The sequence below is a fragment of the Pyrus communis genome, chromosome 16 (genome assembly GCF_041283825.1).
Source record: "Pyrus communis isolate YQ-2024b chromosome 16, ASM4128382v1, whole genome shotgun sequence".
Classification (NCBI taxonomy): Eukaryota; Viridiplantae; Streptophyta; class Magnoliopsida; order Rosales; family Rosaceae; genus Pyrus; species Pyrus communis.
The window spans coordinates 13,103,490-13,164,697 of NC_142580.1; the positions used below are offsets into that span (position 1 = coordinate 13,103,490).

General features: G+C 36.4%; 2 protein-coding genes and 1 pseudogene across 6 annotated transcripts; 1 reads left to right on the forward strand and 2 right to left on the reverse strand.

Annotated features, from left to right (window-relative positions):
- Window positions 1-2,866: 2,866 nt before the first annotated feature.
- LOC137730877 (protein argonaute 10) lies at window positions 2,867-11,294 on the reverse strand. 4 transcript variants are annotated; one of them, XM_068469871.2, is made up of 23 exons: window positions 10,548-11,019; window positions 9,987-10,044; window positions 8,943-9,555; window positions 8,413-8,621; window positions 8,043-8,192; window positions 7,826-7,959; window positions 7,617-7,726; window positions 7,422-7,528; window positions 7,057-7,195; window positions 6,859-6,975; window positions 6,467-6,574; window positions 6,280-6,351; window positions 5,874-5,996; window positions 5,628-5,787; window positions 5,370-5,491; window positions 4,991-5,128; window positions 4,770-4,912; window positions 4,541-4,603; window positions 4,295-4,358; window positions 4,068-4,203; window positions 3,884-3,957; window positions 3,504-3,630; window positions 2,867-3,367 (listed from the first exon to the last, which is right to left on the reverse strand). In XM_068469871.2, exons 3-23 carry the CDS (start codon window positions 9,435-9,437, stop codon window positions 3,186-3,188), a joined length of 2,973 nt encoding a protein of 990 aa, XP_068325972.2. In that variant the 5' UTR covers window positions 9,438-9,555; window positions 9,987-10,044; window positions 10,548-11,019; the 3' UTR covers window positions 2,867-3,185. The 4 variants fall into 4 exon arrangements, 3 of the variants coding, with proteins under 3 accessions (XP_068325972.2, XP_068325971.2, XP_088543394.1); XM_068469870.2 differs by lacking the exon at window positions 9,987-10,044 and having other exon boundaries at window positions 10,548-11,294; XM_088687268.1 differs by lacking the exon at window positions 9,987-10,044 and having other exon boundaries at window positions 8,943-9,566; window positions 10,548-10,883.
- Window positions 11,295-50,324: 39,030 nt separating this feature from the next.
- APS1 (ATP sulfurylase 1) lies at window positions 50,325-54,835 on the forward strand. Its single transcript, XM_068470170.2, has 5 exons — window positions 50,325-51,182; window positions 53,235-53,640; window positions 53,745-54,005; window positions 54,084-54,170; window positions 54,315-54,835. The coding sequence occupies exons 1-5, from the start codon at window positions 50,677-50,679 to the stop codon at window positions 54,450-54,452; spliced, it is 1,398 nt and encodes a 465-aa protein (XP_068326271.2). The 5' UTR covers window positions 50,325-50,676; the 3' UTR covers window positions 54,453-54,835.
- On the reverse strand, window positions 54,819-58,152 carry LOC137731093 (calcium-transporting ATPase 12, plasma membrane-type-like; annotated as a pseudogene). The gene is made up of 2 exons (XR_015957706.1): window positions 57,776-58,152; window positions 54,819-57,226 (listed from the first exon to the last, which is right to left on the reverse strand). The product of XR_015957706.1 is annotated as a calcium-transporting ATPase 12, plasma membrane-type-like (transcript).
- Window positions 58,153-61,208: the final 3,056 nt, after the last annotated feature.

A 61,208-nucleotide genomic window follows, 5' to 3' on the forward strand; every position in this document is an offset into this window, starting at 1 on the left:
AGGTGACGGCGGAACCCTACTACTCAAATAAAATTTTAAACTATTTTCTTTTGTTTTATTTACTTTGCCAATTTATTTAATTGTTTTTAATTAAATTCGTTTTTAATATTTTAAGTCATACAATCTTTTTTTTTTTTTTTTCGAACTTCGCTTTAAATAATTAATTAAGATTTAGTTTAACATAAATTATTCATTCAATCCCTGTGAAGAACAACCTTGCTAGAGCCATCTATACTACAATTACCTTATATTCTTGCAAGTATTTTAAAAGATTTTATCTCTACTTTTACAAGTGATAAAAATCCTATCAGATATTCCATGCCCAACAATTATACAGATCCTACATGCAATTAATTAAGATGAAAATGTATCAGTATCACAAATGAATCATGCCGTAACGTGTTAAAACACAAACAGGTGTGTGATAGACAGGGGTGGAGCTATCCATAGGCCTGAAGATGCTTTGGCCCCTTCTTTATCTCAGCACCGTTATAACATTATGGAGTAATAGCGATAGATTGGGAGCAAAATCCTATAATTTAAAGTTTGTGTCCCCCATATTATTTTTTTCTCAATCAAAATAAAATTCATTAAAATAGAAAGTTAATCCAAAGATAAGGACCATCCAAAAAAGAGATTAAAATAGTCAAGCAAAATTCAACTTTATAGAAATAAATTACAATGAAATAGGCCCAAAAGAGGCAACCCATATTAACACAAAAGCAAAAAAACCCTAGAACTAAAAATAGCAAACAACCGCACCACCACCTAGAAGACAGACTAACCAACAAACCAAATGGATCAACGAAAAATGGGGTAGACTAGTGCAAAAAGCACTTTAAAAGCTACTAACCACCGAGGAGTGCTGCTAGAGAAGATCCATAAAGGAAACATCCAAAGAGTTTAATAGCTGAGGTAGATGATATAGGATATGTGGTGAGGAACGATATTTGGAGAGGAAAATGCATGGCAAATCTGAGACAAACTCAAGGTAGACTGAAACAAAGCCCAGGCAACACTGAGACAGAAGCTCAAACCAAATACAACCGAGAAAAATAGACAAAGCAAGTTAAAGAAAAAGGAGGAAAAGGTTGGGGAAAGAGAGAAGAGGATTGAGAATTGAAAGGATTTGGCTGCCTCCAACCCTAGCCAAAGAGGGGTTGGCGGCTAAAAAGAAGTGTTTTTAGCATTGGTCGAGAGAGAGGAGAGCCTTTGGGAAGAAAACATGATAGACTTGAGTTATCATCATCTTGGTTCTTAAACAAATCGTAATTTTATAATTGGTTCTAATACTAAAAGTTCGTAAATTGATTTCCTTGTATTTAGCAAAACATATACCTTCAGTTCTTCAGTAAAAATTTTCATCAATTGGATTACATGGCATGTCATAAAACCAACAATTGATTCTTGAATTCTAACCATTGCTTAGATTTGATCCCTTAACTTTCACTATTCAGGATTGGACATGTGAGACCAAATGGTGCGCGTTTCATTAAATTCAGAGACTTTAGCCAACGATTGTAAACTAGAGCGGAAGTTCATACAGACTGATTTTAAATTTTTGATGATAAAAACAAAAGCTGGCAAGAAATGACCTCTCTCGTTTCTTGTAAATAAATCAATGTGCTAAACCTAAAGACAACAAGAGCAGAGCCCCCAATTACTGAGAAATTGCAAGGAAACAAGCTCGACAGCAGAGGCAACAAAGCAGTAAGCCTACAAGACTACAAGCAAACAAACAGCCTAGCCTGCAGAGATTCAGAGAAGTCTGGACGCAGAGCCAGGAATAATTAGCACTTTAACCGTGCAGATTATGATTGACGAGTGACAACCCATCTTTGTTTACTTTTACCTTTGTCTGTTAGATTAGCTAGCAGTTTAGCGTTCAACAGAAACTAGTATGTAAAACTTCTTTCGTTTTCGTTTGCCTGCTGACCGCATTATTTGTCATTTCCCAACATGTTTAACCGTTTCACGAAAGACACCCAAATAAAACCAATTATAAACCTTTAATAAATAAAATATAAATATAAATACACTAAACCGACAATAAAGTGTATACATTGATACACACTTGAACTATATTATTACTATTTTATTATGAGATTTAGCCAACTCTTCTAATTCATATGTGTAGATAATATCGTTTATAAAAAAAAAATTAAAACAATAATAATAATAACTATCTCTCTTAATCCATTTTTTATAGGGAACTTTAATGAAAAGCTCTCGATACTGTTCATTTTAACAAAGAACTATATTTTTATACTAAAAAGTCAATCATGATACTATTCACTTTACCCTTTATTTTGTCTTTATCATTAAAACTCAAAATTTTCAAACATTTTTCATTAGTTTTTCTTTTTTTATAAGTTTGTACCTAGTTCTACTGGATATTTAGTGGTTTTCTATATTTAACTTTTAGCCACTACTAGCAACAAGTTATAACCGTACTCATCTCCTCACCTCCTGTAAGGGAAAGCATCAAGTTCGACACGCATGGGTGACGAGTTTGAAATCTAGTTATCATCAATTGTGCATCTTCACCCAAATCCCCATCCCTCCCCCATCTTAGAGTAGAGAATATTATTTCGAGAGATTGCGGTTGGAAATCTTTCTTCACCATTCTAAGATATAGTGTGCAATGATGCACCAGAACCTTTTAGTAAATTCATATTAGGCAATAAATATTACTTTATTTGGAGATGAGAACAGCTTATTGGGTTGAGAAGTAACTGGTGACTTGCAGAAGCAAATTGCAGGTAGTAATAACTTGCAATTCTTCTCATTCATGCTGAGAGATTACTTGCCAAGAAAACCGCCACTGGTAGTTTTGAGAAAGCATTTTTGAAGCCTGACTCAAAAATTTCCTAGATGTAAATTTAGATTCAATAACTAACATTTCTTTACAAAGCCTACAACTGATAAACTCCCCGTAAGTGGGTCTACACTGCAGAGAACAAGGACCTCCTAGAGTGCTATCTATGATCAAGGACTGATCTAAACTGAGAAATACCCTTTCTATTCTTCCCTCCCGCTGCTAGTTGAACCGGAAGACCTCGAACCATGGATGAACGGTTTGTATGCGAGGAAGGAAAATTAACAGCGAATAATCATCTTGTGGTTGCAGCGTCTTTTCTGGCTAATCTCGATTCAGTGACCAAACCATGGACCCTCTTCCACTTCTAACAATAAAACATTACTCTCTTTACATTCTCCTTCAAGGCTGGTAACGGTCGGACTCCAGACTCTCCAGTAGCGCGTGTACCCTTAGCAGTGTGACCAGTAGAACCATTCTCTTGGATATCTGGCTCCAGATAGAATCGAGCACGGAAAGCAGCCAAATGTGCATAATATGCCGGAGGTACTGCAAAAGGATATAGCATATAATTCAATAACTTTTTTGCAGGCAGTATCCTTGTCTATCATGGCTTTGTTACAGAATTGATTATGAATGAGCAGAAAATTATCCCGCAACGTTACAACGATGAACAATGGCTTACCAACAGAGACGGAGCGCGTGCACCTTGCATATGTGTAACAAAGGTTGTTTGTCAATGACTGGATTCCATCAGCAGTAAAGTTATTCTCATCCCAGAGAACATGGTAGTGAGCTGGGCGACTTGTCCCCTGTTATATAAGATAAAAATCCATACATTCAACTATCAAAAGACAATAAGAGAATACAAAGCAAAATAAATGAAAATTGCAATTAAACTTTTGTTTAAAAGACCACTACGCGGTTATAGCCATACATTATTTGAAAACTTAAGGCCATCACAAAAGGCAAATTTTTTGGAACATGATTGTTTCAGATTTTATGGAATATGGTTTCAATGAGATTCCAGGGCAGAACTGCAGAGATAAGAAGTGAATACAGTACCTGAATACCAGCATGACTGCAGAGATAAAAATCATGTTCGGTTGGATGACAAATCTTGGTATCAACCACGGTGCCTGAAAACAGTAAAACGATAAACATTAGCGCACAAAACACTCTGTATTAGTCAATAAGTAAGGTGCAACATGACTGAAAGATGCAAGTTTTCAAGATAGGTTAATTTTACCAGGTAATATGTTCCCACTCTTGTCTATGCTGCTCCTGTCCCTATGGTTATTAGCAAATAATCGTGTGTGATGCCGTTTTTGAACTACAATGAAAGTCACTGGTGGTTGATAGTTTGGTTCCAGAGAAGCACACGCCTGTACGAAAATTACTTGTCAACGTAATTTCCACCTTCATCTCCAATATACTGATACCAGCAAAAATGAAACAAAAAATATCAATTCTCACCTTCCGGATTGCATCAAGCTCATATAGTAAGACTTGATAAAATTGACCTTCACTTACGCCATCCCTGCTCAGAATCATCTCCATTAAATTTAAGAACACAGCAAAGAATGAAAAACAATGCACAGACAAATAACGAGTTGACACGAAGGAAATCTAGTTGATGGACAATCAAACTGCTCATTATAACCACAAAGTGCCAAATCAAATTAAGTTGCATTCAATGGCACTAGAAATACAAACATTTACCTGTAAAATATAATCCTTAGTGGCTTCTGTCCTGTTGCTTTCCTAAAGGAAACCAGAAGATCCCTGGACAAAACAGAGTAATATTAAAGATGGAAGATTAGAACCTAAGCATTGAGAGCATTATATGCAAGCAGAATATGAAGATCCAAGGACCAAATTGGGTTTCCATTAGTAGGGGCAGAATGCACTCAAGATTAACAAAAGAACTGCTTGTCAAGAGTTCTCATACCGGATCATGCCACCGCTGACCGTGCCACGAACTGGGTCTTGCCATGTTTTATACAAATCTTGTATGAGTTCTTGTCTGTGAGCTTGAGCACAAACTAATCCAGCATACTTGGTCACTTCGGGCCAGTCCTGGGAAGCTACGACCTGCATAGTACAAACACCATTAGCAACGAAGGTTTCAACATACTGCAGAAAGAAGTTAAAGGTAATAAGGGATTTTACAGCAGCAATTGAGGGACTGGAATCTTCTCCATTTTCAGGGTGAGTCACATCGGCTCCGAAGATTATGGTTGGAATATCACTGACCAAAGGTATCCTGCAGCTGATAGCATCCAAAAGAACTGTGTTTCTGCCACCCATCTGCACCATGCATGGGTCAAAAAAGCATCAGGATCTCGAAATTATTGGGGCCGAAAATGATAGTAACCATTACAAAAAGGAGAAAAGGTTTGCAATGACCGCAAAAGAGGCAATTATCTTTACCGTAAATAAAGAAAAAGGATGTCATCATTCTCAACAACTTTGTCTCAAGTCATTTGTCGTAAAATCAGTTTATTCACAGTGCTTGTAGTATTATGCAAGACTCTGGAATTATACACACCTTAACATTTATCTTTAGGGAGACATTAGCCAAGTACTGTTTGCTGATCTTGAAAACATACTTTGTGAGACAGCATTGTGATATTAAACCGAGATCTGTTTCACATATTCGCTTGATATCACCTAAAACAGCAGAATCAGGTTAGAACTAAATATACAATTCCAGATCAAATTAAAAGTGTAAAGGTTATTTTTTATTTTATCAAGGTGAAAGATTAACGCAATACTCTTATTGAAATCAATGCCACATATTACATACCATACAGGGACCCGTTGTTGTCAGGCAAAATGGCTAACAAGAGCTCTAAATCTTTTCCTTTGGTCTTGCTCATGGATGCATGATAAACATGCTTCAAAGCTTTCTCTACTTGCTCAGGCCTAGCATTGTGGATTGGAATTACAGGTTCTGGATTAAATTCCTACAGAATAGCAAAAAACATTTATAGCCCAAATTTTGAAATAACAGGAGAAAACATTTTACATAAGAAACTGATAGAAATAATACCATGCCAGATACTTGACACATTTGTGCAAGTTCACTGCAAAACCCACGCGCGACACTCTCTTGCACACCCCGTGAAAAATTAATACAAGCCCACCGGCTGACGGTCATTCCATTAATCATTTTCTGCATTACAAGAAGAGCCAGCAGTCAAAGTATCAGTAGTGTAGATTGTAATATAATTTCAGGGGTGATAGTATAGATTGTACTATAATTTCAGGGGTGATTAGGTTATATATGCTGAATTGTAATTATTTATTGAAACTGAAAATTATCATTATGGTTCAATGGGCAATTTGACACTCATTTACATACAAAAATAGAGTTATTACATTTATAAAATCAAAAAGGTACCCTAGAAAAATATAAACAATTTGAGAAACAAGATAGCAATTGATATCTGTGGTACCTTGTTCATCATATTCCACTGACCAACTTGAGGCAAACAATTCTTTTCTTTTCCGGTTTCATGATACTTCAGCTGTAGGTAAGGCCGTGAGATGGTCAACATATATTTTCTAAACTCCCACGAAAAATGAGAATATGCATTGAATCAAACATTTCAAAGGAAAAAGCATAAAGAGGAGAAGCATTACCCAAGGCGCAGGAAGAATTCGAGCTTCGACCGAAGCTAGTTTTTCACTGATTTTGATTCCAAACTCCTTCGCGTAAGGATCTTGGTCATAAGCATTGTGTTGAACAGTCTGCTCGCGTTTTAATGTCAAAAAGAAAATTACATTTTATTAGCATTATGGCATGATAAACTTCATATATTGTTTCATATATATACTTTAACCATCATTTCCCAAGTTGGTCATACATCAAACTATCAGCCAGTTTCACTATTTCTTACTCCTGAAAACCCCCACTGATTACAGAAATTCTGTATTTCCTTGGGAAGAAAGCAAAGGAGAGAACAAACAACTTAAGCATGTTATAATTTTCACTCTGGAAAATTTGGAGTAGCAATTAAAATATAAAGGATCACCTGCAGGATGTCATTTTCACGATCCCTAGGTCTTTGACATGTAACCTTTAAGAGAGCAGTAATTTGCTTCTCATTCAACCTTTTTGTATACCGTTGCCCCTCAACAATTTTGCAGGCCTGCAAAAGTTTATGAAAAAGAAATTGTAATTAAAAAATAATCCTTGGGAGGGTGAGCTTTTTGTACCGAAAATTACTCACCTCCATGGGTAAATAGTTTGCCTTCTTCTGATTACCAACTTGAAGGCAAGGAAGATGCCCGTGTTGAATGGTGAACCCATACATCTCCTGGAAGTATTCAATTACGGACTTCATGGTCAAGTTCTCATCAACAGGAAACCTGAACAAAGATCGCATTAGCATATAAAACAATAGTGCAAGGCGATCAAGAATACTCTTGAGAAAGATAAGGCACCAAGCAACTTTCTGGCTTTACTCGAAGGAGGGAGGATCCTCAGAAAACAAAAGAACTAATATGAAAATGGGGAAATATACACATCCTTCTAGTAATACAAGAACCAATTAACCTGACAGAAAACCTAAGCTAGAAGCTACTTCAAACTTACACTAGCTCTCTTGTAGGTTGAGATGTCAATCCTGAAACTCGATACTTTCTTCGAACACTCCCTCTGTGTGTAACTTCAACTTTCACACCTCTAAGAGCCTTTTTAATCTGGTAGACATTTAAATTTGCGCTCTAGATTAAATTCGATAATATGGGAACAGAAACATATCACACCAAAAATTTAAGAATCAAATACCTTTACACGATCAGCATCAGACAATGTCCTAGACAATACATCTTTGCCTAGAAGCTGCGCTACAAACTCTATTACAGGGAGAGGCTCAATAAATGCAGCTGAAGCCATATCTGCAAGATGTGACAAAAGAGAAACAATATGTGAGTGATCATTTGAGACAAACCATAAGTGATTTCCTTTCGAAATTCAAGTAACCTTAAATAACTAACCAATATTGAGGGAAAGACCCATTTGGGTAGGTCTTATACTTTGATAAAAGCCGCACCATGATTCCAACCCTTCACCAAGCCGTTGTGGTGTTCTGATATCAGGTGAAAAGAAGGATCTCCCGATGGGGCAGTACCTTCACCATATGAAGACCCGGTGAGATGAATAATAAAAACAATCTCAGCAGCCGCATAACATAGCGCAGTTACAGATTGATACCTCTTGTTCGAGAGCTCTCTTAATACAATGTCAAGAATTTGGAGCGCTTCTTGTGGAGCATCAGCACACTTACCGACCAGAAACTGACCCAGATGATGCATGTCTGCTCGTGCAACAAATTTAATCACCACATTATATACTCTTTCTCTTCTGAAATATTAGGTAACCCGAAATTAGTTCCATTTTGTGATTATAACGACAAAGTCCAATTACTCGTCACATATTCAAAGTATAGAAAACAAAACAAGAGCCTTGGAAATTTCTTAGCCTTCGTTGTTTCCCGTTTGTGTTTAGATATTATTATAGTCCAAATAAGAATATATAAAAGTCTACACTGAAACGGAAGGAAAATAGGAGGCGATGTCCTTACGTTCGGCCAACGATTCCATCCTGTTCATCAACAAGCTTAATATTGAACTCCTTCCAAGCAAAGGGCAGCTCACCAGCAGTGTACAGACTCTTCCTACCATCATAAGCAGGCAGTCTCATTCCTAAGTCAGATTCCTTGTACAACCTCACCAGTTCTGCCATTATAGCTCTGTTCACAGCTGTCGATGCAACTTCGGGAGTAATTCTAACCTGCAAGAGTCAGATCGCCGATGGGGAAAAGACAACCAGACATTAAGAACATGATTTAAGTCCAAGTTCAAATCTCATAAATGCCATTAGAAGAAAAGGAGGGTGAAAACAGTTTTTTTTTTTTTTTTTTTTTTTTCAAATTTCTTCTACAATGCAACAGAAATTATGAAAAGAAAAAACACCATCAACATATTGGAGGTCAGATTAAAGGGCCCAATTTTTATTGCACAGCAGAAACATTAATTTAATTTTTACTACAGACCTTTAACAGATAGTTTTGTTGTGGGTAAAAAAAAAAAAAAATCAAAGAAAAGAGGTTACATCATAATGGTTCAAGTCCTTCTCTGGTAACTCTGCAAAGAAATGGTTGGCCTTCACAACACACTTGATCCCAACTTGTCCATAACCAGGCCGAGGAGCAAAGCTCAATGACTTGCTTGAAGTCGGAAACCCCATCTCCATGGAAACTGAGTTGCCGCCATTTTCCACATACCCATTTGGAGCATTCGCTTCAGAAGCAGCACCACCCAAGCTTGGTGAGGCAGGCAGACGAGCCACCGCACAGTGCCTCGAACTAGGCCTCATACAAACATCGCCTTGATCAGACTTCCGACCACCTCTGCCCCTTCTTCTTCCTCTGTTTTTTGTTGGGGGTGAAGTTTGGTTATGGGGTTTGGCTTTTTGGGATTCCTGGGGTGGTGGACCTTTGCCATTTTGGGCAGTTTTCGGTGCATTCTGAACCGGGTTCACTGGGTTCTGCAAGTGGGGTTTGATCACAAGGTGTTGCTCCGAGCTCTCTTTCTTTCTTATAGGCATGTTTGCAGAAGCAATCGTTCAAAACGATGAAGCTTTTGCCAGATTGCACAGAAACACAATGCTTTACTTCCCTTCTAGTTTTTCACTCAGTTTCCAAAAGATTTAAACACTAATTCCACTGGAGAGAAACTAAAAAAAAAAAAAAAAAAACATACAGGAAAAGTGGCATGTCAGATCAAAAGGACATAAATTTCCAAAACTATGAATAAATGGTAAAAGAAAAAATATATTATTTCAATTTCATCAGTCTTATACACAAGATAAAACAGTAGGGGTAAATAAACGACAAGCATGCAAAAAACTGAAACTTCAACTATTCAACTCTGTTTGTGCATACTTTGACATCTTAGAATTTACACGTACATACAAAACTGAATACCAAAACCCAGAAATCTGTAAGAGCTACAGCTTCGTCTGACTTGTAATTTGCAGAGTTTTTCAGTAAATACAAACAGTAATAAAAGAACAAATTAAATAAACAACCCCAAAGAAACTCCAAGCAGAAAAACAAATTAAAATCATAAATGCAGAGACAAAACAGACTATTACCCAAAACCCCAAGTGTTCCTCACAGATGCTTCTATGAGCAGTCCAACGGCCATGAAAACTCTTGAGACAAATAAAAAATAATAATAATATACTTATTATTATGGTGAACAGAAACCTGAAAAATGGAAATACCCAGGAGGCAAAACCAGTGTCTTGAGTCTGTCTGGTGCTCAAAACTGAAATTTTGTCAAACTATCACATAACAAGGAATAAGACCAAGCAGATAAAAACACAAGAAAAATCATTTATATATACACACACACACACACACACTTATTGAAAGGAAATATAAAAAAAGTAATATTAAATTTGTCTAGGAAGATTTGAGACCTTGTGAGTTGTGACCGCTCAAAGAAGTAGAATAAAACAGTGAGAACAAAACAAAAATCAAGAACATATCCAAGGGGAAGGAATAAACATTGAAAAGGGCAGTAAAATCAGTGTCCAAATTAATGCCACACACAGAGATTAAACAAAATAAATAAATAAAAAATGAGTCCATTAAATACACCCACGAAGTCCAAGAGAAACCCAAAAGAAACAAAGCTGGAGACTACTTACCAACAGCCAACCAGCCATTTAAACTCACTGAGCAGCAGCAAGCAATTAACTCACTGAGTCACTCGAGAAACAAATAAAGCAGTGATCTTTGGATTGAAAACAAAAAATAAATAAAAACTGGGGGTTTGAAAGGTTTAAGCATGGGATGGAAGGGGGACCAAAAGGGGAGAGATTTAAAAGATGGGTTGTGTGGGGGATTCAGATTCGGAGGGAGAGAGTTTAGAGAGAGAAAGAAGGAGTTTTTAGAGTGAGAGAGGGATGGGGAGAGATAGAAGGATGATGATGAATCTTTTATACACGCATGCAAGTGCTTTTGGTATTTTCCTTATCACGTGTAGAAGGCTTATTAGGACCTGCCCTCTTTCTGCTTTTAAATATGGCTTCTTCCTCTCTCTCTCCAAATTCTAACAAAGAAAACCCCACGTCTCTCTCCTCTCTCCTCTCTCCTCTCTCCCTTCAGTTTGGGTTGTGTTCTGAACCAACAGCGAAAGACCATTTATTATTAAAAAAAATTAAAAAAAAAATTCCAGAAGAGAGAGGTGGAGGGAAATTGGATGGAAATGGGTATGCGTCCAAAAGAACTTGGTTTTTATGAAAGCAATCACACGCTCGAAGAAGAATAATCCGAACTTGCAGTCCTCTCTATTCTCCTCCTCTCTTCTCAGTTCCCAGTACCCACCGTCTAGTCCCTATTTCATATTTTCTGAAAACACCCCACAATTTCTTTCTTTTTATTTATTAATCTCCTTTTAGTCTTTTGATCTTCATTTTATATACATATTTTTGTACATGTAATCTTTTATTTATGTATACGCAACCAAAACCACAACTTCCCACTGCATTTGCTTTGCTTTGCTTGCTAAAAGACTACATAAAATAAAGCCTGTAACGCTCCATTCTATGTGTATATATCTATGGTGATGAGATAAGACGGGCCTTGGGTCCACCCAGTTTCCTTCTTTTTCCTGCTTTTTCTGCTTTTCCTGCATTTACCATATTTATGTGTATATTTATGTGTTAAATTTTGATTTTCATAATACGAGTACACTATTATCTTGATATATAATTTCATATGTATCTTAAATTTTATCACTTAATTGCGTCTCCAATAAAGTAGGCAAATAGATGGTTTTATCACTTAATTGCGTCTCCAATAAAGTAGGCAAATAGATGGTTAAACCCATTTTAATGAGTCATGTCAGCAAAGACATGCTCTAATGGTTCAGTCAAATTTGGACAATGCTACCGACTTTCCACATTGATACTGTATTTTGAAAAGAGAACTATTATTAACATTCCAAAAATCTCATTCTACATTCCTTACAAATGTATGTTTATTTCTAATTATAGAAAGTTTGGAATACAAAATGAGATTTTTGGAGTGCTAATAACAATTCCCTTTTGTAAATTATACGACGTTGTTGTCGGTGATTAAATTATTACTTAAGTGTTGATTAACATGCTTATTTCGTGACATATGATTTACAAATTTAAAAAATTGATCTACTTAGCATTACCTTTTTATTTATAATAAACTATTTCATATCAGACAAACATAAAAAATAAAAGTAGATGTTAAAGATAAAATCAAATTTTGCATACTTAGTTTGGCTATTTTATTGATGCGACATTTTAATAAGACAATTGAGTAGGCAAGTTGTAATTCCAATTATTATGGGTACAATTTTGCCTATTTTGTTTGCTTACTTCATTAAAAATAGTTTAATATTGGTACGGAAAGAAAGAAAAAAAAAAGAAAGGACAATTGGTGGCTTATCCACTTTTTCCAGGGGCCTATTCACCTCTTCTGGTGGTCAAGAAGTCTTACAAACCACAAGTTTGACTTCCATATCAACAGTGGGACTCGAACTCGAAACCTTCAGTTTTTAGTTTGAACGAAACCTTGCAATCAATATTTTACCATTGAACCACTAACTCGTGGTTCATAGTTGTGTTATATAAGCTGTTCTCATTAAACAAAATTTTCTTTCTTTTATTTTTCTCTTTACTAAAAAGTGTGATCTGATTTGGCAACAACCGTTACATTTAGGCGCCTGCCATATGTTCCCTATCAACCTATTCACTGCTCATGTATAAAGCATGATCTTGCACTCTACGTAATTTTAAATGCATGTAAAGTATAAAGCACATCAATTCCGAAAAAAGAAAGTTTCAGGCGTTATTGGCATTTTCCAGTAATTTTCTCCGAATCAACTTTAAGGTATCATGTCAATCTTTACAAATTTTTCTGTAAGTGATAGATTATCTTGATTAATAAAGTTTTTAATTTAAAGCATCTTGAATTCAGACGGTTTTCGTTCTAAAAATAATAACTGAAGACAACTTTTATTAAATAATTTGCAATAATAAAGTTAAAACTTCCAAAAGACAACCAAAACACCAAGTTTAAAACAACAACAAAGCCAACAAGCCATTGATTTTGCGAAAACCCCTTCCTCTCTTCTTCCGAAGGCACAAAAAACCTGATTCCCTTTGTCACCAACTCTTATTTTTGGATGGGGGTCAGTGGCAACCCCGTTTCAGCCTTATTTGTGAGGAGCTCTATATAAGGCTGGAAAAATGGTGGATATAGCTCATTTTAGAGCTCCGAGAAATCTTTGGAGCTTTATAAAAAAATCTCTCCCAATAAGGGGTTATATCTTTCGAGCCCTATATGGAGCTATATATATTTTTTATGTAGTTATTTGATTAAGCGATGATTTATTTGTGTGTTAACTTTTCTTAAGTTGATTTTTAGATGTGCTATCTTAAATTTTTTTTATGAACCCTTCAATCTAAAAAGTTCAAATTGTGACAAAGTTAGATTTTATCACTTATGAATCGTTTGTTGGATTATATTCCTTTATCTCAATCTCATTCGTTAAAAGAAACAAACCTCCACTTCGCCCTCTGAAATAATTTGATTTTCACGTATAACACAAAAAATTACCTAGCACCAATTGGTAAATTGGTATCATACAATTTTGAAAAAAAATTATTTGAAAATTTCACCGATCAATGCCCATGAACGTTATATCAATTTGAAAATTTAATTCTTATGAAATTTAAAACAATCATTAATTAGCCAAATTGCAAGAAAAATAAGTAAGAAAAAAGAATTAAAAATAATAATAAAAAGGAGAGTATAAGTGTATTTGGAAGTGGAGGCAGAGTGATATAATTTTGTTCACATAGGTTTCTACTTTTTTTGTGGGACCCACTGTTTTTTAGGGTTAGATGTAGTCTGATTTTATGCTACCCAGGAAAGGAAGTTGTCAGCCCTAGTGGTGGATCTAGTCCTATTTTCCGGCTCATTGGAGATGAAATTTCTCGCTAATACTAGAAATGTGGTAGGCTGATGGAGGATAAAGCCCCCATTGAGGATGCTCTTACCGATCCCAACTTCTCCTATCTCTCTCTTACCATTTTACCTTCTGTGTTTTTTATTTGGCCCTTGTTTTTTATTTCCTTAAGCTTTTCTCTCAATTTCTCTAAACTTGTCTCAGATCTAGGCTTTTCATGTCTTTCTCTTGCTCAAATGTTGTTTTCTGTCGCGAGTCTTCAACCACCCTTCCCTGCTACTCGGCTTAGGTGTTTCTCCTTAGCTGCCCACTTTTTGGTGGAGGCACACTGTGTTTGAGATCTAGGTTTTGGGTCAGCTTCTTGCGAGATCTAGGTCTTCAAAACACACCTCCACACCCCCACCCCCCACCACCTCCCCCCCCCCCCCCCCCCCCAAAAAAAAAAACAACCAGATTGTTGACATATTATGAGAGCAAACATTCAAAACCCACCTCCACCGTGAGGAAATAATTAGTCACATGTCGCAAATGATATCTTGAAGGATTTACAAGGCCAAGCAGAACAACATAAGGAAATGACCTAGCATGAGTTTACTTTTAGAGTAACTTCTTTCCAAGTCTAACTACCAATTTGGTACTGCTGAAATTTATATATATATATATATATATAAAAGTGGATACCAAAAAAAATTTGGGCCTTGTTAGTGGTTGGTAACACCCTATAACTAGTTTTTCACTATTTTAGAAAAAAAATAAAGGAAAAAAATAAACTCCATCACAGACAATTACCATGATGCGCCATTAGTAGCCCTACAATTAGGAAACCTTGATCACTCATATTATTCCAATCCTTATGTCAAATCGTTTAATCAACATAATGAGTTGATATTAAGTTTCAAATATGCCTAGTAGACTATTGGTAACGACATAAAAGATTTAAGTCAGGGATCAAAAGGTCATATTTTTTTATATGTCAGTGTAACTCGAGTATCAAAGAGTCTTTGACTTGCATCGTTATAGCATGCAGGACTCGGTTGCTCCATTTTTCCTAATTTTGGAGCAAGCAAGATCAAGAATTTGGTATTTATATCTATCTGATAATCAAAGACTTTACAAATGTGAATAATATACATCTACGATCAAGGATCTTTATAGTACAAAAAGAAGATGCAAATGCAAAACAAGAAAAGGAAGGGTGACCCAAATACACCCATGGGTTTCAACTTTGAATCATGACTACCAAGTGCACGGGCAGCCAGGTTCGTGGTTTTGAGTCTTTGATGTGTTGGGGATACATGGTGGTGTTGGATTTGTGGGGCAGCAGAAAAAGGGCAAAACAGAGGAGCAATGATTGTCTATGATGGTATCCTGGACTTGGAGGAGAGTTGGGTCCCAAACTCTAGTAATATCATATCATGCATGATGGTGATGATGGAAAATCACCAACTCACTCATTAATCATTATATTTTGGATGGTTGTGATTGGTGGGTTGGGTTTGGTTATTATTAATATCATTACCTGTTGACCTAAACCTAGAAAGATCGATCATCATACTCTCACGGTCTCCCCCAAATCCATTCGGCTTTGCTTACGAGATGAACATCATACTAAATGGTCGAGTGGATGACATCTCTTTTCAAAACGTGCCTTAAACTAGATTCATCGTAAATCCACGTACTTGATTTCTGTCTCTTCTTTCCATTTTATGTTTATGTACGACAACTTATAATTTTTCCAAACCAAAATCACTTTAAAGTATAAAGGGTGAATCCAAACCAAGAAAATGCTTGAGAATCAAACTTGTTGTGAGTCTGCAAGTGTGCAGTGGTGGATTTGTGAATCTAATTTCGTGGGATCTCAATATAAAGAATTCAAAAACTTTCAAACAGATATAATGTGTAGCTCACATAATTTTTAAATGAGACATTTTAAAAAATTTTAGCTTGCAAAATCTGGTGGGCTGTAGTCAATCAGTTGCTCATCCTTGTTGTGTGCATGTCGATAGATGCCAACAACTTACAAGAGAACCTGTCGACATATGCTAACAACTACCTGGCGAGTTTGTCGACATATAATGAGCCTCCCTAAGCCATGTTGAGTGATGTTGACCCATGCAAACAAGATTTGTTGAATGTCATCGAACATTTGGTGGATACTCTAGATCTTGTACCAGACATTCAGAGGATCCCAAGGGACATTTCTAGTGTTTTCTCAGCCTCTTACGAGTCCCCAGAGATTACCCTAGTCCCTTAGTGAATCCACTACTATGAGTGCACGAAGGAATAAAATGATGTACCGTTAAATGGATTTTGCTACAATGCATTGGTATATTTAAGTACCAATGTTTAAATGGTTTGATTAAGATGTCAAAATCTAACTTCTGATGCTCCGATGCCACACGAACACAGGTGAATTTGAAGAAGAAAAAAAAAGTAAAAAATGTACATGAGAAATTATGGCGATATCAATAAATTATTTTCTTTAAATAAGACTTTCAACCTTTATTGACAATTAAATGTTGGAACAGTCTTACTTTTATTAATTCGACTTGATTTCACAAGATTAATTATTTTAGAGTTTAGACGCACCATTTAAAATTATGTCCTACACAAAAAATTTATGATCACTTCAAAAATGAACAACAAAAAGTAACATGTTTTCTACGGGAAATTTTTGAAAAAACTTGTATCCTTCACCTCATAAAGATATTATTACCCTAACTTTGATAACCCAAACACTAAAAAATGTGTTCTTGTTAGTAAATTTTGAATTATGATTTAGGCTAAACGAAACAATTTAAAATCTTCACCTCCACATACAATTGTAAGCTTGCACGCCATATCTGCATGTGACACGTACCAAGAAAAAACCCTAACTTAAAGGCCAGAGGAGGACCACTTGCACCTGCCTTGGATTTTCAGTCATGAACTCATCAGAAGCTCTCGTGATGTTATGAGTACCCTGATCCCACTCCTCATGGATGATGATCGGTCGCATGCTCGCTAAATTCCATAATACAATAAATGCACCAAATCATTGCTCTCCCATGCAAAAGGAAATAATGATTTCTTCCAGAAAATAATAAAAATTAAAAAATGAATCAAGTACCAAAACCTGTTCAACCTTATTATCACTTCAAATTGGTCTCAACTTCTTTAAAAGTTTCAAACAAGTACCCAACTTGTTAAAAATGTCACATTTATTAAACCACAGTTAAACTAACTAAGACTTACTTTATCTCCAAAATCAATAGAAGATTATGGAAGTATGACATCCACTAACTAACGGTCACCATCTCCCCATCAGGCCATTACGTCTGAAGTCAACGAACAACCATCAACTCTACCCTACAACTGAAGCCACCAATATCAAAATGAGGTAATGGAGGTTGCAGAAAAAGTATGGATTGCTATGATGCGACCATCACCATTTTCACCAACCACAAAGAAGAACCAGAAGCTGAACCAATTGGTGGGTTTTGAATATAAGGGTTGTGACAGGGTTTCAATGGTCGTAGGTTGAGTTTGGAGGTGACAGAGGCTTGATATTTCCCAATCTTCATTTTTGCTTTTCATTTTATTTGTGAATTTATTTATTTTTCATTTACAACTTCACTTTTTTTTTTAAGTTTTTTATTATTATTATTTTAGTGTTCAAGTAAGCTACACAGTGGGACAAAAAGATTGAAGAATTTTAAGTACTTAATCCTTAAAAAATTGAGAGATGGGTTTTGTGGCTGTGGCGTAGGAGCATGGGCTTGTTTTGTTTTCGTATTGATAGGTTTTGGAATTTTCCCATTTTTCCATGGTAAAAAAAAGATCACATAGTAAATTAATAGGGACAAGGTGTACTATCATAGATGGGCAAACTTTGTTTTGTTTTGGGGTCCGTATTTGTTTTTTGGGTATATTCACATTTCGCCATCACTATTCACTCATCACTATGTGGTGTTTTGCTGCGTTTGTGGACAATAAAAAGGGATACTTGAGAATAGAAGCAGAGGAGGGGGTGGTGGAGGTGGTGGTGGTGGTGGTGGGGATGTGTAGGGGGTGTTTCCCGAGTAAAATGTTTGGACGAATGGAGGAGGATAGTGCTGTGGTGGGGGGCCAACTCCAAGATTACATGTTTTCTCCCTTCTTTTTTCCATCCTCTTCCATCTCATCCTCTCACATTTTCTATTTTGTCTTTTTTTTTCTGTAAAAAATTTTTGTAAGATGTTGACGTGGCTTAACCGTGACCGTTTAAATAGAAGGGAAGGAAAGGGGAGGGAATCCTACTCCTTTTTGCACTGCTCCATTTGCTGCCTGTAATTCCACCTATCTCAATGTTGAGTGCCTTGTTGGGTACATTATGTTTCTTTCAAAGACCTACACCAATTGCCTTTCGCTTTAGCCTGCATCAGGAGCACATTTAGGCAGTGTCATCTCCATCATCAGCTTCATACTTCAGTGTTCATGTTTGTGAGAGGAGATGCTATTGACCTTTTCAGTTCGTTGCACGATGAACGGGATCGTTTATACTTTCCAAGTCATTCTCTAATTTTTTTTCTACTCTTTCACATGCTGCAACCCGATGATCGAAACCGTCTACTTTCTAATGCACCTTTTAAAAATCAAACTCTATAAAAAGCAACCAAATTAGAACTCGTTGAACCATTCAATTAACAATGTCAAAACTTAAGCATCAAACTGAATATCATAATTTATTTGTTTATTTAAATAATGATTAGACGACTAAAACCATCTCCAAAAGAGATGTCAAATATGCCAAATAAGATTAAAAAACATTCAAGTGTTCTCCAATGGATATGTCATATATGATGCGGCATGTGAGTCATTTGACTCCTTGCTTTCTAGCTGCCTTTTTTGACAGCAAACAAATAAGGAGTCAAACATATTTAATTTAATTTTTTAATGCATGAGTCGCATTAACAACCAATAGAATACAAACTAAAACTAATTTTGATTATTTTTTAATAGTTAATATAACTCTAAGCCTAATAAAATAATAAAATAAATAGTTGACACATCTATTGGAAAAGAAGAAGATTTAGCACTTGAATTCAATTTGCTACATCAGCTATCAAATAAAATTTTGACATACTATATTTGACATATCATTTGAATATACCCTAAAGGATTTCAAATTTAAACCGGTTCTAAATCTCGTTCAAAACCCAAGAGGGGTCGTGGTTTTTCTTTCACCCAAGAGGGTTCGTGGGTTTTTTTCATTCATTTTATAGGTATCTGATTCCCATGCAAAAGCTAACTCAGTCTCAACTCTCAAGGCATGATATATGTACATGACATGAGAAATGAATCTCATAGATAAGTTCACACTACAAATATTCCAGAAGGATATTCTTATTTCAAAGGTTCTTTGCTCAGCTGATTCCCTCCAATGTATTTCATTTTCTTTTCTTTCCAGATACATACATACATATATATATACATACACACATATATATATACATACATACATATATATATATATATATATATAAACTAAAAGGTATGCAACAATACTAGTGCTATATAAACCCTAAGTTCTTGCAACTTCGAGTTCTTTATTTCATGAAAGTTCTCTACTTAACCCTTTCTTTATTTTTTTTAGAAGACAAAGGGTTCTCGCATCAATTGTTTGCTCCTTTGTTTATTTCCACATATAGACAAGTTATCTCTTGCTAAACAATTTAACATGTTATGTTGTTTGAGAATCAGTCTAGATATCTTTATATATATATAACTTGACTTGAGTATGAGTTTGAGATACTCGTTATAATTAAAATAATCTAACATAAGATGCTTATGTTATTAAAACTTTTATTAGTTTGAATGTATATTTTCCAATTGTGTGCTAGTATAAACAGAAGAGAATGCTCTTTTAGAATAATTGTGTATTTCATTGATACGTGAAGAAGAAAATATATACAGTTGATATGCACAATCAACTCCATAGAAATTGGAGCTGACTTCCCAACTAGGCAAATGCATAAAAAAACTAAGTACACAAATAATTAGGGATTTGTTCCCATTGAGATCTCATTGATTTGTCAACACTCCCCCTCAAGTTAGTGCATATATGTCATTCATGCCCAACTTGTCTCAAAAACTTGAAAACTTATGACTTGAAACAGCTTTCGTGAGAATATCTGCCAACTGATCCTCCGTTCTAATTGATAATACTTCAATTATTTTTCCTTCCAATTTTTCCTTGAAAAAGAATCTATCAACTTCAACATGCTTCATTTTATTATGTTGTGTAGGATAATGTGCAATGTCACGGGTTGCTTTATTATCACAAAATAATTTCATAGGCTGATCATTTTTAATCCCCAAATTCTGCAATAGAAGTTTAAGCCACAAAATTTCACAAATTTCAAGGGCCATTCCTCTGTATTCGGCTTCTGCACTGAAACGGGCAACCACATTCTGCTTCTTACTCCTCCATGTAACCAAGTTACCCCCAATGAATGTAAAGTAATTTGATGTTGAGCGCCTATTATCAACTGAACCTACCCAATCTGCATCAGTATAACCTTCAACTCCAAGGTGGTTATTTCTTTTAAACAAAATCCCTTTTCCTGGACTTCCCTTAAAATATTGCAAAATCCTCATCACTGCATTCATATGTTGTTCTCCGGGATCATGCATATATTGACTCACTACACTCAAGGCATAAGCAATGTCCAGTCTTGTGTGTGCTACATTAAACGGCCTACTAACCTTGGTATCTCCCTTTGTCAACTGGTACTTGATTCAAATCAACACAAAGCTTTAATCTTTCCTTTAATGGTGTAGATATTGGATGACAAGCTGACATGCCAGTTTCATGTAACAAATCAATAATGTACTTTATCTGAGATAAGAAAATTCCCAAATTGCTTCTCGATACCTCAATCCCTAAAAAAATATTTCATGGATCCAAGGTCTTTTATCTCAAATTCAGTAGACAAGTATCTTTGTAAGAACACACGTTCTTCCAGATCATTTCTTGTTACCACCATATCATTTACATACACAATAAGTGTAGCAAGCTTCCCATTTCGTCTTTTCAAGAACAAAGTATGATCAGAGTTACTTTATCTGTAACCAAATGCTCTTATTGATTATGTGAATATTCCAAACGATGCTCGAGGGGACTACTTCAAACCATACAAGGATTTCTTCAACCTACACACCCTTCTTTTGTATTTATCTAGAGTATTACATCTTGATGGAAAATCCATATAAATCTCTTATGTCAAATCTCCATGCAAGAAAGCATTCTTCACATCGAACTGCTGTAAGGGCCAATTGAGATTTGCAGCCAAGGACAACAAAACTCGAACTGTGTTAATCTTGGCCACAAGTGCAAATGTATCTGTATAGTCAATTCCATATTTTTGAGTGTACCCTTTTGCTACTAGTCTTGCCTTGAAGCGATCCACCATCCCATCAGCTTTGTACTTCACAGTATAAACCCATTTGCATCCCACATGTTTCTTACTAGTTGGCAAGTCTGTGATCTCCCAGGTAGCATTCTTCTTCAAAGACTTCAACTCTTCATTCATTGCTGCTTGCCAACGTGGATCTGCTAAAGCCTCATACATATTGTTAGTAATAGATACAGTAGATAATTGATACACAAATGACTTATTTGAGTCTGACAGGTGATTGGTAGACACATAATTACTTAACGGGTATAACACATTAGACTCAGGGTTGGGCTTATTCACCAAATACCTAATTTTGCACTTAGGATTAGCTTCGTAAGTGGGTTTAGAATACCTCGGTTGACACGGTTAGGGAGACGACATGATGGTGGTGATGGTGCATCCAGAATCGAAGGCGATTGATTATGGTTATTGGGGCTTAAAGATGGTAAGGCCAATTGTGAGGGCAGCAAGGAAGCATGTGGTGCGGAAGTTGGCAGTGAGCTGTTCGACGACGTAAGCTCATCTCTTTCAATGTTTTCAACATTATTTTCATGTGAATGATCACCACTTGTCTTCAATGAATTACCACTTAATTCCAAGTCATTCATAATGTTATTTTCTTGTGAATGACCACCACTTGTTTCCAAACATCACCACTTGAATCCAATCATTCACAATAACTGTATCCGAAATACTATAATTAAGAGTTTGAACTTCTGTCTGATTCTCCCCCTGAAGTGAAGACTCGAATTGGCATAGTACGTATCATTATCATGAAATGCAATATCCACAGTGACAAACAACTTTTTTGTTGGAAAGTGATAACATCGATATCCCTTTTGATGTGAGGCATACCCCATAAACACACACCTTAAGGCCCAAGGTTCAAGCTTACTTATCTGCTGCTTATGAAGATGAACGAATGCCACACAACCGAACACGTGAGGTGGGATTGGGAACTGCAGGAGCATCGACATAGGAGACGAGAGTCTGAAATGGTGTCTGAAAATTAACTGATCGAGAGGGAACACGATTAATGAGACATGCAGTTGAAGTGAGAGCTTATCCCCAGTAGGATAGCGATAGATAAGCCTCAAGCAAGAATGCACAAACAACTTCTAGAAGTTGAGGGTTTTTACGTTCTGCAACCCTATTTTGTTGAGGAGTGTTTGGACATGTAGATTGATGAACAATACCATGATGATCAAGAAAGGCACGAAGCTCATTGTTCACATACTCGTCGCCATTATCGCTCATGAGAACCTGTATTTATAACTTATATTGTACTTACACCATTTTGTGAAATCGCTGAAAAAAAAGAAGTAGCTTCATTTTTGGACTTCATTAAACAACCCCAAGTCATACGTGTGCATTCATCAATAAAAGAAATGAACCAATGAGCCCTACCAAATGTAGCAATTTTAGATGGTCCCCAAACATCAGAATGAATTATCATAAAAGGAACATAACTTTTAGTCATACGAGGTGGAAACGAAGTACGATGACTTTTAGCTAGTTCACAAATACCACATTTAAAGCTAGAAACATCATGTTTAACAAATAAGCTAGGAAACAACCTCCGTAAATAACCAAAACAAGCATGTCCAAGTCGACGATGCCACAATCAAACCTCCGAAGCTTTATTCTTCTCCCTCTGAGATCCTTCCACTGCAAGAGCTTGAGTCAACATTCCGGTACTGTTCGATGTTAGCTCCAAGTAGTAGAGTTTGCCCTTCCTAATACCATAACCAATCGTCTTGCGAGTCCGAATTCCTTAAAAACACAAAAAGAAGGCCAAAAAATCACAAAGCAACGTAGGGCGACAATGATTTGCGCAACCGATAATAAATTATAGTCAAGGGAAGGAACAACAAGTACATAATCAAGATTAAGGGTATCGGAAAGGGAGAGTGTCTTCCTCAATAATGGGGACAACATTACCATTGGCAACACTCACGACAGTTTTGGTGGATGGTTTTAGGGTTTGTACCTGTCCAGAATCACAAGTCATATGTTCAGTAGCACCAGAATCAAGTATCCATGTATTATTCGTAACAGATGCAGAAACCTTTAAAGTCGTAAATCGTTATATGTTTGTTCAGAAGCTAACTTAGTTTTTGCAATCAGTGCACGAGTCTGGACTACCATTGCTCTGAATGAATTTGATGCAACGTGTATGGGTGATTGATAAGGTTGAAACATCCAAACAAAGGTCCTATAAAACAAACAGAGGTACCTTAGTTTTTTTCCCCCCCTCTTTTCTTCAATCAAACACGATTTCCCCATCTGATTCCTCATTTTCTTCAACAAACACCTTTTTCCTTTTTTTTTTTTTTTTTTTTTTGTTTTTGTTTTTGTTTTTTTTTTGTTTTTTTCAAACAGCAACAACTGCACTTTTTCTTTCTTTCTATTTTTTTCAATCAGCAGCCACTCGATGTGGTTTGCAACAGAGGGTTATCAGGCAAGCGCAGCTTTGCAACTTGTCGAGCAGCAACAAGTGCGAATCAGATTGGCGCAAACGAATCTAGTACCAGTGCGGGTAGTTGACCAGGTAGGTTTAGCGGCAGGTCAAGTAGCAAGAGGGTGGCAGACGGGTTCACGGGTATGGTGCAAGATTTAGGTAGCAGCGATATTTCTGGGTTTGGATCTTGATTCGTGGGCAAGTGATGCAACAACGGGTTGTGTTAGGTGGATGCACGGATTTGTCCATGAACTCAGGTTGATGTCACTTGCTAAACAGACGGCGCGTTACGCAACTGGCTACGAGGCTGGTGGTTCTGGGTTTTTGGGACAGGAACGACGGTGTCGCTTGCTGATCAAACGACCTACACAACTTGTTGTGTGGTTGATGATTCTAGCTTTGTGCACTAAGCACTGCTTCACTTTTTTTTTTTTTTTTTAAGTTTTTAACTTAGGCTCTGGTGACAAGAAGAGATTGCTCTTTTAGAATAATTGTGTATTTCATTGATACGTGAAGAAGAAAATATATAGAGTTGATATGCACAATCAACTCCATAGAAATTGAAGTTGACTTCCTAACTAGGCAAATACATAAAAAACTAAGTATACAAATAATTAGGGATTTGTTCCCATTGAGATCTCATTGATTTGTCAATATAAACGTCTTATGTTGATGGATTACATAATCCACTTCCAAATGTGTGAAAATACATTCGTTAAATAATAATTTTTTTTATCATTTTCATGCATGATGACCATGCTTAGTGAAAGAATTTTTGCTTTTTTTTTTTTTTTTTTTTTTTTTTTTTTGTATTTTTTAGGCGATGGATGGTCAGTGAAAGATTGATAGTGAGATTAGCGGTTTACTTCAAAGTTGAATTATTCAGAATCAAAACAAAAAAAGACTACATAAAGGACATTCTGTCATTTTCTTAATGTGGGCATGCATACAAGATTTTATATTTATTGGGAGAGATGGGAATGTTGGGAGGGGGATGGCTCAAAATTTACTAGGTATGGTTAAATGAATTAAATAAAGAATCTTCTGACATTAACCCATCTAGGCATCTATGGGATAACAATGACATATGCCCAAGCACCAGTATGTTTAGTTTTTTATTTTCTTAGGCCATTTCCAACCGAAGGAGAGCCAGAGGGCTCGTTTTAGCCCTTTGGTCCTCCAAGAAATTAATATTTTAATGAATAGTGCAAGACTATATTTCTTACCATCTCCAACTGAGGGTTAAAGGATCATAGGGCCAAACATAGCCTCATGATAAAAAAAAAACCATCTCCAACTGAGGGTCAAAGGGTCATAGGGCCAAACATAGCCTTGTGATAAAAAGTCATCTCCAACCGAGGGCCAAAGGGTCATAAAGCCAAAAATAATTTATTATTTAAATTTAAAAGCTAGAACAACTTAAATTTAAAAACTACAGCAACTTAAATTTATAGGAAAAAAATGAGAATTTTTTAATATTTTTGTTTAAAATTTGGCAAAAAAAAAAAAAAGATTCTAATCTAACAGTAACTGATGTCAACTAGCCATTGGATTTGAAATTTTATGGACTATAAATAGGATGGATTATGGGCTATAATTCACATACCTTTGATTTCAATCTCTTTCAATTCAAGTTTGCAATGAATTCCAACTTTGGATCCTCTTCGAATTCCAACTAGGCGTCCTCATCCAATTTCGAATTGGAAGAAAAATGAGCGCAAATGAGACGAGAAGATGAGGAGTCTGACGAAGAAGATGAAGCATGGTGCAACACACAATATGTGGCAGTTATGGCTGCGACCATGGTGTGTCAGCCTACTGAGGAACAACCTTAATGGGGTGGCTCTGTTGTTGGTCGCTCTTACAAACCATGAAACAGAGCGATGATGCATGCCAATTTGATGAACAACTACTTCAACCCCAACTCGATGTACACAGAAGATGATTTCAGACATCGCTTCCAGATGAGGCATCATATCTTCGAGCATTTACTTCATGATGTCCAGCAGGTCAATCCATACTTTCAATAGAAGCTGGACAAAGTAGGTCGTCCTGGTTTCTCACCTCATCAGAAGGTTACTGTTGCACTACGAATGATGGCATATGGCTCCCCAGCTGATTCGATGGATGAAACATATGGTATGTCTGAGTCTACGTGCCTTGATACTCTTGTTGAATTCTGTAACATAATTGTTCAGCTTTACAAAGATGAGTACCTCTGCGAGCCAAATCAAGAAGATATGGATCGGCTCATTTGCAAAGCTGAAGACCGTGAGTTTTCGGGCATAATAGGGTCATTAGACTGCATGCATGGAATTGGAAGAACTGTCCCACTGGATGGCAATGAGGCTTTAGCGGAAGGTCGAGAAAGTCAGCTGTTGTATTAGAGGCGGTTGACTCGTATGATACATGGATCTGGCAAGCTTTCTTTGGAGTCCTTGGATCCCACAATGACATTACAGTTCTTGGGTTCACCCCTCTTCAATAACTTGACGGAAGGTAAATCACCTCAACTTAACTACTACATCAACGAGCATCAGTACAATATGGGGTATTACTTGGTAGATGACATCTATCTAAAGTGGGCGACACTTGTCCAAGCAATTCCAAACCCTGCGAATGATGCCGAAAAGTGGTTTACCTTACAATAAGAGGCATACCAAAAAAATGTTGAGAGAGTTTTCGATATTCTACAAGCACGGTGGAAGATCAACAAGGAACATGCAAGAGGGTGGAGTCGAGAAAATTTGGACTCCATCATGATGTCTTGCATCATATTACACAACATGATTGTGGAAGATGAGTGAGATGGGTATATTGATGGAAAGTCTGATGACGACCAAGATGATCCAAATAGGTCAAGAAGGGCTTATGCAAAAATATATGATGGGCCTAATTTACCTTTGAATCCAATAACTGGTAGTATCTCTTTAAATGAGTACATGAGGCGTTATAGGATGATAAATTCTCGTGCCACAAACAATTACCTATAATAGGATCTTCCTGTACATCTTTGGGACAAAAGAAACATGGAGTAGGCGTTTAAGTTTTATGTTCTTAAATGTTTTTTAAAATGTTGTTTAAGTGTCATGTTGTTAAATGTTTTTTTTATTTTTATGTTGTATAATTTTTATGTTGTTTAATGTTATTTAATGTTGTTTAATGGCTTAGGAAGTTATAGGAAAAAAAAATAGAAAATTTAAATTGTTTTTAAAAAATTTTGTAAAAAAAAAAAAATAAATAAATATAACGGCTAGCTGACGTCTTACCGTTGGAATTCAAAATCCGGCCCTGCCCGAGGCTGGCTGGCTGGTTCATTTGGGCCAGCCAGTTGGCCCTTTAGCCCTTTTTTGTCCAGTGGGGCCCATAAGCCCTTTGGCCTGGCCCTCGATTGGAGACAATTTTCGGCCTATTTTCGACCTTTCTAGCCTTCTGGACCATTCAGTTGGAGATAGCCTTATTTACTTAGGCGACCCTATGCATTTTGGTCATCTAACTACTATTATATTCTTAGTCTATTCTCATTCGGGATAGTATTTAAAAAAGTAAAAGGAACCAAATTTTTTAAAGTTCGGTCGTCGCTCTACTTTTGTACGATCCATTTTTTTATTAATTTTTTTAGTCAAAATGGTTTATGAGATTGTCATAACTCCTTACTTTGATCTCTGAGATTTAAAACGTTTGGAGAAGGGATTGATGTCGCAATCTAGCTGGTCAGAGTGAGGGAGAAAGCCTAGAGTGGAGACGTTGTTGTCTCAGACATATATTTACATAGTAAGAGCTTAAAGGATAATAGGGTTAATATAAAACGACATTGTTTTAGGTGTGATTGGTTCACTTTGGTTTCTGAACAACTGAAATCGAAATCGAACAAACCACTTTCAGTTCGTTCCAATTTTTCTAATTTAGTTTGGTTTTTTTCGACGTTAGTTTAGTGTTCGGTTTCATCTTTTATTTTTTGAATCCACCTTTAATACCCTATAAGCGATGACTCTCTCAATTGTGTTTGCGATAACAATGCCTCTACTCCAAGCCTCCTCCCTCACTGTCACCAACTAGATTGCGACATCAACCCCTCCTCCACACGTTTTTCGACTCGTCGTACGCCAACCTTCACTGTTGATCTCTCTACCAACCTTTAAAGCATCTTTTCTGCTTGTGGATGAAGTTTTTTTTGGTCAGGGGACTTGGCTTTGCGAAAGTTAGTAATTGTAGTTTGGAGTATGGTGTGTAGACCTAAGCATGAAGGTGGGCTTGGTTTTTGTGATTTGGCTGCTTTGAACTTGATGGCTTTGATTAGTTTTGGCTAGGATGCTTTACAAACCTCTTCCCAATGGGGTTTTTGCTCGTCAACGTTTTCCTCTTGCGTCATACAAAAACCAGGATATCTATTTATGATCTTCTATGTGGCACGTTTTGAAGCGTGCTTTGCCTATTCTGAATAATAATAGTCATTGGATTATTGTGATGGGAAGTCAATTTCCTTTTGGTTCGACAAATGGTCAAATGGCCCGATTATTAACCCTTCATTATCTTCTTCCATTTCACCTACAGTTCTTCCTACGGTTTCAAATGTTATTGAAGCACAAAGTTGGCCATTACTAGATTATTTTGTAGATTTATTCCCTTATGTGGTGCAATAGATTTTACATTTACCTTTGCCTTTAAATGTAGAGGATGACAAATTGATCTAGAAGCGTACGTTTATTAGAAAAATTTTCCTTTTCTTCTGGCTATCATCTTATTTGACGAAAACATAGTGATTGTGCTTGGGGTAAGGTTATTTGGCAACATTTTATTTCACCTCGACTATCTAATTTGGCTTGGTGGCTTCTTCGTGATAAACCTCCTACTAAAGCTACATTACAACGATGTGGTATTTCTTTAGCGTCCATTTGTTGTTTATGATATAATTTTGAGGAATTTACTGTTCATCTTTTATTCAGTTGTCGGATATCTAGGCAGCTTTGGAGTTCATTAGCATGTCGATTTGGTACCTTTTTGTCTTTTTCATACTCTCTCGCTATTTCTCTTTGGGATACCTACGAATGCAAGCCATTTTTCCAAAAGTTGCATAATCTCTGAACTTTTGTGAGTCTTTCTACTATTTCGACTATTAGGAAATCTCAAAATAAGTTTATCTTTTAGGCTCACCTATTCTATTTTCATCAATTTTGCATGTCTATCAAATCTTTTTTTTTCTTTTTTTTTAATTTTATTTTTTTTATGTTGTGATGTTGTTCAGTCTATTTTGCAAGTTTAGACCTTTAGATTTGACTTCAGAGATGTTATATTTCATGTTCTCCCTCTTTTTCTTGTATTGTTTTCGTTTCTAAAAGGGTCAAGTTTATGTCCCCTATCTTTTTCATGTACTTTTTATTCTTTTCTTGTATTATGAGGGGTTATGTTTATTCCACTTGACTATGTGTAATTTTTTTTATTTTATTATTTTTGAATTTTTCATAAAACTCTCATTATACAGTCAAGGTTTTAAAAAAAAAAAAAAAAAAAAAAAACTAAAGGCCAATCGGAAAAGAAAACACAGCAAACCCACAAAAGATACACAAAGAAAGATTTATCAAGGGATCTTGTACATATGCGTATCAAATTTATCAAGGGATCTCTAATGATCCCGAAGGATATCTCTTTTTCTCTAGGTGATAATAGTTTGGCAAACCTATGTATTCGTATCAAATTTATAGACAATAAAATGTCTTAATTAGTGTTTTAAAATTACAATCTAATAACGTATTAGATTATCTGACTTGTGAAACTCGTTTTTTCACTTTACTTGAAAAGATTTTGATGTCAAATTTCATAAACCAAATAAAAAAATAACCTTCTTAATGCAACCCTAAACCATGTAATGTGAGTCAATAAAGTAAAAAACCGATCTTTGGACGGTTACTTTTTAGTTTTTTGAAACAATGCTATGTCCTTGTGTACAGAATTCCTCAAACAGTACTGGTCTTAATTTAAAGAAAAACACTGTTTTAATTATCATCTTCTGTACAAAATACACCATATATAAAGTGCATGCTTAATTAGGCATGCTTCTGACAGTAAGTAAAGAGGTAGCAGACACGCAGGATTTGTATTGTGTCTGTGTACAATATTTTGTGAAATGGTGATATTTACGTACGTTTTTTTTATATATTTTAAATAATTTTTTAATTTTTTAACTTTTGAATAAAATGAATTAAGTAAAAATAAGCGCATGAATAATATGAATAATATGTGTCCATTGTGTGAGTAGATTACATCTACGAGTAGGGTGTACGGTTGATCAGGACCAGAGCCAGCTGAGGACTGTCAAAACAAACTATATCAAGGGCAAGGCTGACTTTTGGATTTTTCTTTAAGATTTTCACTTTAAAAACACATCCAAAATAATGGAATACAGAATTATATTAGGCTGGCTTTTTGTGCGTTTATTAAGAGAAGGCAGAGTTATACGGAAATTGTAAGACTAGAAAATTGCGAAAGAGGAAAAATCTATGGCAATTTGGTAGTGTCAGATTTCCCTAAAAACAGCTACACAACGAACTGCAGGGAGCTGTCACACAAAGCTTTGTCTCTCCTTGGGTGAATAAAAGTACATCGTCATGGCCAAACTAAAGTATGAGTTGGAAAATAACTTGTATGATACGAGCGTATCATTACAATGTTATTATGTTAGTATGTTATATTGTGTTAATAATATAATGTCGTATATAAGTTTTTTTTTCTTGTTTCACGTAACATTATATCATTCTAGTAAGACATTACAGTGACATAGCATTCGTATTATGAAAATTGTTATAGTGTGCCACTGGGATTGTCAAGTTTGATTGGTTGATCATATAATTGCTCAAATCATAACAAAGAGAAGAAAAAGTGATGGTGGTGGTCATGGCGGTGCACCATGCACTATAATCTGCAAGTTCATAATAATGGGGCATGGTGGTGGTGACCCTCAAGGCAGAGATTCAATTGAGCTGCCTGCAATTAACCAAAAAGGTTCTTCATTGTGTTTGGACTAGGTCCACATTAACAAATCACCCAAAAAGATCGCAATAATTAGCCAAAGTGTGTGTAAAGATTCAAAATGCTGGGAATCATTATATGAATCCATGCACATAATTCATAAAGACCCTCATCATTCAAACGAGCTTTGCATTATTCCATAGTCAAAAATTAAGAATCATGGCGAAAGAAGGAAAGGAAAAGAAGCATTTGAGTTTTGGTACAGATCAAGCCAAAACTTGTAATCGTTTGAGTTACAAACTCTTTTGTTGTAAAAGTTAAGTTCAAAGACGAATAAGATGTTATTAAGTGAACTTGAACCATCTCCGAATATCTCTCTGAACCAATATATCATAATCCAACTGCTCAAAATTTTAATAATTTATTTTTTTATATTTTTTATTGAAATGATGATAATGGATTAGCAAGCTGAAATACTTATAAAGTTTAGTCGTTCAATTATAATGGTAAAAACTCTACTCTCTAAACGGGCACAAAACAATATAAAAGAAACAAATTCAAAACTCTGAGATTAGCTATCATTAAGCCGCGAGAATCTTTGTCATTTTTCATTTCTATGGCCATTGCACTCTCTTCTGTAAACTTCACCTTTTTCCTGCTTTGAACAAAAACACATGTCGGTATCAAAAGGGCCGGGTTTCTCTGCCTCTCACTTTCCATACACTTTTATCTCATTTTATTTTTACGATCACACGGTTAAATCACGTTAACATTTTATATTACTATTACTTTTTGTCTTATTATCTTTATAAAAAAAATTAATATAAAATATTAACGTGGTTTAACCGTGATCTCACAAAATAAGAAAAAATGAAAGTATATATAAAGTGAGAGGGCAGATAAGTTAGGTTTGTATCAAAAGGCACCATAAACTTTCATCATCCACCCAAAAGCAAAACCTGTCATAAATTTAAAGAATCGCAAAGTACTTCACATCCACCTTTAATCATCACCTATACTTACACTCCTATGCTTTTTCTTTTCCCTTCGCGCACAAAAAATAGGCACTACAGAGCAGTTTCATCACAGAAAAAGCGATAAGTTAATTAAAGGTCCGTTGATTAAAATAGGGGGTGCTAGGCTGCTAGCAAAGATGGACCTTCATTCTCTTTTTATTTTTTATTGTCTCGTACTTATCTTACAATATTACACGATATCAAAATTGTTTAATTTTTATTGCACATTTTAAAGACTAACCATGCAAAGCTAATAAGAAATTGTTTTAACAATGTAGTTAATGTCTCCATCACTTAGTATTACAATCTAGTGATATTTCTCTTTACTTATAAGTGATAAGTCTTAGATTCGATTCTCGTCGAATACCATTTGAACCATTTTATTATTAGTCCATTGTGAGGCTTAACTCGCTCCTCTAACCCGACTTCCCAAAATTTTACGTAAACCTCTATGAGATAAATATTCTTAAAAATAAACATCATCAAAATTTTAGTTTTTAACTAAACAATATAGTTTGTCTATTTATTAAATAATCATTAGATAACTAAACAATTTTAGATTTAATTGATTGTTGACATAACGCTGATCTTTTAATAAAATTTTGACGGCCTCTGATCATTTACAGTGTTGCAAAATCAGAATGAAAGCTTAGAAGATAAAAAGGATTGTGACAAATGAAAAGATTACCATAAATGATTTGGATTAAAAAAAAAAAAGGTAAAAACATTAACCTTGTCTTTTAGGTGTCTTATTGGACCCCACAAATCGTTCAAAGTCCAAGGGGCCCATGAATATCTCATTTGGGGCCATCCGTACACTGTTGATGGGCTTCTAAGCAAGCCTAGCCTCATACTTTCTCATTCAATAAGTGGCACAGCTAAGAGTGTGGAATGCAGCTCCTTAAAAAAAATATGAAAGGTTTCGGGTTTGATGCTCCAAGTTAGTGAGTCTGTTTGATTGTGGCCTGAAGTAGGGTGAAATTCTCCATAGCCTCCCCATGCTCAAAAGGAATGGACAACCGTAGTTTGCCACAAGTTATTTATTTATTTATTTTTTTTTTTTAAAATTGCATAATCTAATTGAAAGCGAAATTATGAAATATTCTTTACGAAGCTTGGAATGGATATGCGTTTGCTTAATCCTCCTCAATCATGGAGGGAGGGTAGTAAAATTAAAAGCTTGTAAGTTTCCAAAAAATAAAAAAATAAAAAAATAAAAAGATTGTAACATTATTTTCGTCAAAAGTGCATCAAACTTCAAAAGAGCTTCGCTTTCACTTTATGTTTTTATTTTATTTTTCTTCGAGGTGACAAAAGGAAAAGGCTTTTGATTGTTGGGACCAAAAGAGCAAATACGTACATATATATATAGATGTGTATCGTATATACAAAGCCAATACAAAAGATGAATAATACTTTTGGCGTTATCAAGTTTCAACAAAAAATTTGAACAAAAATGACTCCAAGACAAAAAACTTGAAAGACATCCCAAAATAATGCATTGAATAAGGCAAGGGCATTTTTGTCATTTTAACAATACTTTTTTTAATAATAATTATTATTTTTTTGTTAAATTAGTACCTCACAATATGTTAGCAATAATGTGATTCAATTTCTCTATTTTTAAACACGTTCAAAACATCTTAAGAGACGTGTAATGCCGGTTATAAAAAAAAGTATTTCGCACGCGGATAATAATGTGATTAAATTAGTTGTCTAATGATTTTTTTTTTAACAAACGATATAATCTACACTAAGGGAGAGGGGGTGGGCTTGGCCTCACAATGGGCTAGCAATAATGTGATTCAATCAGTTGTTTATTAAATATTATTTTCTCTATTTTTAAACACGTTCAAAACATCTTAAGAGGCGTGTAATGCTGGTTATAAAAAAGGTCTTTCGCACGCGGATAATAATGTGGTTAAATTAGTTGTCAAATGATTGTTTTTTTTAACAAATGATATTATCTACACTAAGGAGGAGGGGGGTGAGCTTAGCCTCATAATGGGCTAGCAATAATGTGATTCAATCAATTGCTTATTAAATATTATTTGGGAATTATTATTGGCACTCCAAAAATATCATTTTGCACTCCAAATTTTCTATAATTAGTAAAAAAATTACACTTGTAAGGAGTGTAGAATGAGATTTTTGGAGTGTTAATAATAGTTCCCTATTATTTTCTCTATTCTTAATGTAAATTCTATAGAAACTAATTTTATTATGTGAATTCAGCTGCTTTAATTAGTTTATGAGGGGTTTCTTTATCTAAGATTATTCATTTACTTCAAATGTTTGACCTTCCTTTTGTCAATTTATGCATATAAATACATTTAAAATGTGTAAGTCGCGTGTGCATGAAGGCTAGCAAGGAAGAAAGCAAACTGCTTCAATTATAAATAAATATGGGTTTAGTAGCTTTGAGAGTAGGTTCAATTGAACTAAAGTTTTATTTGACCATGGCAACTACAATACTAGAGAAATACTAAAAAGACTCTTTTAAATGCGAAACTCTCGCTACTTAGTACTACGAAATAGTGATATTCTTCTTTACTTGTATATAATGAAAAGACTCTAGCCAAACATTATCCCTTGGCTTTCTTTGACTTGTAACTATCCACAATATTATATGGCTGCATTATCCTTTGGCTTTCCTTGACTTGTAACTATCCACAATATTATATGGCTGCATTATCCTTTGGCTTTCCTTGACTGGTCACCACGATATTATATAGTTGCAAATAACGCTTTATCGCACAGTGGTGAAAAGTAATCATGCATATTCATTATTGTGTGTGTTTGATCTTATTGATCATCCTCATTCAGACAATGTTACCCACTAATGCCATTGTTTGTCAATAAAATATAATATTATATTGTTCCCAAGCATAATGAATCAGAGAATCACTTTTGTTTTGCTTTTCTGAGTGCAAAATGTATCCCTTGGCGTTCAAAAATGGGTTACAAAAGATTAAGAACTGTGGTTACCTGGATATTTCACCTTTTTAGGCTGAATAAAGATAGATTTGTACTTTGATTTGTGACCGATAGGGTGAGAGCGATTCGAGTTTATCGGGTTCCTACACAAGTTCGGAAGTTCCTAAGAGGTATCAAAGGGTTTGAGCCAAAACATGTGTGAGAGAATAAGACCTCGAATCATCGGAGTGGAGATCGGCATGATTGACTATGTCTTGTATGGTTATAACTTTTGCTTGCGTGATTTTTTATTTCCTTTGTGATTAGGCGAGTTGCATGGTCGTAAATAATCCATTAATAACAAAAACTTATTGGAAATTTTCCATGACGATTTTAATCATCTGCAAACTACATGTATCATGTAATTATAAGTGGTCATGTACATATTATGTGGCATATGCATTACAATTTTATCATATTTATTCAAGTCTTGCTCTTCTACTCTCTTGATTTGCAAGACAAAGAAATTGTTGTAAGAGCATCTCCAATAGCCTAGCTAAATGACTAGCTATCTTAATTTTGTGAATATTAATTAGTTAAACTTGGCTAAAAGAACAGGGAAAGTAAAAATTTTGCTAAATATTAAAATTTATAAATTTACATTGTTTGTGATTTTCAAGAGAAGAAAAAAAACTTGGGTCGTTAAGTTTAGAAAAAAATGATATTAAAATATTTTAACTTAAGCTAAAATAGTTAGTATTGTTTAAAAAAAAAAAAAGTTGGTATTGTTGAAACGGACTAGAGAAGGTAAAAAGTGTCCGCCACCGCCCAAGTCTATAAAGATGCAACGAACCGAAAACACTTATCCATAAAAATTGTATTTGACGTATCCCTAAGAGCTTATGAAGAAAAGGAAAAGAGAAAAGGACATCCATGTACAATCACACTTTAATGATTTCTTAATCATCATGTTTTTCTTAATACAGCAATAATTTTATATTTAGAGATTGTTCATTTGGACTGAGCCTAATGAAATAACTACAATAATTTGGTATTAAAATCATCATTCACGATTGTCGACCTTGGATCTTTTAGTTATAAGTTTTAAGAAAAAATAATAATATTAGACTATTGCAGTCATATTTAATATAAAAATATGATTGTGTAAATTCTAGTATATCTAGGGATATCTTGGAATATTCTCTAAATTAGATATTATCCTATAAGAGTTGTAATCCTATTATGGCAAGGAATTAACATTCCCTACTACTATAAATAAAAGCACAATGGGGGTCAAATAGAACACACCTAACAATTAAATCTCTCTCTTACCACCAGCCTTCCCCTCTTTATTCCCTTAGAATGGTTCAGTAAATTAGGCATACAACACATTATCAGCACGTTCTTGCCAGAAGTTAAGGAACTGAAGGATCGTGGAGGAGGCTTTCTTCTACAAAATTCAAAGGCTTTTATTTTTTTTTCTGCCAATCAGGTACACTTAAAATAAAGTAAGATATTTGACACGTCCATGAAGCATGAAAACATTCCCTATGATGCATAAACCCCCTATATTTATATTTATCTTCCAATATATATATATATATATATATATATATATATATATATATATATATTGTATATGACTCATATATTTGTCAATACACACACACACACACACGTTTCATGCATTATGCAATTAATATTTTGCTAAGTGGAATTTGTGTGTCAAAGCATCGAAATAAATTAGAAGCAATTTAGGGGATTTCAAACCCTAGAAAAGTCGAAAAATAAAATAAAATTTATGGAATTTTTTGCCGCATAAGCCGTGCCTCCCACCGCACAACTGATGGCTTCACTGTCGTTGGCTTGCAACCCATCCGCGTGAAGCACTTTGGAACCACACGGCAGCAGCCCTTTGGGCTTTGCTGCGCACACACGACACCCTAGGCCCTTGGCCTGATAGGGTTTCCTCGGGCATGTAGCCCATCCCAACCTAAGAAGGCTTGCAGCTCTTCTTGGACCTGTCTACCGAATCCCTGGCCCAAAACCAGCAACCCCATGAAACTGGAAAGTCTCATTATCCAGTAAATTAGTGATCTTTATCTATCGGAATGGGGCCAACCTGGTTTTGTTCTATGCCCTAGGCCCGCCTGTAGCAAGTCCATCATGCTTGCTGGGATTCGCCCACCACTCGGCCCAAATGCCAACAACCCCAGATGTTGCTGGGCTTGCCTTGACCTGGCCTAAACCCGAAAGCCAGCTTCGGCTAGGCTTCCAATGCACCAACCTACAAGCCAGCCTTCGGTTAGGCATGCCTATGCGACTTGTTTTGGCCCAAAACCAGCAACCTGTGCTGCTGGGCTCACCCCAGAACTAACCCAATGGCCTACAACCATAACTGGGTTGCTCCTATAGTCCTTCCTGAGGCCCAACCGCCTGCAGTTTTGCTGCAGGGCTTAGTCTCACACCTCAGCTAGCCCACTTTCGGTTGGGCCATGATATTTTTTCGACCTAATGCCAATTTTTGGCATTCTTGTGTTATAAATCATACCCAATTATTTTATTTAGGATACTTTGGTTTACGCTAATTAATTTTAATTTAATTATCACTTGACCCATCGCCAATTTTTGGCATTCCTGTCATTGTTTTGCTTCCACGATTGACCTCGTTTGATCTTCAATACCACCAATATTGTCATGCAACAACAATATAGAACACATAAGTACACCAAATTTTCAGATTTGATCTCTGTTTCACATCTCGCTGAAAAGCAAAATCAGCTTTTGATGAAGAATCATCAAGCTTAACCCACTAGCTCGAACGTTCCGCCTGAAGTGCATGCGACTAATTATAGCAGCCACAAACGACGAAAGAACCATCTTGGCCTTGGAAATGGGCAACAAGCCTCGCCACGGGCTCGAGGTCAACAGAGTAGAGGCCTACCAATGGGAGAAAATTTGACCAAGAAGTGCCAACCCCTTGTCCTTAAGGCCCCAAACTTTAAGAATAATGGAAAAGCTACCGTTCAATCGGTTTTCACTGAATTGAACATGTGATACCGTTGTGGATCAAATGATCATTGGTCACACGTATGTCGAGCTACCCTTGAGGCCATTGCTAAGTATCATTCCCATCGTGAGTCTAACTTTGCCATGTGGAACATCCCGAAGATGCTACCACATCTATGGAGATTTCAGATTTTCAAGAACCATCAACTCTTATGGAAGAATAAAGTTCTATTTTTCTAGACATGTTTTTAGGGTGTTTTGCCCCTATTTGCACCCACTAGGTGTGACTGAACCCCCCCTCCCCCGAGGCCCCCTCTTTTTTTATTTTCTAGGTTTATGATTTAATTTTTGGACAATTTTTCTAAGTCTTTGGAACAATTTGTATGGATGGGTTTGTTTTGAATTATGGATAATTAATTTTCTATGGATATTATTTCTCGATTGATTAATTGAATGAATGAAATTATATTTATGCATGTGACCGATTCAATTAATTTATTTCTAGGTATGACTAGTGGGGAAGTTAGTTGTCTGGTTGATAGTATTACCACACACAAGATCTTGCATGAGAAACACAATTTTACTAACTTCATACTGAAAAATGCAACTCTGACAACCCTCTCAGGGTCATCCAACCTGATAGAAGGATACGAAAAAGATCCGTATGGTGTTGTCTAATGGTACAATTTTAACCATTAAAGAAACCCTCTATTCTCCATGTTTCGGAAGAACGTTGCTGAATTTTAGAGATGTTTGAGATAATCAATATCATGTTGAAATCACTGAAGATAATGGTTTTGAATTTCTTTGTATCACTTCTTACGAGTATGGCTAGAAATTCACGAGAAGTTGGAACATTTCCTAAGGGGGTTATACATCACAACCATTTGAGGTATAGAGACCCACCATGTGTCCGGCCTTGTGCCTGGGTTCTAGAGCACTTTACTACTTTGGCATGACCATATGAGACATCCCGAACGTGACATGATGCGTTATATCCTTAAATCATCACATGGGCATCATTTACCTCCTTATGTTGGATTTCTGCCATGCAAAGCTTGTTCTTTGGGGAAGTTGAACACTCAACCCTCAATTACAAAGATTATTCACAACCTTCCTAAGTTTCTTCAGAGGATTCAAGGGGATATTTGTGGCCTATCCAACCAATATGCGGACCATTTAGATACTTTATGTTGTTAGTTAATGCATCGATGCGTTATTCACATGTCTGCTTATTGTCCATACTCAATGCTGCACTTGCGAAACTCCTAGCTCAAATAGTTAACCTTAGGGTTCACCACCCTGATTATTCGATTAAGTCAATTCAATTGGATAATGCTAGAGAGTTTATGTCACATACTTTTGATGATTATTGCATGTCTTTTGAATTGAACTTGAACATCTTGTACCCCATGTTCACACCCAAAAGGGCCTAGGCAGAAGCGTTCATAAAGTATCTTCAATTGATAGCTCAGACTTTGGTTATGTGAACCAAATTGCTAGTATTTGCTTGGGGCCATGCAATATTGCATGCGGTATGTTGGTACGTCTGAGGCCCACCGTTACCCAACCTCATTCATCGTTACAGTTGGTTACTGGATACGAGCTTGACGTCTCGCATTTACATGTGTTTGGGTGCGTAGTTTATGTGCCAATAGCGCCGCCACAATGTACCAAAATGGGTCCCTAGAGAAGAATGAGAATCTATGTCGGTTATGATTCGCCATCAATTATTTACTACTTAGAGCCTTTGACATGAAATCTTTTCACCGCACATTTTGCGAAATGCCACTTTGATGAGTCAATTTTTCCGTCGTTAGGAGGAGATAAGAACTTAATGTTCATGTAGAACGCCGCGAATTGTCGTGGTATACTCCCACTATGCCTCATTTAGATCCTCGCCCTGCCCAGTCTGAAATTGAAGTGCGTTGTATTCTAGATTTTTAGAGCATTACTCAAAGCATGCCAAATGTTTTTACTGATTTAGCAAAGGTGACGAGATCATATATACCCACTGCAAACGAATCTGCAAGGATCGACGTACCTAGAGTACACCGTATTAAAGCCTTGGAAGGCCAAATCGTCCTCGAAGGTGGGGCGACCACACTTTCCCCGCACTCGGTACATTGGTGGCTAGCCAATTATCTGCTTCTACCTTAAAGCTTGGCAGACCCCCTGGTTCAAAGGATTCATAACCCCGAAAGAGGAAAATGGGACAAATTAGTCACTAGTCTGAATCTGACCATCACTTACTCATATGTTCCAGCGCATGTGGTTATTTTAGATTATGGTGATGTCTTATATAAGACAACTCGGTATCTCGAGAATCGCGAGATTTTGGTCCACCACGTAGTATTGGATGAGGTTTGGGATCAGAATGAGATGATTATCAACGATGCATTTGCGTACACAGTAGCTATTGACATCAAGCTCAGCGATGACATTGAACCAAATTCTATTGATAAATGTTGACGTAGAACCGATTCATCAAACTGGAAACAAACAATCAAGGTCAACCTCAATTCACTTGCGAAAAATAAGGTGTTTGGGCTCGTAGCTCCTATTTCACCACATGTGAAGCCCGTGGGTTGCAAGTGGATTTTCGTGAAGAAGCGTAATAAGAAGAATGAAATAATGCGATACGAAGCACGCTTTGTAACGTAAGGCTTCTCTCAACACCCTGTGATTGTTTATGAGGAGACATATTCTCCCGTAATAGACGTCATAATATTTCGCTACCTTATCAGTTTGGTAGTTTTCGAAAAACTGAATATGCAGCTTATGGACGTGGTAACCACGTATCTCTATGGGGATCTAGATACAGAAATCCACATGAAAGTTCCAAAAGGACTTCCATTGACTGGTTCAAATAGTTCTAGACCAGGAAACACTCTTTCAATTAGTTAAGGAGATCATTCTACGAATTGAAACAATCTGGGCGAATGTGGTATAACCGTCTGAATGAATATTTGACAAGTCAGGGCTATGTGAACAATGAACTATGCCCATGCGTGTTCATTAAGAAGTCACATTCTGAATTTGTGATCGTTGAAGTTTATGCCGACAACATGAACCTCATTGGAACTCTCACAGAGCTTAAGGAAATTGTCGTCCACTTGAAATTGGAATTTGAGATGAATGATCTTGGGAAAACTCAATATTGTCTTCGCCTGGAGATCGAGCATTGTTCCGATGGAATCCTAGTACATAAATCAACTTACACCCAAAAAGGTGTTACGACGCTTTAATGAGGATAAAGCGAAGCCTTTGAGTACTTCTACGGTCATCCGACCTCTAGAAGCTAAACAAGATCCCTTCCATCCCAAGGAGGATGAGGAATAAATTTTGGAGCCTGAAGTTCCATACCTAAGTGCATTTGGCACTTTATTGTACTTGGCTCAATGCACTAGACTTGACATCTCATATGCTATTAATCTTTTGGCTAGATACAACAATGTGCCTACACGCATACACTGGAATGATGTTAAAGACATTTTCAGCTACCTCAAAGGTATGACAGATTTGGGCTTGTTCTACACCTACGAATCCTCGAAAGGAGCCGTCGTCCCCTCAATCATTGGGTTGATTCACGCCTCATTGGTTACGCAGATGCTAATTATTTGTCTGACCCACATAGGGCACGTTCTTAAACGCGCTATGTCTTTACCATTAGAGGCACCATAATATCTTGGAAGTCTACCAAGCAAAAGCTAGTTGCGACTTCTTTGAACCATGTTGAGATTCTCTCCTTGCATGAAGCCTCACATGAGTGCTTTTGGTTGAGAACAGTCATGGAACATATTCAAAGCATTAGTGGTCTTACTTTCATCGTTGACCTTCCTACGACGATTTTTTAAGACAATGCAGCATGTATCGAGTAGTTAAAGAAATGATACATCAAGGAAGACAACACCTATCACATTGTGCTGAAGTTCTTTTACTCTCACCAGTAACAACAACATCAAAACATTGAAGTCAAGCAAATCCGTTCCCCAGACAACCTGGCCAATTTCTTCACCAAGTCATTCTCCGAGTCTGCTTTTCATAAGTTCGTCCAAGGAATCGGTATATGTAAATTATCTGAGTTGAATTGCTTGTAGTTCTCTTATCTGGAAGTTATGTCTAACTCAGGAGTAATATCTAGAAGCATACTCACTTGATCTTAATGTACTATTTTTCCTACGATTAGGAGAATTTTTCCCACTAGATTTTTGCTACCTAACGAGGTTTTAATGAGGCACCCATCCTGGGATGATCATACTCCGTTGAGTTCACTACTTCCATCCCATATGATGTTTGTTTTAGACATTATGCATACTTCTCACTTTTCTTCTTAGTCTATGGGTTTTTACCTACCTTAGGTTTTACCATAGCAAGATTTTGTGAGTTTTACTACCAATGCATACTTTCTTTAATTTGAGACTCGCATTCACCCGTTGTGTCGACAACTTCATTAACTGTTCTACCTTATCTGCTGAAAACCTGATGCGATGTTTTGTTTGAGTATTTACACAGTCAAGGGGGAGTGTTGCAGCCATATTTAATATAGGAATGTGATTGTGTAAATCCTAATATATCTAGGGATATCTTGGAATATTCTCTAAGTTAGATATTATCCCATTAGAATTGTCATCCTATTAGGGTAAAAAATTAACCTTCCCAACTACTATAAATAAAGGCACAATGGGGTGAAATACATCACACCTTCCAATTGAATCTCTCTCTTGCCGTCGACCTCCCCCTCTCTATTTCCTTAGAATAGTTCAGTAATTTAGGTTTACAACATAGACCATATAATACTAGTTATTTCATGTAATTGCGCATTACAAAGATTTGTCCTCTTTTTTGACAGTTTACTTTATGTACTCCAAGTCCAAACTGAAAGTCCAGCTTAAGTGGATCACTGGGCTTTTGTTTATTATTGGGTTGACCGTCTACGGGAACTAGGGACTGGTGCTTTTTGTTTTTCCTGTTACTTTTCTAAGACCGAACAATTTATCGGAGTTCGATTCTTTTCTCATAAATTTGAGCGACTTAGAGAAGAATATTGATTTGTTAGGTCAAGGGACAAGGAGTTTGTAAATGTAAAGAAAAACCACAACCTAATTGGCAAAATCTTTTCTTCTTTGGATGTAGATGTTAACATTTTGTTTTGTTTGCTGACAAAGAGATAGATGATGGTAAATTTGAAAGTTCCTTGTAGCATATCATTAACCAAACGTAATTGAAAAGAGGAAGAAAAGTTGACCAAACTCAGGTTTTGAATTTTATAGAAATCATCTTCATCTCTTCTATCAAACTGTCGTGGTTATCACTATCAATATATAATAGCAGGCAAAGTCCAACCATAAAACCTCAAGAGAGTCTTTCTTTTTTTATTTATTTATTTTTTTTGCTGCGAAATGTCTGATTTCACAAGTTACGAAATAGGGAAGTTGTTTTGCAATTTGCAAGTGCATTTTGTGGGGCAAATGCATTTTAAACACTAACTAGAAGAGGCACCAAAACAGTACGTACATCGACGATTCTGTTCTCGTTTTGTCATTTGATTGATTACTTAATTGGCTCCAAAGGTAATGACGTATATTAGGATAATTAAGCAAATTAAAGTGAGCTGTGTGAATAGGCATGCAGACGTACACGAGAGACAATATAAAAAAAATTATCATTATTTATTACTCTTTGAATGCGCAAGATGCAGTTGTATAATGAACATGAAAACTGATGATCATTCCACTGAGGCATTGACTAAAACAGTGTTGATAGGTGGTGAATTAGGATAGATTGATCTAGCCGCTCTCCCCCTTCTTCTCTCTCGCACGAAGCCAACCCCAAAACCAACTCAGCGCCGATGACTTCTTCCTTGAGTTGGGTCTACGACCCTCGCTTTTTATTGCTTTCCTTCTCCCTTGCATTTCTTTAGTTATGCTGGTGCATTGCTCTTTTGATGTCCTTGGTTGTCGATTTGAGAAATCAGCCCTTATTTTCTGTGCCTTCTTTGAAGTCCTCCTGGCGGTGCTCGCCATATCCCAGCATTCTTTGCTGTTTATCGGTGTTTCTAACTGTTCTTCTGCGCCTCCGCAAACCCAATCCTTACCCTACATCCCTCCTCATTCAACCTCAAACATCCATCCTCTTCCACCTTGTTCATCTGCCTCTTCTCTCCACCTACCGTCCCTCCCACAACCTCTTCTCAAAGTCGTGTTGCGGCTTTGCCCCAAGCGAGGGTGTTTTAGGTGCCCCCATAGGACCATCCAGTTCTTTTTTGTTTCGGTTTTTGGTTCTACTTGCAGGTGTTTGTGTTCGTGGTTCAGATCTGTTGGCTCTTCTCCGCTGTTGAGGCTTTGGTGGCGAAAATTGGTTGGGGCTTTTCCTTGTTGCAGGTTCTTTTGTTTTGTGTTGCGAACCTTTCGTTGAATTCAACGAAGAGTTGATTTTCTTCCGGTGACTAGATGTGTGGTTGCTGGCGAGGTGATGGCAGCTGTGAAGGTCGGGCTGTGTGGGTTGAGGATTAGGATTTTTTTACCCTGCATTTTTGCTGATTGGGCTTTGGCCAACCCCACCTTATTGGGCTAATTTGATGTACTTGTACCGGGCCTTCTTCTACCAACAAAATTGCTTGCTTTGTTTTCGACAATAGTCACAATAAGTGAAATGCTAAGAAGACTCTCTCAAAATTAGATTTTATATGAACTCTTTACCACATCATAGATCAATTTCTATATCAACGTTATAAAACATTATGCAGAATACATGAAGTGACCAAGAACTCATAGAGAAACCCATTTTTAAGATAATCTCCTTAATATTTTTCTTCCGATGCTCTTTTTTCCAAAAAAAAAAAAAAAAAAAAACTCTCATAGCGTACCAACAAATCAAACAAATATACCACGTGTTTGGTCTAGTGTAAGTATCCGCATGATCAAGTTTACACGTATATGTAAACAAAAAAAAACATATATTATGAAAATATCTTTGAGGGATAACCGAGTATTTCATCCGATAAGAGCCTACTTAATTTTGGTACGGTTATAATACTATACGTATTGGATTTATATCACCCAAGATTTGCTTATTGTCAGATAGCTATTGATAGGATTAAAAGCATACCACAAAGTAGAGCACAAATGTTCTATTAATTTTCTTTATTAACATTAAGATCTGTCAATTGTAACATATGAAAATAAGGGTCTTTCGCACAGAAAATTGTTTTATCCAACTATTTAAAATGTCATAAAAATTGGGATGCTGTCCCTACTCACCAACTATCTAAAAATAATTATTAGATTAACTATGTTTGGGATTTTTGGGATTTTTGGAGTTGATTTGCTATTTTAATTAAATCAAACAAAAACAGGACATGAGCAAATTTTAAATAATAAAAATAGATTGTAGTCCACAAGTTAAGAAAACGAGTTAGGGGAATTGTTATCCACCAACAAATAATCATGCAAACATGTTATGTTTCATTCAAATTCCTTTTATTTCTAGATGAAGATGCTCAAGTTGGCTTAGTGTTAGAACTTAACCTATTACTCTTTCTTTCGTAGTATGTTAAGATAATGGTGTTTTCAACTTAACTTAATCTCTAGCATGCAGTCTAGAATAGCGTGTTCATAGATTTAGCAAGTAGAAATAATTAAGAATGAAAAGAGTTTGAGTCATCACAAGGCATCGTAAGTACTAGCATTGTCTTACTTATTCTAGAAATCAATTCACATGTTAATCGCAATTAATAAGCACTACTCTAGAACATATGTGGGTCCTCATTCAACAAGGGCAGACACACACATATTTATAGCATTAGTTCTGGTTTGGTATTGGTGTGCTTTGAAAAAAAAAACGCTTTTGCTATGCTGTGAGAATAAACTCATTTTTGCTGCTTCACGTTTTCAGTTTTTTTTCACCCCAAAGCTATGAAAATAAGCTGTTTTTAAGTGTTAGCAAACATCTTTTTGAGCTCAGCTTTTTTTGATACCCACTTTTTATAAAAAACACCTCAGTACCAAACCAGTAGTTAGAATCCTAGATATGCTTGCTAAGTATGCATCCATAGAAAACACATAAAGAATTCATCACTCACATAAGTAGTGAACCAATTTTCATCATTTCATAAAAGAAATTGAAACGAAATGTCATAATATATTTGCAATCATATTCGGGGCTTCAAAACAGCCCCTAACTTTTGAAAATTTAGCTATACATAATTCTTAAATTAAACCGAAGGAAAGACATGAGTTGAGAAGACAAAATTGAAAGAAGAGAATGTCAAGATTTCCTCCTTCCTCTTCTATTCCTTTCTCTCCCAATTACCATGCCACCTTGACGCTGGGCATTTTTTACCTCTCCCATAACTCACCAAACTTAATAGCCACTTTATTGTCATAAAAGAGAGGAAATGGAAATACAATGTTAACTCCTTACTAGCCTCTTAGTATTTCACCTGCCATAGCCTTTATGTCAATTAATCCTCATCTTTATTTCCAATTTAACTTTGATATTTGAAGCAGTGCGCTAATTAGCTGGTGGGAATACAAAGAGAAAGCAAAGCTTATCTTTCTCATGAAAAAGAAAGACTAAGGCCATTCTACACGTGGTGATCAACTTTCCTGCATAACAAGAAAAATTAAATGTATCAATTAAACCCAATGGCACACACAAATGCAAGTCAAAAATATGCAAGATAATTCCCAATTCAATTGACAAGCCCATAAAGCTTAAGAATTATAATATAATTCCTTAAAATGTTACTCCATAAAAAAAAAAAAACATATAAACCTGCCATGACATTAATTAAGGGCAAACTTATCATTAGAAAATGTAGTTTTTAGGGATAAAATAAATAGAAAATATGCACTCATCAGCTATAACTTTTTCTTCACATATATGATAAGTAGTTTTACTGTTATACATCCCATTACACATTCCATTAACTTTTAACAAATGTTAAGTTTTCTTTTTAAAGTTTTTTGTCATGCAAATTAAAAGAAAACAAGAACTACCATTTTAACTTTAAGCTACAATGTTCATTTAAAAATATGAATTTAATCAATAAAACATAAACGTTACAAAATATTATCTTTAACAAAGCGAGAAAACGACCTCAATCACAAAACCTCTGAGTTAACATATTAAAACAATTGAACTAAAAGAATGGAAATGAAGATTAATAAAAAGAAAGAAAAAGGAAGAAAAATTGGTCTTCAACACTTGCTCATGAGCTAACGCATGAATGTGGCCTTGAAATGGGACATGTTCAAAACTTGACGCAACAACACACGCACACTTTTCAAAGTATAAGCAAGCAGACGCAGTTTGACCAACTATGTGTTTAGTGCGTCTTTGAATTTCAAATGAAGTAAGTTCGCGGAAAGTAGAAGCACCATGGCATTAGAGAAGCCCATACGTCAGACACAAAACGAAGCAAAATGACAAATATATAGTCGGCACTGAGACTTGTTTATTTGAACCCAAAAGGTTATTTTACATTAGAATTTAAAGGGTGTAGTCAAACTCGGATTTGTGAGCATTTTAAAAGATTTTAAAATTCTAGTGTAATCAATTAGAAGATTTTAAAGAATTTTAGAATTCATTCAAATCTAGGTGTAGTCAATTAAAAGATTTTAAAATCCATCTAAATCTAAGTGTATTAAAAAAATTAAGATTTTGGAAGATTTCAACAAGTTGTGGATTTTGTGGGATTTGAGAGTAAGAAGTATATATAACTGAGACTAAAAAGAATCCAACCTCACCCCTAGGATTTCAAATCCCTTTCCATCTGGGCAGCCCTCAAATCTCTACCAACCTCAGCCACACACAGGTAACCACCATATACTTTGGTGGAATATCTTATTATGACCCCTAGACTTTATTTAGGCATGTATGATCATCAAAGGACATGATCGATCTAGAATTTTGGTTAATAATACTCTCTCGCCATTCTGATTTTTAATGTATGTGGTACTACAAGCACTACTGAAGTACCACAACATACATCTATGGCAAAAGGGCAGTCGGTGGTGATGGTTGTTGGTGGTGTAGTGCTCAAACGCTAACCAAAGTTATGTTGATCTATCAATTGAGAAAGAGATAGAGCCGTGGTTGTGTGAAAGGGGACCTGAAAGGTGAGGGGCTAAAGTGGCTATTGAGTACAGTAGGGCAAGGGGAAAGATTTTTCCTTTTTTTTTTTTTTTTTTTAATAAAAAAATTATATGAAAATCCACCACATTCCACCAAAATCTACAAACTAAATCCATTCAAATTCTTTAAAATCCATATAAATTTTGTAGGAGTCTCAAATCCTCCTAAATCCTATCAAATCTATCACTTTTAAAATCCTTTAAAATAATTTAAAATCTTAGTTTGACTGCACCCCCCTTAGAATCACAAATTGAAAACCATAATTTGTGATTAGGACAAGAAATACTGGTTCAAGCCCCTATTATTCACTCCTTTTAGGCCTAGAGAATTTCATCATGTCTGTGACCACATTCAAGTAGACTCACCATCTCGGAGCATTGGGGGAAAACTGGTTCAAGCCACTGTTATTCACCCCTTCGGACCCAGAGAGGCTATAGAGAATTTCACTCTGTCCGTGGCCACAGTTAAACAAACTCATCAACTCGTGGCATCGAACCCCATAGTTTATCTAGTTACACGTCAACAACCCCACTCTTCCATTGCCACAGTGCTTATCAGTATTTGCTGATTTCAAAAGTTTTATCAATTCAAGTTTTTATTCAAAAAAAAAAAAAAAAAAAAATGAAGGTAGGGGAGAGGAAAGGTTACAGTGAGGGGCTCTTCAAGTCAAATGATAGATTTTGTTAAATTAGGATGTTAGATTAGCCATCAGCAAGATTTAAACTCATGCCATCATATAATGACTCAACATTTTTCTACCATTGTGATAGAGGGGCACTTGTGCTCTTCAATAATTCAATTTGGCTTTTTAGTTGAAGAATGGGAGGGGGTTGGAGATGGAGGGTACGGTTTGTGGCCCTTCTTCCCGCGTGCCATAAATGACCTACGAATAGGAAGAATCCTAGAACAAAATGAGAAGTTTGTATTTTTCTCTGTCTTTTGCTTTTTAATTTTTTTTGGTAAGGATAAAATTGTGTTTTAAAAAATAAAATAAATTAATAGGGTGAATTCAGACAGAAAATGATATTTAAATAGAAAAACACTCTTGATTACTATGTCTTTTCATTTCAAGAGGCTAATTGAGTCGATGTGGTGCTGGATAACGATTCATACAACAACTAATAAAGCATGCACCATGTGTAACTTTACAAGCAATGATTGACCCCATGTAAAACAAATTACCTTTTAATCTGTGAATTATCAATCACTTTTCAAAATTAAATTCCGCCTTCTTTATATTTCAACCAAACCATTTAGACGTTGCATTTAGTTTGTTGAACTTCTATGAGATCATTTGGATTGAAAACAAACGATACCCAATCCAAAGAGAGGATCCAAATTGAAAATGCTTACAACAAATCAAATAGGAAGAAGAATAGGAAGGGTACCGGAATGGGAAGTAGGAGTCTGGTGTCTGGCCGTGTTTGATAAGATGTATGGAAGCTAAGAGTGCCAAATAAACTAAAGTTTTTTATATGGAGGTGTTGCAACAATACTTTGGCAGTGCGGAGGAATCTAGCCCGAAGGAGGATGCGAGTGGAGACAACATGCGTTTTGTGTGGTTCGTTTGAGGAAACGAAAGAGCATCTGTTCTTTGGGTGTGAATTTAGCCGGGTCTTTTGGTATTGCCGCCCCTTATAGATTAACGTGGATGCCGTCAAAAGGGTGGATTTTCTGGAAAGTAGGAAGAAGATTGAAGCACGGTTTAAGGATGAGGCGGTAAGAGGTGAGCTGCTACAAGAAGTTGTTTTCGGCCTTTGGAGAATATGGAAATGTCGGAATGCATCGACTTTTGAAGGTATGTATAAAACTCCAAAGGATGCTATTGATTTATCATGAAGCCATATTCAAGAGTTTAGAGATACTCAGCTGGTAAAGACAAGGGATAAGGAGTGTTGCGGGAAACCTTCAACGTTGGTTTTTGCTAGGCAACAAGTTTGATGGAAATGTCCTAGTTTTGGGACTTTGAAAATTAATTGTGATGGGGCATGGCGTGGGAAATCAATGTTAGGTGGCTACGGGTGAGTGGTGTGAGATTTTGCGGGACTTCTGCAGATGGCTGGTGGGGGTGGGAGGTGAGTTTTTCAATGATGCAACTATGTTGGAAGCGGCTGCAATTTGTGCAGCTTTGGTGATGTGTAGGGACATGCACTATGAGATGGTAGAGATAGACTCTATTGCTCTATCTCTTATCAACATGATAAATGGGGAATGCTCAATTGATGCAAACTTGGAATGCTTCATTTTTGATATTTAGAATTTGGCATCTCAGATTAGGGAGATGAAGTTTATATATGTTTAATGGAGTGGCAACCTCGCTGTCCATGCAGTGACTTCCTATGCTACCTCGTGTGGTTGTTCAATCCCAAAGAATGCTTATGATTCTGAATTTCTTTTTAATATTCTTGTAGAAAATGTAAACGTTTTTATTAAAATTTAATAAAATTTATCCTGTGACGAAAAAAAAAGAAAAAAGAAAAAAAAGCAAGCTGAATAGCCTTCATTGTTTTTTTATTAATAAAGGCCAACTCACCTCACCTCATCAGTTGCATACGACTCCGAATGTGCTGCAATTACAACAAATAAATAAAAAGAAACCAACAAAAACTCCTATATCCAATAAGGCGTCCAGGTTCATCCTCTGCTAAACACCAAGATTCGTACCTAATCCCTCCTTATAAATTAAAGCCCTAAATCCATACTTTCCCACTCAAATCGCACCATTCCTGAATTTGCCCGTCAGGTTACACTTTGATTCATTCATTTTTTAATCCACAAAATAATCCTCCATTATTATCTACTTAATTATAAACCCCTAACTAATATCTGCTCCCTTGAAACACAGAGCCGCAGAGCCAAAAATTAAACACAGAGGCCTTTCGACCTTGGTCACCTCCTTCAATGGCGTCCATGGCCACCCTTTTCGTCAAAACCCCCTACCCCTCTCACTCTTTCCCCAAAACTTCAACTACCCATTCCTTCCCGGCACTCAAGCTCTCAACCCATCTCGGGTCCAAGCCCAGGACCCCCCAGAGGCTCCGAATTTCAAACGGGTTGATCGAGCCGGACGGTGGGAAGCTCGTCGAGCTCTTCGTCCATGAGTCGAAGAAGGGTGAGACGAAGAAAGAGGCGGCGGCGCTGCCCAGGATCAAGCTTTCAAGGATCGACCTCCAATGGGTTCACGTGATCAGCGAAGGCTGGTCGAGCCCTCTCCGCGGATTCATGAGAGAATCCGAGTTCCTCCAAACTCTTCATTTCAATTCGCTCCGACTCGATGACGGGTCGGTAGTGAATATGTCCGTGCCGATCGTTCTGGCCATCGACGACGCGCAGAAACGCCGGATCGGCGATTCGACCAGAGTCGCGCTTGTCGACTCGGATGATAATCTGATCGCTATTTTGAAAGAGTAATATGATCTTCCTCTCCCTATTTCCTTTCAAAGCTCGTTAATATTTTCACTTTAGATAGCATGTTTTGATTGTAAATATCATTTTCTTTTTGCCAAAGTAAATTTTTTTTTCTTGGGTTACAATCTTAAGATCATCTCTAACTCTTACCCTATAATTTAAAATTTTTAGCTTAAAAAATTTAAGTTTTAATATAGAAACATTTTTTTTGCTCCAACTTTCTAGTTTAAAATTTTATTCTTAGGATATTAAAGAATGAATTTAGGCTAACTTTAAAAAAAAAAAAATTTATGTAGATTATCCTAAATTAATTTTATAAACATTTTAACCAAAAAATATTTAAATTATGATAAATATTAAAAAAATACTAAATTGATACATGAAAAGTGAGTTTTGTGTAGATATTTGAACAGATACATAGGAATTTATAGAATTTTTGGGTGAATTTTGAGTTAAATAAATTTTTTTAATTATTTTAACCGTTGGATTTAAATTTGGGCCGTTAGATTTTTTTTTTACCGTTATATTTGATTATATTCGATCTCAGCCGTTGGATTCAATAAATATATAAATATAAAACTAAAAAAAAATTTAAAGGTAGGCTGTTGGATCAACCAACAGCCAGTTGATCTCAGCCGTTGTTCATGAAACTAGCGGTTGGATCAATGACGCTGGTGGCCAACATGCCCCGTGGATGGGGGCAATGCCGATCTCTGCCTTGGGCGCGTTGCTCAAGTGCGCGCGTCTGCCTTCCAACCGACCAAATTCACTCGCGTTGGTGAGGCCCACACCATTTTTTGGGCTAAATCTTGGCCAATTTCTGGCTTTTTTTTTCTTCAGGTTTTAGGTTTTAGGGCCAAATTAGAACTAGGGTTGAAATGGATTGGAGCGGGGGAATAGAAGGAAAATTATAGGTTTTAGACCATGTGTTGGAGTTGGCCTAAGGGGGGAATTTTTTTTTTCTTTTTTTATTTTTATTTTTTATTTCAAGCGTTCCTCTACTTTTATAATGACAGATGATTTAAGTGGCCGTAATATGAACACATAAAAAAAATATCATCCAAATGGTCTATATGCCTTTCCACTCGACAATATTATTGACTATGATTGGGAATTTTGGGTCGCTATCACATACATGTCAATATGTTACGTGATGAGTAAAAATGATAAATGTATGTTTTTTTTAATGTTTATTATTGAAATTTTAGTATTAAACTTAAAAGTGAGTGACCATGCATTTTCGAACATCTTGAGTTACATGATTTCGGCTTTGAAAAGCAAGATTCTTTTTATTTCCTAGTAGTTAGCGGGTGGTAAAAATAGGAACTCAACTATAGAAGTGGAGTGGTAGAAATATTATGAATTCTTTTCTCTTATCATTATTAGCTGTACACATTTCTAAAGAACAATTGTGAAATTATTCAAATTGAAATCTTAGATCATCATATATTTATCGATGTAATGTATTTGATTTTGTTGGACTTCAAACATTTGAAATAAAATTCGTATATAAGATGAGTTGCCAATAGGATTTCTAAACTCTTTGTGTTCATCTTTAAATATATGCAAATATATATTGATGCCACATTGCATCCAGTCATTTTCTTAAGAGGAATATTCAATGTAATGTCTTCAAGCATTTGTTGGTTGGAGAGTTGTACATGTCCCAAGTTTTCTTTTGCAACTTTTATCCCAACCATCGTGGCATTATCACATTGGGTTCTACAACATGGTTGCGATTTCATGGCAATGATGTAGCTCGCATATCAAATTTTTTCCGGCCTGCAATTGGTTATATATGTATATTTATGTCAATCATGTGATGCATACCATGTTGTAGAACACTGTGTGATAATGCCATGGTCGTAAGGGAAAAAGTTGGGAAGTGGAGTAGTGTACTTTCTCGTTTATGTGTCTGACGATAAAACCTGAGTATAAGAACATGTTCTGCTCCTTTTGGGTTCAAAATGAAGTTACTATATGAAAATTGTATGTCTTATCCCATGACTTGCCATGGTTTCTGATGTCTAGCTATTTTATTTATTTGGCAGTATTGAGATCTATAAGCACCATAAAGAAGAACGGATTGCCCGCACTTGGGGAACAACTGCCCCTGGTTTGCCTTATGTTGATCAAGCCATAACCAATGCTGGAAATTGGCTGATTGGAGGTGACCTAGAGGTTCTAGAACCTATAAAGTACAATGATGGCCTTGATCGCTTCCGATTGTCTCCTGCACAACTCCGTGAAGAATTCACAAAGCGCAATGCTGACGCTGTATTTGCGTTTCAGCTGCGAAATCCTGTCCACAATGGACATGCTTTGCTGATGACTGATACCCGTCGTCGGCTTCTTGAGATGGGTTACAAGAACCCCATTCTGTTGCTGCATCCATTGGGAGGCTATACAAAGGCAGATGACGTTCCACTTAGTTGGCGAATGAAACAACATGAGAAGGTATAGAAACGTTCTGTTTGTTGAAAGCCCTAACTAAATTGCATGCGTGCTTGTCCTTAGCCAAATACTGAATTTTGTTCGAAATTGTTCTAATGTTTCCTCAGGTTCTTGAGGATGGTGTCCTTGATCCCCAGACGACTGTTGTTTCCATTTTTCCCTCTCCCATGCATTACGCTGGCCCAACTGAGGTGCAGTGGCATGCAAAGGCTAGGATCAATGCAGGGGCCGACTTTTATATTGTTGGTCGGGATCCTGCAGGTATGGGTCATCCAACTGAGAAGAGAGATCTGTATGATGCCGATCATGGCAAGAAAGTATTAAGCATGGCACCTGGACTGGAGCGACTTAACATCCTTCCCTTCAAGGTAAGTCAATTCTTTGGCAGTGATACTATTTGCCTTTCTTGTATGATATCTTCCGTCATCTAAGTTATTCCCTTGCAGGTTGCTGCTTATGATAAAACTCAAGGCAAAATGGCATTTTTTGATCCCTCGAGGCCTCAAGACTTCCTTTTCATATCTGGCACAAAGGTGCGAGTTTTTTCGATGCTGTTTCCGACATTTTTTTTCTTTACTGTTATAATCAGCCATTCAAAGTAGTATTTAAACACATTGAGTTTAAGTGCATAAACTAAGTTTAGTTTATCTAAAAGACATTGCAAATTACCGTGACAGATGCGAACACTTGCAAGGAACAAAGAGAACCCTCCTGAAGGATTCATGTGCCCTAGTGGCTGGAAGGTGCTAGTTGACTACTATGAGAGTTTGGCTCCTGCAGACAGCGGTAAAGTCCCAGAAGCAGTTCCAGCCTAGGTGGAGTTGATGTATCATATTGTACTTGCACTGTTTGGGAGATAGCTAATCTAGTCTCCTCTGTGTGATCAAGATTGCGTGATTAGTCTCCTTTGTTTGATCAAGATTTCTAAGAATCTCTCACTTGTTTCGAATAAAACCGTGTGAGGCACTGGTGCAGAGAAACGATAATCGCCTCAACTGTAATTAGCGTTGTGTAAGTGCATCTTGCATCACTGCATTTGTGCACTCCCACAGCGCATTGTATCATATGTGGTTTTTTTTTTCTGTAGAATATTAGATTGTGCTATGCCCTTAATATGGCAAAATATTCCTCTATGGTATGCACTGGTTATGATTTAATATGCTGGATCCAAAAGAAAAGCATGATCAAATTCTCTCAATTTCTTGTCTTGGAGCACAGATTTAGTTTGGAACATTTTTAGATTTGACAACCAGCATCCAATTGCTCTATACTGTTAGATGGGGGTTCGAACTTGGGTGCAATGCTACGGGGACTCTACATTGGCCAACTACTCTAACCCGTGTTTGCTATCCCTCATTGGACAGCTGAATATGGGCTTACAGGGAATTGGTATGAACTTGAAAACCCGACTTATGGACCAGGATATGGCTGCACACCCAATGCACGGACTCCATTGTCTCCAACTTAATCACTATGTATCAGCAAACCTGTCCAGAAGTTCCACCATAACCACCCCAAAACAATTCATTCCTCTGACTTCCTCTGAAGACATTAATCATCTCCAAATCCCTTGAATTAGTCTCATTAAACACGGCGAAACACAAATATATTGAAGATCAACGTGTTGTACCTTCTAGCACCAAATATTTATCCATCCCTGAACTGCAAGAGTAAGAGCACAGCTATCTGGAACAAAGCTTGGGGTAGAAGGTTCGTCCATAGGATGTTGGTGATCATCGTTTGACCCACGAGTGGCCTCTCCATGAGCTCCTTGGCAGGCTTATCAGTGGCGAGAGCCAGAGCAGCCATTGTGACCATAATTAGATTCACCTACAGCAGCTGGACTGTTGTTAAAGGTACTTCACTGGCCAAGGCAGCTGCACAAAGTTGATCACAAGAGCTGCAACATTTATTGTGAGCTGGAATTGGACAAATTTTTGGATGTTGGCAGAATCTCCTCTTCCCCATCTTAAAACAGTTACCAAAGTTGCAAAATTGTCATCTAAAATGACAATGTCTGAGCTCTCCTTAGCAACTTCAGTGCCCTGAATCCCCATCGAGAGTCCTATGTCAGCTTCTTTGAGTGTAGGTGCATCATTCATACCATCACCTGTCACAGCAACTACATGGCTTTTCTGTTTTAAGCCCTACACCATCAGAAGCCTATCAAATGGCGAAGACCTCGCCATCACGTGAATTCCATCAACTTTCTGCATTCTTTGCTCCAGTGTGTAGTTACGAAATTCTACACCTTCTACTACCCCTTCCTTGGCTTCCTTTTGGTCAGGTCGGAGTATGCCACACTTGCCAGGTATTGCTTTAGCGGTGAAAACATTGTTGCCAGTGATCAATTCCACTTGCACCTCGGCAAACTGGCAAGCTTCTACTGCTTTCCTCATTCCTGGCCTATATAGATCCTTTAGACCAACCAATCCTAATAGGTTTAAGCTGCTTTCTTCGAGCTTTCCATACTTCTTTTCATCAGTAATGTGCGTATCCTGAACTTGTTTGTATGCCAAAGCAATGCATCAGAGACTGCTTGTTGCCATGGCTAATCTGCTCAAACTTCAACATTTCATCATCATTCAGATCTTTTGTGACATAGACGTATCGTAGTAACTCGAGCACATTTCTAGTATCATTTCTACAGTTTCTTTCCAATGCACATGGGTAGCATTGTCTGCCTTCATTCTCATCAAAACCGCCGCTTCGTTTCTTATGTGAATTGAAGGCTTCAACATGATGAATGACATATTTCTTTCAATTCCTCCATGTCCATGTGTAGCTCCAGAGTAGCCCATGAAAGAATGGCTTTTTCAGTACAACTACCCGAAAACTCAAATCCTAATCCTGAATTAGACCTATACACACCACCGGTTGTGTTAAATGCTACTCCTCGGACTAAATTAAGAAGATAATGAGAAATTGATGAATAAGAAGCATCATCTTCTACAGATTTCTGTCCAAGCCAAAAAATTTGTAACCTTCATCCCATTGAGCGTCAACGTGGCAGTTTTGTCTGTACAAATTACGGTGGCACATCCCATAATCTCTCAAGCAGAGAGCCTCTACACCAGAGTGTGCTTCGCAATCATCCTCTTCATTGAATAAGTGAGAGTGAAAGTGACAGCAAATGGGAAGCCTTCAAGAATTGCAATCACAACAACTACTGCAATTGCTACCATGTCGATCGCAGCATTCACCACATAATCAATCTTCGCCTTGCTGCCCTCAAACTTGCCAAATTCACTATCGGTCTTTGTGTTGTCCGTGAAGTAACGCGCTGCCAAGACCAAAACTATGGATGCAACACCCAAGCGAATCTTTGCCATTAGCGGGTTTAGTTTACTTAGCCGCTCTTGTCATGGCGTCTGTCGATCACTCGTGTCACGGATGACCAAGCTCATCATTTCGCCCCATGTCGAGTTCATGCCAACTGAAGCCACAAGCATTTGTCCATATCCATCGACCACCTTGGTTCCAGAATACAAGAACGGATTCTGGCCTCCATTAACTTCCACATGCTCACTCTCCCCCGTCATGCTTGATTCGTTCATCCATACACAAATGTAGATAAGATTTCTACCACCTATGAAAATATAATTAAAAAAGTCTAAAATACTTGCAAGAGAACAATGTTCTTGTAGTATAGATAGCTCAAGTAAGATCGTTTTCGACAAGAATTGATATGAATAATTTGTATTTAAAATCAATTCTTAGTTAACTATTTAACACAAGATTTAGAAAAAGATTGAAATTGTGGATAGAAATAACAAAAACAAGTAATAAAAATAAGGGTAAATTACACAAAACTATCTCAACTATGTGTCACATAACAATTTCATGCCTCATGTTTTAAAGATTGCAATGTCATACCTCATCTTATGAATTTGTTGCAATGTCATACCTCCGTTAACTTTTCTGTTAATTTTTCTGTTAAACGTTGACGTAGCATGAGCGAGGCCCACTCTTTTGCTAATTGGAATAAAAAATTAATTAATTAACAATAAATTATTTTTTATTTATTTAACAAATAAATATTAAGTATAAATAAATATTTATGCTCCGTTCACCCTAAAATCTTTACCATTACACGTGAAATTTATCTCAAAATGAAGATCAAAGAGTAGAAATATACCCTTTTTACACCAAGTCGTGGTTGGATAATGGCCTGAGAACATCCTGAGGTTGTCAGCCCATAATTGGGCTTTTGGTTTCTCGTGAATTCGAGACAGATTCGAGTCTCCCATGCTCGAATCCGAACCTCAGGATGAAGGGGAAGTGACCCGTGGTCCAAGTCTCGTCCAATCTGACGAGGAATTGACGGATTTTCATTGGAAAACCGCGAGGTGGTGGTGGAGTCCATCTATGGTGTTGTACAAAGAAGATGAAAGGTTAGAGAAACTGGGGAGTTGAGCGTTGAGGGAGAAAAGAAGAAAGAGTGACACAGTTGTGGTGGTGTTCTAGTGATGGCCGTTCTCTGGGGCTTGGCTTCTTTGTGAACACATAGAAGAAAAGATGGTGAACATTGGGAGAGATGGGAGAGTTTGAGGGAGAAAGAGAGATTGGGATGGGGGCCACAATTTTTTATTTATAATTAATTATTAATTTTAAATAAATAACAACTAATTTATTATTAATTAATTAATTTTTTATTCTAATTAGAAAAAAGTGGGCTGTGCATATGCTATGTCAGCATTTAAAAAAAAATTAACAGAAAAGTTAACGGAGGTATGACATTACAACAAATTCATAAGATGAGGTATGACATTGTAATATTTAAAATATGAGGTATGAGATTGTTATGCGACTGATAATTAAGATATTTTTTTGTAATTTACACTAAAAATAACTAAATTAACAAGAATGAAATCAGCAACAATAAAAACAAACGTTTTGGCAAAATCAAAAGTAAAAGGCACAAGAGTTTAGCCCCCACTATTAACAATCCTATGTAGTTCTACCAATTACTTATGAATTATCACATACGTGTTTTGAAGGTTAGGTTTTCCTAATGGATATTCTCCTCGTGATATTCGCTTTAAGTGAACTCATTAAGTTTTGTGAAAACTTTTGAAAAACCCAGCAACGTTTAAGAGTGTGATGTTCGCTTTAAGTGAAATTATAATTATCAATCATAAGAAACCCTACTCAATTTCAGGGTGATATTCCAACATAAATTGCATCAAATTACTTGTCCAAACATCCTAATGGAAGCTAAGCATTAAGACATATAGAAGTTTAAACGAATTTGATGCCAAACATTTGTGGTTTTTGTGTGGATACAGTTCGAAGATGAACAAGTCATCACCAAGAAGACGTGATAAAGGATGGAGGGAATGAAGTATTGTTTAATGACCAAATCACGAAGGGGAGAACAACATGGAGTGGTTCTGATTCTCATGCCCTGCCACATGCCCAATCACATCAGATTAATTGAGAGCTAATTGTACAATATTTATGATTTAGGGCTTGCATTCTTTAGAATGGAAACACATTCTAAAATAGGACTATCATAACATTGTCTTATGAAAATTCTAATGGAAAGCAGTCCATACCTTCATTAGAAAGGAAACTGAAAGTATATGAATTATGAAATGCAGAACTTCAAAAATGAAGGGCAAAAATTTTGTGTATGCTAAAGAAAGCGTACTGCATAAACCTCAGTTTTAAATATGACAATATGATAATGCATTTTCAGTGCATATAACTATACTTCCACAAATTAAGCTCCATCTAAATGTAATTGGTTTTCTCTGCTAGATTGCCATGGATGAAGTATGATGATTTATTTACCGCATCTAATGATCTTACTTACGAAATGCAGGAAGAAGTTATCAAGTTAAATGAACAATTTAGCCATTTGAAAAGTTTGGTAAGCATCTTATGCCTTGGTTTATGTGGAATCAATTTTCTCTTCTTCCTTGCTGCTCAACGAAGGAAGCTTAGTTCGTGCTCCAAATTTCTTTTAGGTTTATTTTTCTGCTATGACAATGTTTGGTTGGTGACTGAGAAACCTGAATAATACTGTAATTTTGTATTACTAAAGCATCCACATTGTTTTTTCGGCCAAGCATGTTGGTTATTTGTTCTCAGAAATGCAACTTTTACTAGGTATTCTATGTTGCTGCACGGGGATCATATATGCTACCAAACTAAACTAATATAAACTGAGATAATGCATTTTCTGACTTTGATAAGTTGTCGCATCATCCTAGGACATAGTATTTGCTGCCATTTTCATGGATTTGAGCGGTATTTCTATATCAACTATTCCCCCAGAATCGCCCCTGACGGTATATCCAGGTTTCACCAAATTCTTGAGGTAATGTTTTGACTTCATTTCTTGAACAGCTCAGATGTCTTTGTTTTTGTTAAGTTGCATTACTTTAATTCGTTACGTCTTTAATGTTTGGTAATTCAATAGGGGAGGATGAGGGAGATCACGGGAACAGCAGGGTACCAAAATTCATTTCCCGTATTGAAATGGTGCAGAAGAGGAGTATCATGTATGATCAGCAGCAGGATTCTGACCCTTTCTCAAAATTGTTGCTGCTTTGCCAACAATGGTGGCTGGCTGCCGAGGTAAAATTTCAGTTTCATTAACATTCGATAACATGCAGGAGCATGAATTACTTTCTTAAATGTAACACCTACATGCAGAGAAATGCATCTTATGGTTGATTATCACATAATTTCTTTGACGACAAATGTTCTCCTGCACCTTTCAGGTCTCTCTTTGTGTATCATTGTCCTACCCTCTATATCTACTTAATGAAAGATATACGTACCCAGTATCTGACAATGTTCATTAGCCTCAGCATCCATGAGCATGCCTTCATATATTGTCCAACTTACAAATAAGTTGCCAACTTTTTTACATATTTGTTCTCAGCTGGACGATGTTTGTAATTTTATAGTGGCTTGCTTCTTCTTTTCCCTCCACTCTACCTAGACTATTCAATCCTTTTTTAGGTTTCAAACAATACTATTAAATGGTTTTCAACGTTGGATTTAATAAACCTCTAATACAGGTTTAGAGTTTTGGTTTGGCTTTTATGTTTTCCACCGTCAAAGATTTTCCCTGATTCTTTCTATTCTTATTATACTTATAAATGAAATTGTTCCTTGGATTGCAGTTAACTTTTCAGCATCCGACGACACTGATATAGCATTTGATGTACACTTCGCTTTTGAAACCCAATCAGAATTATGCTCCGGTCAGTATTGTGGATCCAGGTAGTTAAAATCTCTCTTTTCTCTCTTACCCCCCTCCCCATATGTTGATTAATATAATTGAACAGCTCTATTTATTTAAGATTTAGTTGCGTTTGTAATTACTGAAATTTGTTGCAAGAAATTGGGGGATGAATTTGGTTTCAGGGGAATGTTATCCTTTTTTATTCTTATACAGCACAGAAAGAAAAAAAAAACAATGCATTGGGTGCAAGTATGTGTTTTTTATCATTTATAAGTCAATTGTGTTTTTCTTGCCGTATCATATAATTATTCAAAATGCCCTTTTTAGCATTTCAATACCATTTGCACTTGCACGTCTTTGTTAGCACTTT

What these genes read in the sequence shown, in the direction of transcription:
- LOC137730877 (XM_068469870.2), bottom strand. Translation starts at nt 9,437, where the DNA reads ATGCCTATAAGAAAGAAAGAGAGCTCGGAGCAACACCTTGTGATCAAA. An exon ending in CTGATGCTGATCGTGTAAAG is followed by an intron (nt 7,529 to 7,616) that starts GTATTTGATTCT and finishes AATGTCTACCAG; the next exon opens with ATTAAAAAGGCTCTTAGAGG. An exon ending in CAACCTACAAGAGAGCTAGT is followed by an intron (nt 7,196 to 7,421) that starts GTAAGTTTGAAG and finishes ATCTTTGTTCAG; the next exon opens with GTTTCCTGTTGATGAGAACT.
- APS1 (XM_068470170.2), top strand. Translation starts at nt 50,677, where the DNA reads ATGGCGTCCATGGCCACCCTTTTCGTCAAAACCCCCTACCCCTCTCAC. An exon ending in CTGATCGCTATTTTGAAAGA is followed by an intron (nt 51,183 to 53,234) that starts GTAATATGATCT and finishes TTTATTTGGCAG; the next exon opens with TATTGAGATCTATAAGCACC. An exon ending in TTAACATCCTTCCCTTCAAG is followed by an intron (nt 54,006 to 54,083) that starts GTAAGTCAATTC and finishes ATTCCCTTGCAG; the next exon opens with GTTGCTGCTTATGATAAAAC.